Here is a 72089-nt window from a genome sequence, read left to right as displayed (position 1 = left end):
TCATACTGACACCTAATATTTTTATGTTCGACTGCTCCTACTACTTCCAGGTGCAGGAAGTATCAATGGGGACGATTTTTGCCCTGTTCTATACCAACCTGTACCTGCGGGGTAAGAGTGGTTAATGAGTTGTCCATATACCTCTGCCACATCAATTTTTGGTGGAGGAAGTCACATGGATCGTGACGAAAACGCGTCGGTACGCACTGTCATCACTTCCGGTGGCACGGTGACGTCACTTCCCGTGTCGGCGCCATTTCTGGAGGGATTGTGGAGCAAGTGGAGCTGTATGTATTTTTAGCATCAGAACCATGGATACATACCCATGATATGGGAAAAAGGCTGGTATTTGGTATTTTACATGTGAGTGGGCATTTTGTTTTTATATTTATCTAATTATTAAAACTGGATTACACTGTGAAGGATCTTTTTTTTTTGTTTTGTTATGTTATCCTATAAATGGCCCTGTGGAATCGAGTACCTAGGAGATAGGAGAAGATTTTGGAGTGATCTATCCAAGCGTTCCATCCCTTGATGATACCTTATTTGGTGTATAAGGTCACCTATATATGTAAAGTGCTGTGTAAAATTGACAGCGCTATATAAGTACCTGAAATAAATAAATAAATATGGTGCTCAGATTTAGGGTGGACTAGGGCTCTGGACGGTGACGTCATGGTGCTTAGCACCTTTTTCTGAAATGCAAGCCTGAATACAAGAAGGGGAGCAGGATCACCGCCCCAAGACTTGGAATTGGAAGTGGAGGGTGGTAGTGGGGGGCAGGTCAACTTTTGCATCAGGGGCCACAAGCTTCAAGCTACGCCTCTGAGTTCACCCTTAATTGGGACAGCGAGTCCTTGCTCTCTTTGGATCTTATAATCAATGCTGATGGAATAATTTTCATGGATCTCTTTAGAAAACCTACAGCCAGCAATGCATTATTACATGTAATTAGAGGCATACCTGTTGGGCAATATCTGCGTATTTGCAGAAATTGCTCAAATGACTGAGCCATTGTACTTTTGCAAATATTTGTGTCAAACAGTTCTAAAACATTAGGATTAGTTAGGTCTACACCAAAGCACTTCATGAATTGCAAAACCACAAGCATTGTCTATTTACTTACCTGTGACTGTGATCCTTTCTATGTGGACAAGATACGGAGGATGTTCTGGCAGAACGTGATGGATTATGTGGCTGATGTTAAGGGAAGTAATTTAGAGAATCCCAATGGGAGGCATTTTGCAGAAAACATGCATATAAGTTGGAATCATCACAGTTCCTTGTGCTTGCCAGAATACACCCTCAAGTACATGGAGGTGATTTTTATTGACAGTTGAGGGGAAGATGGATTTTTATGCTACATGCTACATATCCACAACTTTAACAATGCTATCAGTTATGCCCCCTTTTTGATGGAAATATATCTAATGACAAACAGTATTCTTTTCTCATGTGATGTGATAATATTACGCGTCATAAAGAAGGTTTAGATTGTATGCCAAAATGGAGAGGAGGTTAATCAAGTGGGAAATACTCCCCCCCATCTTTTTTTTTTGGTTTGGTTTTTGTTTTATGTCTTTTTGTTTCTACTTCTGTTTCATTTTGTGGTTTTTGTTTTGTTTGTGAGTTTGTTTTCATTTTATTACATCATGTTGTTCTGGTCTGGTGTTCATATTGGCATTTACTTGCATCGGCCTGAGCTGTGTCCCTGTTGATGCTTTCTTTCATTTTGTTTTTTCTCCCAGGTTTCTGGCTTGGCTCCTCTTTGCTTGTGTCCTGGTGGGGACTGCATACTGGACCAAGATGTTGTACCTCATGCCATTTCTGGTGCAGCCACCATCTTGTTTCCAGGATGGCCAGTGCTGGATACAGTGGGTGGAGTGGTGTCTGTGGCTCTGCATCCCTTCTGGTTCTCCGGAAGGGGATGGTGCGCCTTATATTTGCATGATTTGATTCCATCCCTAGCGTCTTTAATATATGGGAAATGCCAAGCGTGCTATTCTTTTTCCTGGGTAGTCTCGGTTGGTCATTATCAATGGAGAGAGGACCTCCCTGACCCCCAGGCACCTCGTTATTTGCTTATTGGAGTTGATATCATAGGGGGGTAGTATGGGAGAGTGTCCTCGGGAGGCCCAGGGACTATATGATGTGGATTGATATGGCATCATTGGGAGATAAATTAACATTAGTAATTGGCTGTGCTTGCAAACATTCTACAAAGCCAAAAGGGGATGGTGCACCTTCTGATCACGTGATTTGATTCCATCCCTAGTTTCTTCCATTTTTAAGAAACGCCAAGCATGCTATTCTTTTCCCTGGGCAGTCTTGATCAGTCATCAATTTTTATGGCGTTATTGGTAGATGAATTTACATCATTAGTTGGCTGCGCTTGCAAACACTGGTATGTTAATTTACAGATTGTTTGTATATATATATATATATATATTTTCTCTTGTGGGATTGCTCTGATACAAACATGGGCTGATTTCCTTTTATTGTATATTCTTTTTGGTTTTTCTTTTGTAGAATTGGTAAGCTGAGATTTGGTGGTGTTTTTTGGTTTAAAGTGATACAAAAGGCATTTTTTTAAAAATAACAAACATGCCAAACTTACCTGCTCTGTGCAATGGTTTTGCATGGAGCAGCCGTGATCCTCCTCTTCTCTCTTGTCAGGTGCCAGCTTGCTATGGGGGCACCCGAGCAAACAAACTCCCGTTCCCTGCTACATGTGTCCATTCACACATGGAGCCACGGTGTCAGGGATCTCGGCCGCTCGTGGGTGCACGCATGTGCAGATCGCCGACACGCACTAGCCGGCGAGCACTGGGACTTAGGTGATCGCGGACGCGCCTGTCACCAATAAGAGCACAGGACGCCCTATTTAAACCAGCCCTGTGCATCTCCAAATTGACTTATGGTCTTGTTCCTGTGTTCCTAATTGCCCTGTACTTCTGACTGCCTTGTTGCCGACCCAGCCTGATCCTGATACTGTTGTCCTCTCCTGCTCCGACCCTTGGCTTGTCCTGACCATTCTCTGTCTGATCCTATTGCCTGACCTCCTGTTGCTGAACCCGGCCTGTGACCTGATTATTCTTTGCCTGCCGCTCTGTACTGTCTGCTCCGCTGTTACCAACCCAGCCTGTCTGACCACGTTATACCTCTTCACATCTGGCTCTTACCTGCTTTACGCCACTGGCGGCTGCCTTTACCACAGCTGGAGTTACTCAGGGGTCGCGACCTGGTCTCAGGCTGCTTCAAGTCCATCCCCACCATCAGGGGCTCTGGTGAACCAGCAGACTGAGGCTTAGACTCCGCGCCCTGAGGGACTCCGGCCTGTGGGTTGCTAGAGGCTACCGTCAGTCGGCTCGTGACACACGTCTTGGCCCCCTCTCTCTTCTCATTGGTTCACTGGCTGTGATTTATGGCAGCAGGAGGCAATGGTTCCAGCTGCTGTCTCAGCCAATGAGGAGAGGGAGTCCCCAGTGCACACCTCTGTATCAAGAGGGGGCTTGGGTGAGTATTGGGGGGGACTGGGGGGGACTCTGAACAGAGAAGGTTTTTTTACCTTCATGCATAAAATCCATGAAGGTAAAAAACCTTCAGTCTTCACAACCACTTTAAATATAGAGAAGTTCTTCATTCTTTATTGTTCTGGATTCCCCCACCTGGTGGTGTTCAAAAAAAGGACAGTGTAGTTCTTTTTATCCTCATTGGGACTTTTGGGATTTTCAGATGGTGTGGTGGGGAAGCAATATCCTAAAAGCAAATCTGTTGTCCATTTTTTGCGGTGCTCAGCCATTTTGGGGTGTTATCCATCTCTTATAAGAATAAGTAGTACACTATCATATGTCTTAGTATGGATATGGTTACTATGTGCCTTGTGTTTTTGATGGTATGCTTCTTTGCTATAATTTGTCTACTACTGTGGGGTACTCCAGTTTGAATCCAGTTTTGCTCTTTGGTCTCCCCATCAGATGTTCCTTATTTACCTCCCCACACCATGGGAAGATGTAACTATTTCTCCCTCTGAGTGTACTGTTTTTGTACGTATGTTTTCCCCCTCTTTTCTCCCTTTGTTTCTCCTTCCCCTTTTCTGGATATGTGTTTTGTTATATTATTGGATGTAAGATGCTGATAATATTGTACCTATATTTTAATAATATTGTCATACTGTTTATGTACCTATGTAATGTTTTGATATGATCTTATTGTCCAGTGCCTGTGGTAGTGACCCCTTGTAGATCGCCAACTCGGGGTTCCCCAGGAAGCCTAAGTCCCAGCCTGCTTCTTCACCAGAGCCCCTGATGGTGGGGATGGGCTTGCAGCAAGCTAGAAACAGGTCGCGACCCCCAGGTACACCCAGCTGAGGATGCGGAGATGGCTCGTGTGAGCAGAGTACAATGGAAGGAGACAACAGGAAATCCAATAGACAAGCCGAGTTGAGGACGGGCAGAAATCAAGCACAGTCGGTGAACAAAGCCGGGGTCGGTACACAGGTAATCAGATACAGGATATAGAAGTAGAAACAAACAGGAGCTCGGAGAACTAAGAAGTTGCTCAGGCAAAGTGGGCTAGACTGACTATGTCTTATATAGACAAGCAAACTAGGAGATGAGCCAGGAAGTGATGGAAGAGAAGAAAATAAAACCCAGAGAATAGAAGGTGACACCCATAGGTGAGCACAGACAAACCACACATGTGAAAGGAATCAGGAAAAGCACTGCAGCAAGGAGGTAAGAATACACAAACAAGTAACTGCAGACTAACTTGTGACACTTATTTTATGTTTTATAGATTAAAGATTTATGTGTAAAGCATCTGTCATATTTGAAATTAAGTGCTGAAAAAATACCACTGTGAAACACGTGGATTTAAATAGAGCATATCCTATATGCATTTTTAATACTTATGGTATTTTTGCAGTCAATATTTGTGATATATGTTTTAATACATTGTTACCATAAAACAAAAAGTTTTTTTAATATAGTCTCTTTGTATGGATAAATGCCTGCTGGTCATCCTTGAACACCCCACTTTTTGCTCTTTTCTTCTTGTTCATTTTTGCCATTGGGGTGACCCTCTGGTATATTGACTTTTTTGCAATAACATATGCCTTTCTCCATGAAAATTAATGGTTCCTAATAGTCAGTGATCATGTCTCCTCTTACGTGCCTCTCCACGGCTCACCATACACCTTACAATCAATGGCGACTGTAAAGGCAATAACTTGATTAATCATAGGTCCAGGAAGATGAAGACACTGGACAGACACCCTCTGCACCCCTCCTCCAGCAGCGCCTTGTGGACCGGATTGACGTGGGACACGGAGTCGTGGACACAGGTAAGACATAGCAGCCCTAATAGTCAGTGATCATGTCTCCTCTTACGTGCCTCTCCATGGCTCACCATACTCCTTACAATCAATGGTGACTGTAAAGGCAATAACTTGATTAATCATAGGTCCCTGACATGGATGTGTGGGAATAATTTAGATAGGTTAGAGGAAAGGGGATTTAATTTTAAATTGTGGACTTCCTTCTGGTGGTATCAGCTGGAAGTATTGACAAACTCAAACATTTTTTAGATGTCTTCCTCAATCAACACAATATACACAAATGTGTATATACAGGACTGAAAACCTAAATGGACAGACACACACATACATAGATTGAACTGGATGGAGCTGTGTCTGTTTCCAACCTTGCCTAATATGTAATTATGACTTTGATACTGTTCTACTGTACAGCTTGGAACATATTCCTGCATCGCCTAAATTTGACAGTAAACCTGTGAGTAAAGCCAAAAATCTACTTCATGCTTGGACACAATATGAAATGTTACTTATCTCATTCCCTTTTATGCAAATTATTGCTATTACTAGTCCAGTTTTCAGTACTTGCAAACAAATGGACTAGATATTTTACAGGCATGGTGAATGGCGGAAATTGCCATACACCAAATAACAATGATCAGGAAAACATTTTCAAACTAATCATTTGTTAGAAATCATTTGTTACAAAGGCTTGCAGTACTCTTCTGCAGCATGCTGTGACTGAAAATCATTTACGTCAGAAAAGGCTTTCCAAAAATAAAAAATGCCTGTAGAATTGTCACAGGATGAACCCATTTCTAACCCCCTCGAATGTTTTAAGTTTCAGGTTTTCTGTATAGTCATTGATCACTGATCTGTTATATGTCCTATTTAGACCCCGAACGATTTAGTGCGATCAAAGAAAGTGACAAACTTTGCAAAGCTTTGCAAACTGTAGCATAGTTGGCTGAAGTTCATATTGTTTAGTTTAAGTTAGGGTTGAACTTCTTACTTTCAAAGAAAATAATGCAGCTCCTAAAGAATCCATGACCTCCTCAAAATCTCATTGTTGATGTTGCTGAAAATGAAGAACTCACTGATAAGAATTGTATAGCATGTGAGAACTGTCATACTTATTGCTATATAATTTGTAAGACCACAACATGATATATATATATATATATATATATATATATATATATATATATATATATATATATATATATATTGTGGGAACTCGCTTCAAGTGGTAGAGCTCTTCTTCAACACACAGCAACTCGCATCTGTTTAAGGGCCTTTTTGCCCAATTTTATTTACAAGAAAGTTCAAATAAACAAGAATTCTTCCCACGCAGGGGTATCCATCATCAAGCAAATTAATAGTATTCAGCCTCCTGGCTTGCAAGCAGTTTTAAGTCTGCCTCCTGCAGACTCTTCTCAAAAGGTTCTTTTGGCACCCAGCGAACCTTTAGCACACAGCTATTCTGTAGCAGCCCCTTGTTGCTTTTGGCTTCCACCTCTCCTAGGTGTAGCCCACCTGACTCCACGGCAGAGACCTCCTGTCTGCCGGGGTGGAGCCCGCCTGACTCCTAACTGCTGGGGTGGAGCCCAGAACTATGGTTAGGCCTCTACAAAAAGGTCTGCACACACCTGTGCAATCAGTGTGCTGGGGGTTCTCAAAACATGGACCCCGGATTGGAGATTTCATCCCTCCCAGATCTCTTCGAAATCTCCAGGCTCCAGATCCCAAAACAAACTTACTGAATAAATGAGGAAACCGAAAAGTCAGTTTCCTCTGCAATACATTAACTCTCTGGAGCCCCTCAACCTGCCTGGTTGAGAATCCAGGGTTTTCGACTTGAGTTTGACCGTGGCAGGACACCGCACTGCCACAATATATATATACAGTGGGGATCGAAAGTTTGGGCACCCCAGCTAAAAATTTGTATTAATGTGCATAAAGAAGCCAAGGAAAGATGGAAAAATCTCCAAAAGGCATCAAATTACAGATTAGACATTCTTATAATATGTCAACAAAAGTTAGATTTTATTTCCATCATTTACACTTTCAAAATAACAGAAAACAAAACAATTGCGTCTGCAAAAGTTTGGGCACCCTGCAGAGTTAATATCTTGTACTGCCCCCTTTGGCAAGTATCACAGCTTGTAAACGCTTTTTGTAGCCAGCCAAGAGTCTTTCAATTCTTGTTTGAGGTATCTTTGTCCATTCTTCCTTACAAAAGTCTTCCAGTTCTTTGAGATTTCTGGGCTGTCTGTCACGCACTGCTCTTTTAAGGTCTATCCATAGATTTTCAATTATGTTGAGGTCAGGAGATTGTGAAGGCCATGGCAAAACCTTCAGTTTACGCCTCTTGATGTAATCCCCCATGGATTTCGAGGTGTGTTTAGGATCATTATCCATTTGTAGAAGCCATCCTCTCTTTACCTTCAGCTTTTTCACAGATGGCATCAAGTTACCGTCCAAAATTTGCTGAAATTTTATTGAATCCATTTTTCCTTCTACTCGTGAGATGTTCCCTGTGCCACTGGCTGCAACACAACCCCAAAGCATGATTGATCCAACCCCATGCTTAACAGCTGGACAGAGGTTCTTTTCATTAAATTCTGTGCCCCTTCTTCTCCAAACGTACCTTTGCTCATTCCGGCCAAAAAGTTAAATTTTAACCTCATCGGTCCACAGAACTTGTTTCCAAAATGCATCAGGCTTGTCTATATATTCATTTGCAAAGTTCAAACGATGATTTTTGTGGTGAGGACGTAGAAGAGGTTTTCTTCTGATGACTCTTCCATGAAGACCATATTTGTACAAGTATCTCTTTATAGTGGAATAGTGTACCACAACTCCAGTGTCTGCCAGATCTTTCTGGAAGGATCGTGCAGTCAAACGTGGGTTTTGAATTGTTTTTCTCACAATCCTGCGAGCTGTTCTGTCTGATATTTTTCTTGGTCTTCCAGATCTTGCTTTAACTTCCACTGTTCCTGATGACTGCCATTTCTTAATTACATTCCGAACAGAGGATATTGACATCTGAAAATGCTTTGCTATCTTCTTATAGCCTTCTCCAGCTTTGTGAGCGTCAACTATTTTCAGTTTCAGTTTTCTAGACAACTGCTTAGAAGAACCCATGGTGCTGATTGTTGGGGCAAGGTCAGATGAGTCTGGGCATTTAAAACCTTTGAGATTGACATCATCTGGTCTTCCCAGATGATGATTGAGAACAATCCATGACACTGGCAGGTCTCAGCTTGGCAAAGGGGGCAGTGCATGCTATAAATTCTGCAGGGTGCCCAAACTTTTGCAGACGCCATTTTTTTGTTTTCGGTTATTTTGAAAGTGTAAATGATGGAAATAAAATCTAACTTTTGTTGACATATTATAAGAATGTCTAATCTGTAATTTGATGCCTTTTGGAGATTTTTTCATCTTTCCTTGGCTTCTTTATGCACATTAATACAAATTTTTAGCTGGGGTGCCCAAACTTTCGATCCCCACTGTATATACAGTATCTCACAGAAGTGAGTACACCCCTCACATTTTTGTAAATATTTTATCATATCTTTTCATGTGACAACACTGAAGAAATGACACTTTGCTACAATGTAAAGTAGTGAGTGTACAGTTTGTATAACAGTGTAAATTTGCTGTCCCCTCAAAATAACACACAGCCATTAATGTCTAAACCGCTGGCAACAAAAGTGAGTACACCCCTAAGTGAAAATGTTCAAATTGGGCCCAAAAGGTCAATCTTTTGTGTGGCCACCAATATTTTCCAGCACTGCCTTAACCCTCTTGGGCATGGAGTTCGCCAGAGCTTCACAGGTTGCCACTGGAGTCCTCTTCCACTCCTCCATGACGGCATTATGGAGGTGGTGGATTTTAGAGACCTTGCGCTCCTCTCACCTTTGAGGATGCCCCACAGATGCTCAATAGGGTTTAGGTCTGGAGACATGCTTGGCCAATCCATCATCTTTACCCTTAGCTTCTTTAGCAAGCCAGTGGTTATCATGGAGGTGTGTTTGGGGTCATTATCATGTTGCAATACTGCCCTGCGGCCCAGTCTCCAGAGGGAGGGGATCATACTCTGCTTCAGTATGTCACAGTACATGTTGGCATTCATGGCTCAATGAACTGTAGCTCCCCAGTTCCAGCAGCACTCATGCTGCCCCAAACCATGACACTAACACCACCATGCTTGACTGTAGGCAAGACACAGTTGTCTTTGTACTCCTCACCTGGTTGCCGCCACACACGTTTGACAGCATCTGAACCAAATCAGTTGATCTTAGTGTCATCAGACCACAGGGCATGGTTCCAGTAATCCATGTCCTTAGTCTGCGTGTCTTTAGCAAACTGTTTGCGGGCTTTCTTGTGCATCATCTTTAGAAGATGCTTCCTTCTGGGATGACAGCCATGCAGACCAATTTGATGCAGTGTGCGGCGTATGGTCTGAGCACTGACAGGCTGACCCCCCACCCCTTCAACCTCTGCAGCAATGCTGGCAGCACTCATACGTCTATTTCCCAAAGACAACCTCTGGATATGACGCTAAGCACGTGCACTCAACCTCTTTTGATCTTTTGAATGAAAAAAAAAAACTAAATGCAAAATCTGTATGCACCTAAAGCACTTCACAATTTATCATTCACATTCACTGCACCCCTTATACCCTAAAATCACATTAAAGGTAAGCAGGCACCAGTTAGGCCTGTTATATCTAATTGCAACAGCCCTGATGCTGCCAATCTTACACTGCTGTATCCAGTGGTGTATTCTGGTTTTGTGCTGCCCTAGGCAAGACTAAAATCGGGCACCCCCCCCATCTAAATTTGTCCCACCCTTTCATCTGCAAACCCCACCCCTTCCTCTTTAGGCTCCACCTCTTCTTATTAGAGCTCCACCTACTGACAATGATGGGGCGCTATTCCTCCCACTGACACCAATGATGGGGCACTATTCCTCCCACTGACACTAATGATGGGGCATTATTCCTCCCACTGACACCAATGATGGTGCCCCATCATTAGTGTCAGTGTGTGAGGAATAGTACTCCATCATTAGTCTCAGTGTGAGGAATCGTGCCCCATCATTGGTGTCAGTGTGAGGAATCGTGCCCCATCATTGGTGTCAGAGTGAGGAATCGTTCCCCATCATTGGTATCAGTGGGGGAAGAGCGCCCCATCATTGGTGTCAGTGGGAGGAATAGTGCCCCATCATTGGTGTCAGTGGGAGGAATAGTGCCCCATCATTAGTGTCAGTGGGAAGAATCATGCTCCATCATTGGTGTCAGTGGGAGGAACAGTGTCCCATCATTGGTGTCAGTGGGAGGAATAGTGCCCCATCATTGGTGTCAGTGGGAGGAAAAGTGCCCCCTCATTGGTGTCAGTGGGAGGAATAGTGTCCCATCATTGGTGTCAGTGGGAGAAATAGTGCCCCATCATTGGTGTCAGTGGGAGGAATAGTGCCCCATCATTGGTGTCAGTGGGAGGAATAGTGCCCCATCATTAGTGTCAGTAGGAGGAATAGTGCCCCATCATTGGTGTCAGTGGGAGGAATAGTGTCCCATCATTGGTGTCAGTGGCAGGAAAAGTGCCCCCTCGTTGATGTCAGGGACACCAATGAGGGGGCACTATTCCTCCCACACTGACACTAATGATGGGGCCCTATTACTCCCACTGACACCAATTATAATTACATCACTATGCTGACCCCTGCTTCAGCCCGGGCTCCCTCCTTCAGGCGCAGACACTTACCCATCAGCTGTCTTCCTTCTCCAGCCTCTCCTCCTCTTCACCGGCTCCAGCTTCTCCCTCACTCGATCTTCAATCTTCACGCTGCCGCTCAGATCCTCCTCTCCAAGCTCCGCCTCCTCGCCTGTGATTGGCTGCCTGTGTGCCTTTTCTGAGCAACAGATCTGGTGGCCTATCACTGGCGAGGAGGCGGAGCTTGCAGTGGGAGGGATAGGCTGCCCAGTGATCCCAGGGGTGTGGCCAGATTTGAGGGGCGGCTTGTCATTCCGCCAACACCACGATCAAGATCCAGGAAGATGAAGACACCAGACAGACACCTTCTGCACCCCCCCCTCCAGCAGCGCCTTGTGGACCACATCGACGTGGGGCACCAAGTCGCGGACACAGGTAAGACATAGCAGCCCCTGTCCCTTTCCCACAGAAGTGTCCCTTCTGTGGGAAAGGGGGGGGGGCGGCGCTGCCGCTGTGCCGCACCCCTGAAAAGTGCTGCCCTAGGCAAATGCCTTGTTTGCCTCGCGGCAAATATGTCCCTGGCTGTATCATCCATGATCTCTTAATTCTTGTAGTAAAACACCTGCCTGTATTCTGTGTTTCAATACATTTCAGCAAATTCTACTTCATTAAAAATGTCCCTTTACAAGCCAATTTTACACTACTAAATCACCTGCTTTCTCTTAAGTCTTAATGACAGTTTGGTGAAAAAGAATGTGTTGCTGCTAAAATTACCTTAAAAAAAACTTTTTTTTTAATGCTGAAATGAATCTAAATGGGATACTGCTGTTATATGTAAGCCAGGCTAATTGAAAAAAAAAAGCAATTCCACAGCAAATTTAATGCTCTAATGTGTATGTTGTCACTAAGACTGTCCATGTCAAGCATGGGCAGCACAGTGGATAAATGGTTAGAACTTCCACCTGGCAATACTAGGTTCAAATCCCAACCACGGCACCACCTGCCTGGAGTTTTCATGTTCTCCCTGTGCCTGCGTGGGTTTCCACACTCTAAAGACATGCTGGTAGGTTAATTGACTCCTGTCTAAATTGGCTCTAGTATGTGTATGTAGGAATGTGAGTTAGGGACCTTAGATTTAGGGTTAGGGACTGATGTGAATGTACTATATATATGTAAAAGCACTATGTAAATTGACAGTGCTATATAAGTACCTGAAATAAATAAATGTCCACATTAAGGCACCCACCATGCATTTTATTTAAAACATGTGTTGCCCTTGAAGCTGCATGAAAGGTCCATTTTCCCACTGTATGGGATTTAATTTTTTTTGGGAGGGGGAAGGGGTGTATGTCCCCCACATAGCAGTACTCCACTTTTCATGCCTTTCTTTTGACAGTATTTTGCCCATTAACCCTAACAATGGGCAGAATTTTCATAAAGGATTGCCCTCCCCCATAGACTTCTATTGTATTCAGCAACCTTTGATGAATCAAACTTGTGCTAGTTCACCCATCAGCAATGGTGAGGTCTGCTTTAATATAGTATTCATCAGCAAAATACTTCTTTTTATATTTTGCTTATCATGTTTATTGTTGTGATCAGGACCCACGAGAGTATTTTCTGCTAGGTTTTATGGCCAGGTAACTAGGGTTGCCACCTCATCCCATTAAAACCGAACATATATTAATTACACAGGTTCTGTGGCTAATTAATGTGGTAATTAAACTCACTTAGTGCCTTATCTGCAATAAATTAGCCTCAGAACCTGTGTAATTAATATGTGTTCGGTTATAAAGGGATGAGGTGGCAACCCTAAGGGTGCTTAAAGAGCTTAAAAAATATATTTCTGTTGCAGTTATTTATACTTTTACTTAATTTACCATTATGGATGCTTGTTTGTTAGTTGTATTTCTATTGTGTATTTAGGTAATCAATATAGAAAAATATGTATTTGCTTCTCTATTCGTGTTTTCAGCCCATGTGCTGAGTTTGTTTGTCTCTAAAATATTACAGTTATATTTTTGCTTCATTCTGGCCTTTTACGATTGTCAGTGTCACAGATTGACTGTAATAGGTTTACAGTGTTTATAATCAATAGTGTACTTTACTCTGCTAGTTTCAGGACTTATGTGTTATTATGAATAGTTTTTTTAAAGCAAATTAAACTTTAATTGCCAAATCTAAAAGTTACTTTTGATTTCCCAAATGTTTCCTTTAATTTAGAAGTATTTCTCTCTATGCCATCACTGGTGTTCTGATGTTTAAAGGATTATAATGAAACATCCCTATAAATCTTAACTTACAAAATTATACAAGTGCACATAGGTTTTTACTGAGCGCATTTTATTGCATATAAAAGCACAGCTCATTTCAATAGATCTTTTGCGTAGTATTAAGAAGAGCTAAAATTCTTTTTCAGTTGTTCTGCTGTAATCCTGTACTGTCTGCAAAAATGATATTATAAAAACATGTTTACTTGCATTGCTTTGTGTAGCGAGACAGCTTCTATGCACTGTAGTTCTCTTTTGGTCTTTGTTGCTTTGCATTGGAAACTATGTACTGTCTAATGCACAGTTCCCTTTGGTCTCCATCACTTGGAAGCATAAAGAATGGCTCATTACTGTGGACAGAAGCTGGTTTATTTTATGGCCTTGTGGTTTAGACAGTGGAATATGGAGGTGGCAAATCTTTTGATGTTGTTTTAACAGCCTCCTCATAGGATGGTAGTGCTACCTGTAACACAAAGAAATGACATTTGTAAAAAATAAAGAAATCAGTATATTGATAGCTTTCTAAGTGAAATATTTTGATAAAAAAAGTTGTAACTAAAGCATTTTTTGAATGAGCAGCTCTGAACACCTAAGGAGCTGCTGGATATTTTTGGGTTCTGCTTTTTCCAGTGGCCACCCACCCTGAACTGGACCCAACAGTCATCGATACACAAACAATTATGCAAAGGGTTTTATTAGGGCCAAAACAAGCCCTGCAAGAGAGACTAGGCAATGACAGGATTAACCAGGTATTAATGCTGAAACAATTTATAAGTACAACCAAATACATGTTATTCATTCCCCCTAGCTGCTTGTAAAGGGGTCTGGCCAGAATGCTCTAGGTGGGTGTAAGAGAACAATGTTAACAAAGCAATATCAGCACTAAAAGAAATAAATACTCTGACAATGTAAGGTAATGAAGGTTACAGTGCTAATAATAATATCAACAGCAGTGCAGCCTAACTACTGTGTAAAAGGCCCCATCTAACCCATGGTGTATTCATTGAAATGCTCATCCTCAAACAAGGTTATTTGTAATCCAAAGGTAATGTAAGAGCGATGTAACCAGCCTTAGGCAGAACTTCAGTGAAAGCAAACCTTTTAAACACACAGAAGTGGCCGTTAGAACTCCCACCACAATGATGGAGTATAGATGTTCTCCTGCTAACAGTCTATCACTTGATGACCACATTTGCAGACTGGGTGTAGGCAGATGGTCATAGGCCACACTCTTTCTTGTAGTCTTGGCACTGCTGGTACATGTTTGGGGGTTCAGGCAAGACTGTAAAGCTTTTCTTCTAAAGCCTGTTCATTTCCTCTTCTCTAGCTGCTCTGGTGGCCCACGTGGATCCTTTTTATTTAAGAAGGTTTTTTGTGTACTGTTCTTGGCCACTATTTTTTTCCTATCATCAGTAGCATCAAAGAAGTAATCTAATATAAAACACACACACACATATATATATATAATGTCTTTCATTATTATAAACTGGGAAGGAACCTGTAAAACAAGCTCTCTGTAAAAGAGTTATTGAAGCTGAAGGGCTGAGATCTGGTTTGTGTGTATCTATAGGTTCCAGTAATAAAAATATGGCCTCGATACCACCAAAAAAAATAAAATTTTCCAGAAAATTTGTTTTTGTGAACAGGTCTGCTCTGCATGTTTACAAGTTTAGTTTTTGAATGACTGTAATGAAATAGTGTCACAAATGTGATATAGCCGCTTCTATTTATATAAGAAATTTTTGGGGGTACGGAGGGTGTCTATAGAGGTACATATACTGTGTGTATATATATATATATATATATATATATACTGCAAAACTGGATAGTGCGGTAGCCAATCAGCTTCTAGGTTCAGCTTGTTCAATTACACTTTGACAAAAAACCTGCAAGTTGATTGGTTTCTAGGCAGAGCTGCACCAGATTTTATACTCTCCTGTTTTAGTAAGTCAACCCAGTGATGCCTTTTTATATTCAAGCCAAAGAAAATTATTTCAGCACAATTTTCTTTTGTTGGTTCTTACCCGCTGAAAACAAATATGCTATGGGTAATAATCCTTATGAAAGCTTCTGATTAAAATATAAATTTTCATTCATATTCATAATACTGCTCAGAAAATGAGAAATGCTCCTCTTTACTTTGCCTACGAATGTGGTGACTTCCCTGCATATCATTTGCACAGAAGTCTTCTCTTGAGTAAACTTCCGAGCTCTCTGCAAACAATCAATGATGATGTCATATCTGCTAAGGTAATTAGTAGATGAAATGTATCTCACAGTTACAATCTCTCTGTATTTATATTAATGTGATGCAAATGGTAGACAGGTAAGCTTGCCATCTTACTTTTGTGAAATCTTGTTGTTGAGGCACATCTTTCTTCTTTGGCGGAGGATTCAGAGACTTGAAGACTTTCCAGACACAGGAGATCATAAGTGCCTGTAGACATTGGGTAGGACCGTTAAACTGTCACTCTACATGCCATAAAAAGGATGCGTGTTTTAGACAAATTTAGACTATGACTTCCTTTTACCTACTGCCAACTGGACCATGGCAAAGACAGTGCAAGACTTGCTGCAGACTGGCACATTGACACAAACAAAGACTTGTGTTATTTTACCCATAAACAACTTTCCCATCCAACAAAATGCAGGTAGTTGGTGTAACTAAATAAATAATTTTCTGTCCGGAACAGAATCTTCTTTTTGACTGAGCCATTTTGTTGCTTTTAAGAAGATATTTTGCCGTAGCCTTTGTCAGTCAATTTTTTTTTTTAGCAAAACTGCATTCAAAACAGAGTAAATAAAAAATGATTTCTTTACTTTGTAAGCATTTTCACAAGGCTTGTATTTATCCAAAGATTTGTGACAGGTTTGCAGTTGGCGATTTGCTCTCAGAGGAAATAAATTTATGGGTTTACTACATGTAGCGTTCAAAACCTTGTAGTGATCATTACACAAATTGCTAATTTTTATTTTCTTTACCAATGTGCAGATTTAAAAGAATTATATGTTACTTGCAAAGAAACTGGTTGCTCAGCTTGAAGTCTTATGTCTCTTTATTGCACATTTACTTAGTAGTTGTTTATTTGTCATTTTAGTTTTTCAGAGTTATATTGCATTCAAAATGAACATTAATAGCGTTTGTGTATATAAGACATAAAAGCTTATGCAAATGATTAGAAAGTTTCATGTTCCTCTTTGCACACATTACTGTATAAAAAATGAAACATAAAATGTAATGAACAGTAATGGCTATGGATTTGAGTTTTACTCATTAGTACCCGTTTCTTAATTGTTCACATGGGTCAAAATACTGATCAATTGCTATTATCCACTATTCCTTTATTCTATTTAGCTAGGGCACTGGCATGTCACACAGAGTATATGTAGCCTGTTCATTCTATGTTCATCTCTCATTCAGAGCACCTAAGCAAAGTGTTGTATAATGGTGGTATAAAATCTAGGATGAAAACAGAATTATAAAATGAAACAGAAATTCAGTGTCAGTCATTATCACTCCATGTGGTCCTACAAACTACTAAGGTACACTTGAGGGTCTATTTATAATAATTGGTTGAACGAATATCACTGCTGAGTTTCTATGATTTCATATGCTGAGTTTGATATCATATCCTATGATTGTTAGCTCCATCGAGTGGGCATTTTATGTTTTCCCTGAAATACTTCAATCAGGAAAACACCACATTATGGCCAATAGATGGCATTGACAATCATAGGAAATTAACATATTAACTATTTGACTACTGTGACACAGCCCCCCTGGACCATGTATCTGTCTGTCAGCGGGGCTCTTCCAGGTTTGTTGGAGTGCATACTGCTGACCGCACTGTAGTTGGTTTGTCAGCAGGTCCAGGCCAATGATTCATGGCTGAGACCCGCTGATCGGCTATGTCCAATCACAGCTCAGAGCACTTAGTTTACAAACACACAGGACTCTGTACGCTGATCAGTGATCTGGATGTTTCTTTTTCCTGCAAAGCAGGGAGAAAAAACATTCAGATGGAAAAGTAAAAGCAGCATACATTACACATTGTTAGGCACATATTTAATCCCTTGAGTACAGTATCAATGCACAGTATTATCACTGCTAAATGTGTCACTAGCAATGGCAGTGTCTGTTAGCGACACTCCCAGATAGTGTGTGTTAGCGGCAGATTGCCCGCCACCCTATCACAGTCACACTATAAATTGATGATCACCACCATTATCAGTATAGCGTCATAGCTGCTTAAATTCCAGTAGACACTATACCTTTCGCACAAATTAATATACACTTATTGCTATTTTCTATTAACAAAGACATGTAGCAGAATACATTTTGGTCTAAATTTATGAAGACGTTTTATTATTTGTATATTTTTATTGGATATGTATTGTTACAGAACGTAGAAAATACTGGGGGTTTTTTCTTAAAAATTTTTGGTCTTTTTTGTTTCTATTGCAAAAAATAAAAAACCTTGTGGTGATAAAATACCACCAAAAGAAAGCTCTGTTTGTGTGAAAAAAATTATATAAATTTCAGTGTTGCTTGACCGCACAATTGCCAATTAAAGTTGCACAGTGCTGAATATTAAAAGTAGAACTTCACTCTCTCAGTCAACGTTGGCTATTTTGAATCCTTATGCTGCTAGCATTAGTAAATAGATAGGAAGGTGTATTGTATTTACCTGTTTTAAACTATTTTTTAAATTTCTTCAGTTAGTTTCTGGTTTTCATTACTCGGCAATTTATGTCATACATCCCAGGAGTCTTCAGGAGGGGAGGAGGAGCTTTCTCAGCTATGCACACCCTCCTGCCTGCATGCCTGAACTAAGGGCAATTGGATTCCAGGAAGTAATTGCTACATGAGTCATCTGCCCTTATTCAAGATGGCTGTAGCCAGAAATTCTAGGGGGTGTTTTTCTAAATGATTTCTCATGGATACATAGATCGATGGGCGAGTTTGCTTTGAATATGCGTGGGTTTCCTCTGGGTACTCCAGTTTCCTCCTACACTCTAAAGATATGCTGGTAGGTTTATTGGATCCTGTCTAAATTGGCCCTAGTATGTGTATGTATGAATGTAAGTTAGGGACCTTAGAATGTACACCCCTTGAGGGTTAGGGACTGATGTGAATGTATAATATATATGTAAAGCACTGCGTAAATTGACAGCGCTATATAAGTACCTGAAATAAATAAATAAGAAATAAATATTAAAAATAAACTAAAAAGTGCTTTCAGTTTGTGGTACTCAGAAACAGTGTAGTTCCCTTTTAAGTTAAAATAGTTAGAATTTGAGGTGTATGGGCAATGTTTGACATTCTTCCAAACTAATTTTGATACAGAGTCACCGCTGAACCGCTTGACCCGATGGGATTAAAAAAAAAGTACACAGATACAGGATATGCAGGATATAGCTAATGTTAGCCCTTTCTTCCACTTTAATATTTCAGCAATAAAGCATTGTGTTCAAATTGCATAAGCAATAATAAGAATTGCTTGCCAGAATTGCTCTACTGGCCAGTCATATTGTTGTGGTCCCATATATACAGTTGTGTAATTTCATGACTGTGCGTGTTTTATCTGCTGTGCTGTAGCTCATCATAGAGGCTTCTCCAATCACCATTGGGGCCGCTCTGATGAAGTTGCCAGGACAGTTTTGATTTTCAGCATTTATGAAACCTAATTAACTTTAGGTTTTAAGTACATAACCTTATTTTGTTCAGTAATCTTCATCTTCTGATGACCTTTTAATAGTATAATGCTAGACAATGCCGTGTTTATTCCAGTGAGTCCTGGAACTCTTCTTGTGCTAAGCAGCAGAGTTTATGGAGCAAGCATGGTATATATTCATCTTACTAATTACATTGCACTGAACTGCTGAATCGTCTTTTTTTTTCTGCTCACTCGGTTTGATTAAAAAGCTTTCTATAAAGTTTAGACATGTGTACTCAAACAGAGAAATGTTACCTTGTACAAAATCACAGCAGTGTGGAGCAAAGTGAAGAGGATCAGTCTGGCGGTATATTTCTGAAAGGGGACGTTGTTCACCAAAAAATAATTCTGAGGAGATAAAGAAAAGCGTTCATTACTGTTTTGTACCTTGAACCTAAGTGCTAATGGTTGCCATAAATATAAACACAGAGCATAATTTAGCTATACTAGTGCAAGGCAGCTGGTGTAATCTATAACAGTTTATTCAAGATCATGGCCTATTCTGTATTTCCGTCTTAATAAAAGCCCAATTATTAAAGATAATTAGTCCAACCCTATACTATATAATGTTTGTCTGTGATACAACTTCTCCAAGATTGGTGGCAGCTGGCAGGGAGCATTAACAAATAAGCAATAAACAGTGACCCAATTTGATCTTCCATTAGGTCTTCACTGCTGTCTGGGAACACAGTGGTGAACTTTCCCTGCAATCCCAGCACAAGGAAATGAAGGGCTAAAAGCTTATGCTTTCAGCATTACTAATTGTCACCAGCTTTCAAATTCTTCATCTCTTCCTAAGGAAATTCAAAAAATGGAGCATGATTTTCTGTACTCTGCATCCTTTACGAACAATTCATTTCTGAAAGCAATAATAGTAGGTCTACTGAAAAGCCATTGAAATATGTACATCATACAGCTGCTAGTATACAAGCAGGACAAAGTGGCCAGGAACTGTTATAAAGCAGCAATTTACATGGCATTTTTTGTTTTTTAAATGTCACTTTAGCTGTAGTACATCGTACAGGTGCACCATTTCAAAGGCAGGTTTAGGGCATCCGCCAAACATTTTTGCTGTAAAGGAATTGTGCATTTTTAATGTTGCCCTTTAATCTTTTTTTTAAAAGTGCTGCTCACCTCTGAACAGTATGTTTTTGCTATTTTTGCATTGGTACATATTCCATCTGGCAGTACCCAGTTCTCCTTTCCGTGTGTTTGACAATCCTGTGTCTATTAACCTTAAAATGTGAAAAATCTGTCTGCAGGATTTGTTCCCGATAGACTTTAAAGGAGTTCAGAAAGCGTTTGCAATTTCCAAACTTTTTTTTAACAGTTTGACGAACATCCCATGAACCAAACCCAGGCACTATTCGTTAACGGGAGATTATTTTCAAGAGTAGGACATATAGTACATCTTTGAGATGAACAGTTCAGGGGACTGTTTGGAATAGAGGGCCATGTAGATAACTTTCTCCTATTCCTCTGGTAATTCTTTTGTTTTGCTTTGAGTGAAGAAATGTTTAGTATTGGTCAGAAGACTTTTTGCTCCAGAATTAATGCATCAGATGGAAAATCATGACGTGCTTTCACTGGAATGGAAGACACGCTTAGCATCCTCTATTTCTTCTCTACTCTGCTCCTCCAAACTGGTACACCAGGCTGGTGAGAGGGCAGATACAGCTACTTATGGTTCTTAGTCATGTCCTAAAAGCTGCAACAAGCTTTGAATAAGGCAGCCTGGTGGATCCCAACATTATTATTGGGATCCTTCCCATATTTGGCCGGGTTTTGTCCCATCAGATGACAGTGGCAATAGCCTGTTGTCGCCTGACTCTGGATCACAGGAAAACAAAAGTAAATATACTCCTGTGAGTCAAAAGAAAATATAGCCAAAAAACTTTTTGCTTTTAAGTGACCTGCACACAACACATCAAAGCCTCGACAAGATATTTCTGGTGGTAGTTTCCTTTAGAACTACCTGTGTCTAATTCAGGCAAGCATTTTTTTAAGTTTATTGACAAGGGCACCAAATTAAAGTGGTTGTAAAGGCTCCATGTCATTTACTTTCATGCATTCTATGCATGAAGGTAAAAAACCTTCTGTATGCAGCTGCTACCCCCTCCCCCCAGCCCTCCTAATACTTACCTGGGGCCCATCATGATCCAGCAATGTGCATGAGAGTTTCAGATCTCCAGAGGCTCTCCCTCCTCCTCCATTGGCTCCCACTGTGAAATGAAAGGTGGCGGGGCCGAGCCACAGCTCTGTGTGTGAATGGACATGAAGAGCAGCCGCTCATGCCCCCATAGCATGTTGCTAAGTAGGAGGGAGGGGCCAAGGGCGCTAGCGGGGAACCCGAGAAGAGGAGGATTGAGGCTGCTCTCTGCAAGACCACTGCATAAAGTAGGTAAGTTTCATATGTTTTAATTTTTTATTGCTTTTAATATAACTTTAAGGTAGTTCTTACTACTGTCGATTTAAAAACCAGAGCAGATTTATAAAGACTTGCCACCAGTTCACAGATGAGGAAACTAGGAGTAACTAAGACCAGCTGTGAGTTGGTGTATGGAGATATACCAATGCTCAGAGTGGGGCATGTCTGTGCTGTGAAGCTATCATATACTGGATCTGACAAATTTCTACACAAAACTATATCCCCAGATCCATTCAACTATTGGCAGGGAGATTATCCAGCCGAAAGCTAAATGTAAACAAAGGGGCCAGAAGTACTAGCAGTGCTGCTATAGGAAAGTCTTTTATTTCTTCTTCTATAGTTTGCAGGCATTCTACCATTTCTAGAGTATATTTTATATAGTCTTACATGTGTTGGATTTCATTAGCTTAGCCTGGTATAGCTTTCTAATTAATTAAAGTTTATAATTTGCTCTTAAGTGCACTTTTTTTAGGCCCTCTCACATTTGTTTCATTGCACATGTGCACAATTTGACCACCATCTATACTCAGGGTTATAGTACTTTGAGCTTTTTTAACTTTCCCTGTGGAGGAGGGGGGCTGGTCTGGGCTCTTGCATATACTTTCCAGGACTATAAAAAAAATCTAGTCCTGGGAAGAATATTTAAGTATTCGAAATTCTGGTTTGTCAGATTAACAATTGAAAATATTGATGAAGCACTGTTAGTAGCTATCACGTATGCTTTCTGACCTTTTTCTGTTTTGCTATATCTGTATCTTTATCTACAGTGGTAAGTAATGCTGAATCTGTTGGAAAGCTGCTTTTGATGTGATTCTTACTAGTCAGAGGGTGCTGGACACATGGCTGAGCCCTTCTTGTTTTTTTGGGCGCAGAGAAAGAAAATTACATCCTAATCAAGTGATTCCACTGGGAGGAACATTTCAGTAAACACACATAAACATAATACTACCATAACACTGCCACCAAGAAAAACAACTGTAGGAGTACCCATTTTACTCACCATGCTCAAATGCATGTGAAAGCCTCTATATCTCCATTACTCACAACACTGTGGTTTTGTGGACATGTCCAGGAAATATAAATTCCTCAAATTCCCTCCCTCAGCAGCTCAGATCACGCTCAATGAGGCAGAAGAAGTACGGCAAGTGTTCAGCAGCCAAGTGAGATACCCTCCACTGTCAAAACCAGCGTGCAGACAGCCAGGCTGGAGCCCAATAGAATGCAGCTTCCCCATACCCTGACTCAGCTACTGTGGGAATCTCCTCCCCAGTTGCTACCAGAAAACTCCAGTTCCACTGTGGTGGCTCTTGTTCTTGGATTCCTCTAGCTATTCACTTGTATTATCAGAGCTACCCTAGACTTTGTTGTGAGGGATGCTTTTTTTGAGGAAAATGGCAAATACAGTTGCAAGAAAAAGTATGTGAACCCCTTGGGATTACGTGGAGTTTTGCATGAATTGGGCATAAAATGTGCTCTGAACGTCATCTAAGTCACAACAATAGAAGAACACAGTCTGCTGAACATAATACTACACAAACATTAGATGTTGCCATGGTTTAATTGCACATAACATGTAAACATTCACAGTGCAGGGAGGAAAAAGTATGTGAGGCCCTAGCTTAATGACTTCTCCCAGAGCTAATTGGAGCCAGGAGTGAGCCAACCTTGACTCCAATCAGTGTGATGATATTGGATGTGTTGCTGAAAGCTGTCCTGCCCTTAAAAAACACACACCTGTTTTGGGTTTACTGGTTTCAAGAAGCACTGTCTGATGTGAACCATGCCTCGCAGAAAAGAGCTCTCAGAAGACCTACAATCAATAAATGTTGACTTGCATGAAGCTGGAAAGGGTTACAAAAATATCTCCAAAAGCCTTGATGTTCATGTGTCCATGGTGTCTACAAATGGAGAAAGTTTAGCACTGTTGCTACTCTCCCTAGGCGTGGTCGTCCTGTAAAAATGACTGCAAGAGCACAGCGCAGAATGCTGCATGAGGTAAAGAAGAATCCCAGAGTGTCAGCTAAAGACCTACAGAAATCTCTGGCACATGCTAACATTTTTGTTGACACATCTACAATAAGGAAAACATTAAACAAGAATGGAGTACATGGGAGGACACCATGGAGGAAGCCATTGCTGTCCAAAAAGAATATTGCAGCACGTTTGAAGTTTGCAAAAGAGCACCTGGATGTTCCACAGCACTACTGGCAAAATATACGGTGGACAGATGAAACCAAGATTGAGTTGTTTGGGAAGAACACACAACACTATGTGTGGAGAAAAAAAGGCACAGCACACCAACATCAAAACCTCATCCCCACTGTGAAACATGGCGGAGGGAGCATCATGGTTTGGGGCTGCTTTGCTGCCTCAGGGCCTGGACGGATTGTTGTCATTGATGGGAAAATGAATTCCAAAGTTTATCAAGACGTTTTGCAGGAAAACGTACGACCATCTGTCCGCCAACTGAAGCTCCGCAGAGGATGGGTGATGCAACAGGACAATGACCCAAAGCATACAAGTAATTCAACAAAACAATGGCTGCAACAGCACAGAATACGCCTTCTGGAGTGGCCCAGTCAGAGTCCTGACCTCAACCCCATTGAAATGCTGTGGCATGACCTTAAGAGAGCGATTCACACCAGACATCCCAAGAATATTGCTACACTGAAACAGTTTTGTGAAGAGGAGTGGTCCAAAATGACTCCAGATCGTTGTGCAGGTCTGATCTGCAACTACAGGAAACGTTTGGTTGAGGTTATTGCTGCCAAAGGAGGGTCAACCAGTTATTAAGTCCAAAGGTTCACATACTTTTTCCTCCCTGCACTGTGAATGTTTACATGTTATGTGCAATTAAACCATGGCAACATCTAATGTTTGTGTAGTATTATGTTCAGCAGACTGTGTTCTTCTATTGTTGTGACTTAGATGACGTTCAGAGCACATTTTATGCCCAATTCATGCAAAACTCCACGTAATCCCAAGGGGTTCACATACTTTTTCTTGCAACTGTAGCTGTGTTCTGAGTTGTTTTAATGAAGTACTGATTCTCAATTTGAATCTCTGTTCTTATAGAGTCTTTTAGACCATGCCATGCAGCCATATGTCACCCTGATTGAGTCACCTTTATGCATGGTCTTTGTTGTCCAGAATCTATTTTTTTATATTTTGCAATGTATGTATGTTTTTTACCATACTGAAGCTATTGTTTATTATTGTTTCTAACTTTACTTACAATTAGGAAATTGCAATATACAATTAATCCATCTCTGATGGTTTGGTTGATTACTTATTCTGTTAAAGCTTTGGAAAGCTTTTTATATGCTGTCCTCAATATACTTAATTCCATTGAAACAGGCTTTTCACATTTTGACAAGGAATGTCATGGGAATGAACACGCCTATTAAAAGCTCTAACTGTTCAGTTAAATAACTTATCTGAACATTAAAATAATCATTCCTCCAAGTTTTATATGCAGTAGCTGTATGTGGCCATTTGAGAAGCCATAGCAAAAAACCCAATCGTGGTGGTAAAGCTTGTCATGGTAGGCATGGTAGAGAATAGCTACACATTCATTCTGCCTTGTTGGAGCCACTAAATATACATTAAACTATATAGAAATTGTAACTTGTAGTTTGCTAAAGCACCGTGTATTACAATGGCCATTTTTTTAAACAAAATACTTAATTTTACCTTTTGTTTATCCTTTGTTTTATTTCAGTGCTGCTGATCTCCTGCTGCATTTACATGCATGTTTCTCCTAAAGAATGTTACACCAACATGACATCCTTCATGCTGGTTATTTGGTGATAACAACAGTAGACCATAACTGTGTAACATGTTGAAATGGCCACTTGTAGTCTCAGAAACCTGTTTAACTGAGCGAGAATGCAGGGGCCCAAGGAGACTGGGACAAAATGTTGTTACCCTATAACAAAAATGGCCTGAACATAGACCTTAGTGACAGGATCATCAGACATTATTATAATTATAACCACAGATTTCAAAATAATGAATGCTACTTTTGAAATAACATCAGCTTGTTAAATGAGAATTTGATGACTGGATTTACATCTGCTTCAATGTATTAAAGCATGCTGATGCATTGCCATGTGTTCTCTTTTATGTGGCACTGGAGAAGGTTTTTCGAAAGCTAAGAACACAAACAACAGGACACGTCTTTATTATTATTATACAGGATTTGGGGCTGAAAGGACAGATGGGAGTCTAGGATAACACTTAGCACCCTGGCATGAGGGGAGGAACTGATGGTTGTGTTATTGATCTTGATAGAGAAGTCAGGGGAGGGGACACGGGCTGGAGGGAATAGTATGAGCTCAGTTTTGGAAAGATTGAGTTTGAGGAAGTGGAGTGACATCCATGCCGATATGTCGCTTAGTAGGTTAGTAATGCGAGAGGAGACTGAAGGGGTGAGGTGAGGAGCAGAAAGATAGATTTGTGTGTCATCAGCATAGAGATGGTACTTAAAGCCATGGGAGTTTATCAAGTGACCAAGGGAGGAGGTGTAGATGGAGAAGAGTAGGGGTCCAAGGACAGAACCTTGAGGGACCCCTATAGAAAGAGGGAGAGAAGAGGAGGAGCCAGAGTTATAGGTTACACTGAAGGAGCACTGCGATAGGTAGGAGGAGAACCAGGAGAGAGCAGAGTCTCGGAGGCCAAGAGAGTGGAGTTTTTTGAGGAGGAAGGGATGGTCAACCGTATCAAAAGCTGCAGAGAGGTCAAGTAGTAAGAGTATGGAGTAGTGGCCATTGGTTTTAGCAGTTAGTAGATAATTTGTGAGTTTTAGTAGGGCAGTTTCAGTGGAGTGTAGTGAGCGAAAGACAGACTGTAAAGGGTCAAGAAGGTTCTTGTCAGTGAGGTAGGAGCTCAGGCGATTGTAGACTAAGCGGTCTAAGAGTTTAGAGGTAAATGGGAGCAGAGAGATGGGTCTTAAGTTGTTCATGTTGGTGGGATCCAGGGAGGGCTTTTTAAGTATGGGAGTGATGTGTGCATGCTTTAGAGGGGAGGGGAAGGCACCGTTAGAGAGGGAGAGATTGAAGATGTGAGTGAGGGAGCATAGGATGGAAGAAGAGGGCGACTGTAGTTGTTGTGAGGGGACAGGATCCAGGGGGCAGGTAGTGAGACAGGCTTCTGAGAAAACCTTATTGACCTCTTCAGTAGTAGCAAGGTCAAAAGAAGAAAGTGTTGAGGGAGGTTTAGTATAAGGTATGCCAAGTGGGATGGATGTCTGTGCAGTGGCGATGCCCCTACGAATTGTATCATTCTTGTTTTTGAAATGATTTGCAATCTCCTGAGCAGTGAGTGAGGTACTGGGTGGAGGTGGAGAAAGTAGAGAGTTAAAAGTAGAGAAGAGACGACGAGGACTGGATGACAAGCTATTGATGAGAGTGACAAAGTAGGCTTGTTTGGCAGCATGGAGGGAGGAATTATATGTTAAAAAAGCAGATTTATATAGGGTGAATGCTTGGTGAGATTTGGTTTTACGCCACAATTGCTCCAGCGCACGACTATGTCGTTTAAGGTTTCTGGTGTCATCAGTGTTGTTAGAGGAGCAAGTGAGTCTAGTGTGGATGAAAGCAAACTGTTGTAGACAGCAGTGGCCAGGTCAGGGCAGGACAGGGGAGAGATTCTGTCATAGAGGCGGTCAGTTGCAGAGTGGAAAGGAGCAGGGTTAAAGTTGTGAAGGTTTCTGCGGGTAATTGTTTGCTTCTTGGAGGGATACGTGTTTGAAGATGAGGACAATGTGAAGGTGATGAGATTGTGATCAGAGAGAGGAAAGGGGGTGTTTGTGATGTTGTAGGGAGTGCAAAGATGGGAGAAAACAAGGTCTAACGTATTCCCATCAGAGTGGAGGACTGTGTCCATTGTGTTAAGGCAAAAGATGAGGTTAGGTTAACCTCCTTGACGGTATTCCCGAGTGTAGCTCGGGGTAACATTTCAGTACCAAAAGCGGTAACCCCGAGCTACACTCGGGCTTACCCTGCGGCACTGCTCCGGCATGTTGTCTTCACTTACCTTACCCTGCGCTCCCACGATGTGTCCCCTGCAGCGTCCCCGGCCATCTCCTCCGGCCGATGCCGGCATCCGGCTTCTGTGTCCTGTCCCTGTGACGTCGGGACGTACGGGCGCCGCCGCCGCCGCCGGCGGCGGGAAATTTAAAAATTTTAAAAAATGTCATTTTTTTTTTTTTACATTTTTCATAGTAAAACATTGCTGTTTCAACCAATTTCACATACATATTGTCCCTAGTGCTTTGTCCTGTGCCCTGCCTGCATTTTGTCTGTTCTTTCTGCCTGGAAACTGAGAAATGTCCATGGCGTCCAAAAAGTGTCCCTTTAGGTCAAAAGCGGTTTAGATCAGCTAGAGAACAGCGATAGTAAATCAGAACCACTTGCAGAATTGAGTGATAATGATTCGTGGGGGAAATTCGTCATCAGACACTGAAAACGATTTTGCAACTTTGCTCAGAGATGTGCGAACTTGGCGCTATATTTCACATTTCAGTGTTTTTGGTTTGATTATATTATTGAATTAAATTTTTTATTATTTTTATATTATTTTTATGATTATTTATTAAATTATAATTTATGATTTTGTGTTTCAAATTTTATCATACCCGGGATGTTTAATAGACTCTTGTTCGGACAGATTTCAGTGAGTTATTCCTAAAAATTACAGCCTACAATAAAAAAAATACATATTTCCATGCAAAAAAATGGTACCGCTTTCAGCACCAAAAATCTGAAATAATCATACCGCCAGGGAGGTTAAAGAGTTGGGATGTAGCCGAGTTGTTGACATTAATGAGGATGTTAAAATCTCCAAGAATGATAGTGGGTAGTTCAGAGGAGAGAAAGTAGGGTAGCCAGGCGGAGAAATCATCAAGAAAGCGGGACACCGGTCCAGGAGGTCGATAGATCACGCAATCATCAGAGAAATGGGAGGAAACAGCCAAATGCAGTGAGTCTCGAAAGAAGAGAAGCATAGAGAGGGAGGGTTAGGGAGGACTTGAAAGATGCTCAGTGGGGATAGAAGCAAACCAACCCCACCTCTTTTCCGACCACTGGGTCATATTTTAGTGTACTCTGGTGAAACAGACACTGTTGCAAGATATGGAAATACCCAAATCCAAGCTCCAAGGCACTAGAACATGCATGATTTCTTTCTTCTTTCGTAGAATGGGATTGTATGGTTAATCAGGGGAAAACCTAGTACGTGGCTTATACTAGTAATGGAAAGTGATAAATTGATGGAAAATAGACATAATACAGGAGATGACCAGAGACTGCAGACATAGTACAGGAGATGACCAGAGACTGTGAACATAGTACAAGAGATGACCAGAGACTGCGGATATAGTACAGGAGATGACCAGAGACTGCGGACATAGTACAGGAGATGACCAGAGACTGCGGACATAGTACAGGAGATGACCAGAGACTGTGGACATAGTACAGGAGATGACCAGAGACTTTGGACATAGTACAGGAGATGACCAGAGACTGAGGACATAGTACAGGAGATGACCAGAGACTGCAGACATAGTACAGGAGATGACCAGAGACTGCGGACATAGTACAGGAGATGACCAGAGACTTCGAACATAGTACAGGAGATGACCAGAGACTGCGGACATAGCACAGGAGATTACCAGAGACTGTGGACATAGTACAGGAGTTGACCAGAGACTGTGGACATAGTAAAGGAGATGACCAGAGACTGCGGACCTTTGGGGAGGGGGGGCTGGTATTCTAACATGGCGGCGGCGGGAGTACCGAGCCAGCCGATCCATATTCGCACCATAAGACGCACAGACATTTTCCCCCATTTTTTGGGGGGGAAAAGTGCGTCTTATGGTGCGAAAAATACGGTAAATATTTCTCTTAAATGTTTAAAGGTACAATCAGAGCGTTGTATTAGTGACGGAGCTGAAGCTGTTGGCAGCAGATCCTCATGCGCAAATTAATTGAGATGCAAACTTTTGAGAAAAGACAACCAAAGTCCAGCTATAAAAAAACTCTTATGAGGTTAACTGTCATGTATAAAACTGAATATTTAAACTGGTTACAAGAATATAAGGAAAGGCTGAATGTATTTGGTAGGACGGTGCTCAGGGGAATATAGGGAGGTGTATTTGAAAATGTAATGTGGCAATCAAGAAATAGAAACCTTTATAAAAAATATAATGATTTTATTTTATCAGACATTATATGCATTGCTCTTATAAGTCTTTTAAAATACTGTGGTCATATTAAAGAGGTGGTTGAAGATTGTAGACCAAAATTGATTTGGGGAGCAAGATTGGATGGAAGGAGATATACTGGCTGACGTAGAACAAGATGGCGGATGAAGTAAATCAAAATGCAAGATTGGAAGCAGGGGATGGTGGCCTATGACCAAGGACAGAAAATAATGGAGGAAGCTACTGAAGGAAACCATGACTCTTAATCAGTTTTTGCATGATGATGATAATGATTATGAACAGAAACAGTAATCATTATAATATGAATATTTCCTATTCATTAAACATAATAAAATTGAACACTGGGTAATTAGCATCTTTGCAACAGTATTGTGATATGGTGCACAACTGATGGTTCATGTCATGGTACTTATGTACCAAAGAGGTAGTTTTCACCTCCATCACCTTTGCTTGTGCTTTCTTGTAAAACCAAGTGAAGTAAAGGGTCATTTTAAACCTAAGAAATGTCTTCTATATTAGATTGCGAATTCGGAGTGAACCCAAACTAGGGTGTAGATTACAACCCCCCTCTCCATCCTCCCCCGGCTTATTAATAAAGTAAGCTTTTGGTTGTTACTTACCATGTAGCTTATTGGCTTGAGATCAAGGTAGGTTGGCACTTCCACAAAACAACTACAAAATGTCATCAGTCTTAGACACATTTCACAGACCTTCTGCACTCCAAATGGAGTGTCAGGATCAGAAATTACCTGAAAATAATGGAAGAATAAAGGAGTTATATGTTGTAAAGACATAATAAGTGACTACTAATAACAGTACTGGAGGACATCACGCACCATCTTGTCATCAGTGATAGATGTTTGGTTGGAAGGCATATCGCTGTAAAAACTACAGAACATCAGAAAACTTAGGAACAAATCCATTGTCTGCAAAGCCAAAAATGGAATAACCAAATATCTTCGATTCTAAAACACAGGAAAAAGAAAGAATGGATAAATACAGTTATGTGTTCATACTAAAGAGACTCTCACCATATATAATATAATTTTAGGATTTCACACTGTCCCAAGGTGGTCCCGCTGTGGCTCAGGCACAGCTCAGCAAAACCTGCAATTTTCATACAGGTTAGCTGCGCTTCCCCATTGACTGCTTAGGTGTCCTGCGGTTTTGCTGCAGTTTCAGAAAGTGCACCAAAGATGCAGCTTGCAGGAGTTTTGGTGGGCTTTCTGAAACTGCACCAAAACTGAAGGACCTCATAGAAGTCTATGGGGAAAACGTAGCTAACCCACAGAAACTGGGGGTTAGCTTGTTCTTTAGCGACAGCACAGCAGGGCAGTGTGAGTCTGCCCTGTGTTTGCTGCCCCATAAAAGTATTCTCTAACATTCTGAAACAAAAGAGCTCCATTTTCTGTTTTTATACAAAGAACATAATATGATGCTGAGATTTAATTTACTGTATAAAGATGTTCCGACTGGCAAATCCCAAGATCATGTTGCCAATTTTAATGATTGCAGAACCAGAGCTAATTAGGCACCTAGACACTAACAGATGTGTTCAGACACATATACATCGAGATCTGAGACTTGTAATAAACCCTCTTTAACTCAATTCAATGTATTTTTGAATAAAATTTACATTTTAGTTAGGTGACTCCTGAAATGAACTATGTAGTAGAAGAGATTTTCCAAACATTTAAAATGTAGGTTCATTTACAAGGGGAAAGTCTTGCAAAGTACATCACAACAGAGCTTACCTTAAAGCGACACTAAACTCTGGTTTAAAAAAAAAATCAATAGGTATGCAATCTTAACTCAGGATAGTACTTAATTGCTTTCAGCCTCTTCTAAATTGCTAAAAAAATTAATTTTTTTTGCTGTTGTGATCTGACTTTCTGTTAGAGGGTGGCTATGTTCGCTCTATGGTCTCATTGCATGTAGGAACATAACCACCCTCTCTTGCTTGCTTTGGGGATGGACTATAGACTATGGACTATAGGATGTATAGTGTGCATACAGCAGTGTACATGACTGCAACTAACATGCACTGCTTGTAAGCTAAAGTGAAACTACAGCTCAGAAAAAATAGTCGTCCCCTGCCAGCCAGGACTGTACTATGAGGCAGAACTGTGTAAATCTCGGGTCCAGATGGACAGGAATACAATTCCTTTTAGATGGTAAAACTGCTCCCATATGATGTATGTATTTCATCTGAATTTAGCTGTAATACTAGATTTTGTTCATTTTGGAAGGAGTGGGAAATGGTTAAAACCCACGTCAGATTTTTTTTGTGTCCCGTTCAAGAAGTTTCCTTTTATTGTCTGTCTTGCATACACAACAGAAAGTGTGAGGAAATTTCTTCAAAGTAAAGAAAATCCTCTCTTAGAAAGTTGTCATCAGAATGCATATCCCTATTGGAAGATTTCCCTTCTTTTACAGTTCTGGTGACAGCTAACATTTTGGATCTTTGCTCACTTTTAATTCCAGTGACAGCAGTCACCAGTAGAAATAAAGAATGTAAATCTCTCTTGTGGGGACACAAACAGTAGTAAACACTTCAGAAAGGTTCTAATTGTTCCACAAGATATTTACACTAAAATAAAGTGCCTTTAGATACACTTTTAAATTAGAGATAAGGTTTGGTCTGAACTTTGCATGTTTGATGTTTGTAGACCAGTTGCAGCATTTGACCAGTTCACCGGCCCAAAGATCCTTCTGCTTCAGGGTCAGTAAGATATTAATTTAATCTCTGATTACAACCTTCTGAATATAATGATGAGAACGCCCCACACAGGTCCTATTTTCTACAAATTTTTCTATATTTGCTGCTTATAAACATATACACTGTATTGCCAAAAGTATTGGGACACCCCTCCAAATCATTGGATTCAGGTGTTCCAATCACCTCCATGGCCACAGGTGTATAAAATGGGTTTCCATGGCCGAGCAGCTGCATCCAAGCCTTACATCAACAAGTGCAATGCAAAGCTTCAGATACAGTGGCGTAAAGCATGCTGCCATTGGACTCTAGAGCAGTGGAGACGTGTTCTCTGCAGTGACGAATAATGCTTCTCTGTCTGGCAATCCGATGGACATGTCTGGGTTTGCCAGGAGAATGGTACTTGTCTACCTGCATTGTGCCAACTGTAAAGTTTGGTAGGAGGGAGGATTAGGGTGTGGGGTTGTTTTTCAGGGGTTGGGCTTGGCCCTTTAGTTCCAGTGAAGGAAACTCTTAAGGAGTCAGCATACAAAGACATTTTGGACAATTTCATGCTCCCAACTTTGAAGGAAAGTTTGGGGATGGCCCCTTCCTTTTCCAAAATGACCTGTTTCCAGTGCACAAAGCAAGGTCCATAAAGACATGGATGAGCAAATTAGGGGTGGAGGAACTTGACTGGGCTGCATCTGAACTCGATTGGGATTTTGGGATAAATTAGAGCGCAGACAGTGAGCCAGGCCTTCTCGTCCAACATCAGTGTCTGACCTCACAAATACGCTTCTAGAGGAATGGTCAAACATTCCCATAGACACACTCCTAAACCTTATGGACAGCTTGCCCAGAAGAGTTGAAGCTGTTATAGCTGCAAAGGGTGGGCCAACTCAATATTGAGGTATTGTGATAGTGTGAGGCTCTGTCACTGTGGAAATGGGTTTGAAAAGGACACAGGGCTCTCAAACAGTTAGTTTAAGAGGTTCCAGCAAATGTTTTGCAAGCAGAGAAAGCTATGTTTTAAGCTTTCCCTGGACTTGGTAAGTCTGGATTGGGGCTGTAAGCCTGAAGGATCCAAAGCGGATTGGGTGGGACGGAGTCTTCAGTCTTGTGTCCATGTTTTTCTGCAGGGTGTGTGTGTGTGTCCAGGTGCACACACTCATTATAAGGCAGATCTGAGCATAGCTCAAAAGTGGTGGAGGTGGAATAGCAGTTACTATTGCTGCAGTCTGAAGACAGAGTCCTGTCAGAGAGAGCTGAAAGCTCCTGGTGGAGACTAAAACCTATGTAAGGGGGATTCTGGGCCCAAGGACTGGGAAAGTCTGGCTAACTATGAGAGTCTGGGAGACCAAGAGAGGGTCTGAGAGGCTAAGGAAGCTGTGGAGGCCAGGAGGCCAGTCTAGGAGGCTGGAGGGATTCCATGAGTCTCTGGAGAAACCTCCCAGGAGCCCGTGATGATGGAGAGGAGGGTTTCTCAGGTTAGCTGTGGAGTTGGCAAAGTTGGCAAGAATGTCCCTTTAAAGAGAGAGGGTGCTGTGAGGAGCAGCTCACAGGCTCTGGTGGGAAAAGGGACAGCAAGGAGCTGTCACCTAGGCTGAGAGAGCCTGAATAGCCAGTGGTCTGGGAGACCAAACTGAGCAGAGGCACTGCTAGCCACAGAGACAGATGGCTCAGTATTTCACTGTATGATTTTGAGTGAAGTTGAAACCTCCCTGCATGGGAAACCTTGTGTTGAAAGGACTTTTCAGTTACTGTTTAATACAAAGGGCTAAAAGGCCCTTAAATGTGTCCCTGTCTGGCATGAACTCACTTAAATACGCATCTACCACTGAACTAAGCATCCCCTATATCACTATATATATATATATATATATATATATATATATATATATATATATATATATATAAAATCTCTCATAGAGGTTTAGGAAGCATAAGACAAGTGTTTTTGTTTTCTTTGACGGTTGTTTTATGGATTGAGGTCAACTTATTTACCAACGTTTATTAGTAGAGCTTTTTTTTTAACATAAGGTGTCAATTTAAAGCATAAAAACATGACTTACTTACCACAATAACACCATATAAAAAGGTGATGCTGATCAGAAGTAAGACCACAAGCAGGAGATAACTTGAGATTATATCTAATGGAAAAAGAGATAGTAGAAAAGACAAAGGCATGTTCCAGTTTATGATATTTAAACAACTATTGTTTTAAACCTGAAACCTCAAATACTTATTTGTATGTATATATATACATTCAGTTGTGTGCAACTCTCTGTGAGATCTCATTCACACTTGTGCAACTTGTCATGCGACTTTGGACATCAAGTGCAGCAGTAGTTCATGCACTACTTTGGTCTGACTTTCATGCAACTTGTGGGCCATAGACTTCACTGGTAACCCTTAACCACTTCCCGACCGGCCGTTGCATATAAACGGCGGGACGGTGGCACTGCAGGGTCGGGTGGCCGTTTATAAACGGCCTCCCCGCACCCTGCTTGTGCGCGCTCCCTGGGAGCGCGCAGCACCGCGATCCGGTGCCCGCTGTGTCCTCCGAACACAGTGAAACACCGATCGTCGGACGGGACCTCTGTGCGAGGTCCCGATCATGTGATCACTGATTGGCCAATCAGCGATCATATGCAAAGTAGTAAGCAAGATGTCACTTGTGACATCATTGCTTACTACGTGTGAAATCTGTGAATGATCACAGAGGCCACATGGTACAAGGCTATTCACAACAGCCTTGTACCATGTGACAAGCTGTGACCAATCACAGCTCACTCAGTATTTCTCAATGAATGCAAGAATGCACACAGAGAGAAAGAGAAATGATTGCTTTTACATCCAATATGGGTGTAAAAGCAATCAGTGTAAAAAAAAAAAAATCTTCATCACCCCCCACAAGTAGTACAGTGTCACCATGGTGATACTGTACTGCTAGGGTGACAGTATGTAAAAAAATAAAATAAAAATAAAAAATAATAATATAAAAAAATAAAATAAAAATGTAAAAGAAAATGTTTAAAAATTATAATTTTTGGTTATAAACTAATTTGGATTTTTTTTTTTACTAAAAAGATAACGGAATAAATTTTGGCAAAGATTTATGATGAAATATTATTTATTTGCAAAATTTAAAAAAAAAAAACACTTTTTTTTCAAAATTTTTTGACATTTTCATTTACATAAATACCACCAAAATAAAGCTTTATCTGTCTCAAAAAAATGGTAAAAAATTCAATTGGGTACAGTGTTGCATGACTGCGCAATTGTCATTCAAAGTATGATAGTGCTGAAAGCTGAAAACTGCCCTGGTCAGGAAGGGGGTAAAAGTGTCCGGTCTGGAAGTGGTTAAAAGTTGCATGAAAGTCGTAGCTGCATGTTTTACATGAAACAATGGTGCAACAGCGGGTCCAAATTTGCCGAAGGACAAGTCCCACCTAAGTCGTACCTAAGGCAGATTTAGACAGGAGCCAATTAACCCACCACATGTCTTTGCAATGTGAGGGAAAACCTGAGAACCCAAAGGAAACCCAAAAGAACACAGGCAAAACATGCAAAAAGGTGCACTTTTTAACAGAATTATTATTCACTGCCAACTAAGGTACATTACTTCAGACAACTACTACTTTGACACAAAAACTTCAATAGGTATTAAATTTGAATATCACCATACTGTATATTAAAATCAGAATTTTAAATAAATCATATCTCTGAGCCCAGAGATACCACTTCTTCACATATATCCTGCCCAATAAGTAATGTGTCTTCTTCCAAAGAATACTAGACACAGGTTAGTAGACTCAACAAAAGCCATTTTTATATATGTGTGTTTTATATCAGTGGACCATAGCATTCATACATATTATTAGCAGATGGCCCAGTCTTCTACATACTATCTTCCATCAACCATCATATCAGTCAGCACCATTCATCAGTCACATTATGTGCATTGTAAACAATACTGTGCCCACACAAAATGCAGCTTGCAGAGCTGCAGATGTGTGAACCTAGCCTAACATTTTGTAGCTAAATGTCCATGACACATATTATGGCCAGACAGTGTGTTTCGACTTATACATCCAGCAAAGAAATATAGACTTGTTAGAAGGTAGAAAGTTTTGTATTCACCTAATGTCAGTTTGAATACCGGGTATGAAAGCAATACTGCACAAATATAATCTCCAAGAGTTCAGCTTACAAAGAACATCAAAGAAAGTAGAAACATCTACTCAAAATAAATTCTGTTACAAGCTGTAGACACCATTTCAATATATACACTGCTCAAAAAAATTAAAGGAAGACTTTGAAAACACATCAGATCTCAATGGGGGAAAATATCATGCTGGCTATCTATACTGCTATGGACTGGGTAATATATTAGGAACGTAAGGATGCTACATTGTTTGATGGAAATGAAAATTATCAACCTACAGAGGACTGAATTCCAAAACACCCCGAAAATCAAAGTGAAAAACTGATGCAGCAGGCTAGTCCATTTTACTGGAATTTTCATTGAAGCATCTCAAAACAGTACTGAGTAGTTTGTATGGCCCTCACATGCTTGTATGCATGCCTGACAATGTCAGGGCATGCTCCTAATGAGATGGATGGTGTCCTGGGGTATTTCCTCCCAGATCTGGACCAGAACATCACTGAGCTCTTGGACAGTCTAGATAGGTGAAACCTGGCAGCATCAGATGGACTGAAACATGATATCTCAGAGGTGTTCTATTGGATTTAGGTAATGGTATTAATTCCTTCATCCTCCAGGAACTGCTTGCATACTACTGACACATGAGGCCGGGCATTGTTGTGAACAAGGAGGAACCCAGGACCCACTGCACCAGTGTAGGGTCTGACAATGGGTCCAAGGGTTTCATCCCGATACCTAATGGCATTCAGACTGCCATTGTCTAGCCTGTAGAGCTCTGTGCATCCCTCCATGGACCATCACTGACCCACCATCAAAACAGTCATGCTGAACGATGTTACAGGCAGCATAATATTTTCCACTGCTTCTCTAGACCCTTTCACATCTGTTACACGTGCTCAGGGTGAACCTGCTCTCATCTGTGAAAAGCACAGGGCACCAGTGGCGGCCCTGTCAATTTTGGTGTTCAATGGCAAAATGCCAATCAAGCTCTATGGTGCCGGGCAGTGAGCACAGTGCCCACTAGAGGATGTCAGGCCCTCAGGCCACCCTCATGAAGTCTGTTTCTGATTGTCTGGTCAGAGACATTCACACCAGTTGCATTCTGGAGGTCATTTTGTAGGGCTCTGGCAGTGCTCATCCCGTTCCTCCTTGCACAAAGGAGCAGATACCAGTCCTGCTGATGAATTAAGGACCTTCTACAGCCCTGTCCAGCTCTCCTAGAGTAACTGCATGTCTCCTGGAATTTCCTCCATGCTCCTGAGACTGTGCTGGGAGACACAGGAAACTTTCTGGCAATGGCACTTATTGATGTGCCATCCTGGAGGAGTTGGGCTGCCTGTGCAGTGGGGTCCAGGTATCGCCTCATGCTACCAGTAGTGACACTGACCCTAGCTAAATGCAAAACTAGTGAAAAACAGTTAGAAAAGATGAGTAGGGAAATAAATGCCAGTGCCCTCCACCTGTAAAACCATTCCTGTTTTGGGGGTCGTCTCATTTTTGCCCATCTAGTGCACTTTTTGTTAATTTCATTAACACCAAAGCAGCTGAGACTGATTAACAACCCCCTCTGCTACTGAACTGACCAGATCAATATCCCAGGAGTTTAATTGACCTGATGCTATACTCTGATTAAAAAGTGTTCCTTTAATTTTTTGAGCAGTTTATTACTCCTCTATGGTAATGGACATTTTTTACATCCAAAATGACCAAATTATATTAAATTTTTTCAGAAAGCCTCTGGACAAATGTAATTTTATATAAAGGCAAAGCCATATTTATAAGATCTATCCAGAATTGGATGGTAGGGGGATTTCCATTTTAAAGAAAGAGAGATTTTTTTTAGCATAAAAGAATAGGAAACAGTGTAATGCGTGTGAACCATGCAGCTCCTCTTCAGAGAAATATCCTAGAAGACAAGAAATAGGGGTGCAAATATCTGGAAAAGACAGCTTCTCCTCAGTAAATCTAGTAATATCTGACCAGAACTTTCTCACTTGAGGGCACATGTCCTTGGGTATTACCAGGTATATTTTAAACTGTCCACAGAAATTAGAGCATTAGTTTCCTTTCTCGTCATGCTCATCCTCATCACTTCATGCACATTCTTCTCCCTTCTGTGATCACTGTCACCATGGGGCCCCATACAGTCAATCTTACAACTCCCCCTCCCCCCAAAAAAACCCTACAGTTTACTATGCTTCAGTTATGAATGAACACAGTGAGTAATTGGTACTGATCCCTCATTGTTTTCATATAGGAAATGAAGGGGCTGGTAAATGTGACATATTTACTGGACCCTTCCCCCACTTTCTGTCCTGAAGGATCCTATCGTGTGCTTACAGTTGCTTTTGAGAAGGAGACAATGAAGCTGGCAGAGCTGTGGGGGTGGGGTGCACACAAGGGGGTCTATGCAGCAAAAGGAAATGTATGATGCACAGGGAGGGTGATGGGTGCAGCCGGGGGGCAATTACTGGAACTGATCCCCTGTATGGCTCTCTCTGCAGCAGATGAAAACCAGTGGGAGGAAAAGGAGAGGAAGTCAGCTTTCAGCTGCTGCAGAGAGCGCTATAAAGGGGATCATTTCCAGTAATTGCCCCTCTGCCATGCCGATCACCCTCCCTACTCACATCTGATTCACCCAACTTCCTGGGCCCCCTGCTGGCCTGGGCCCTGTACAGAACTGGTGGTACTCCCTTGTCCATAGCCCTGTCCATGTCTATCTTTGCTTACTTGATTCACCTCTCTAATCATTATCCATTAACTGGCTGGGAAGGTCCATGACCAAGCTGTATTGCTTTAACTTAAGAAGAGAAAAGTGAGGTCAGATCTTTGCTGTGGTATCTGGCAGGACTGTGTATATTACAAGACTGAAAGACCAGCACTAGACCTGAGTCGACAGGCTTTGAGCTTGTCAATGGCATCAATTTGACATCAGTTTGAGAATCTGCGGGGATCATTCAGAATTTATTGACAGATGCTTTTGACTTGCAGTTAACCATTTTCCAACCTGTATATGGCATGCTTCAAGCAGGTTTTGCATTTCCATGGACTTGTTGAGAATGCAAATCCTGTCAGATGTGAGCAAAAGGCCATCATCACAGACCCTTACACATTTTTGACAGGTAAGGCAGCTCACAATTATTTTGTAACTGAGAATGTAGCTCTTTGCTTACATGTCCACTTCAAGTGTTATAGTTTTCCCCTGAGATTCATACCCATAGAGGTAGTAGGAAAATTTTGCGGGTGATGTCTGTCTGCCATTATATTTTGGGCAATTCATTTTTAATGTCATGTTCCTCAGTGATGAATTACTGCTAATCTACTCATCACATACAACATCTCTATCACAACATACTATATTTTTGGTATATTTTAAACTGAAAAACAGCTACTGATAACTTAGCTAGAACCGCAGCATCTAACAAGCACAGTAGATGATTAACATTAATTTCCGGTTTGCCACTTTAAGAAAAAGCAGAAGTCCAGGAAACCACAACCGCATATAAGAAATATTAATAGTCTGCAAAACAAGCCTTAGCTTCAGGTAATGACTGTGTGCTTACCAAGGCGGATATAATTGCTGATCTCAAGGCAGCAGCTCTTTCTTCTGGCCAGTTCAACAGAATATTCGATTAAAAGAATAATGCTTAGTATCTGTAAAAATTAAAATTAGAATATGTGTAAGGTGCTGCACAATATATTGAACAGGATGCACTATTTTATGCACAGCATCATAGAATATTTATGGTCAATAAATACCTAGTGATTCCTCTAGTGGGCCCTTTATTTTACTTATTAATGCGTGTGTCTAATGATAAGACTATGTCTATGCCAACCATGTAAAAAAATAAGTGTAGGTTTGAAACTCTTCAATGGTTTTAAAATATCCAGGTTGTCTCATCTTCATTTTTATTTATGTTTGCTATCCTTCTAGTTTGTTCAGTTCTTCATATTAAATGATACCTTGCAAAGCATGTTGGCAGACTTTGGTTCTATTTTTCCTCTCTTTTATTTGAGAGTGTCAGCAAGCATTTGATGCTGCAGTATATGTAAACTCTAAGATCAAAATTTCTCTTATTTTCTCCCATTTGGACTGTTACATATACCATTGATAGCATTTTATTACAAATGATAGCATTCTACAAATACAAAAAAAAACTGTTCAGCCATAAATCTTGTGAGTTGATAAGTTCCTGTGCTTTTATCAGTAAGCAGTGTTCTCTGCGTGGACTACAAGACACTCCCCCTTGCTATGGAGAACAGAGGGAAGTGTTATGTAACTCTAACTTACCTCTTATCCATGGGGTCCCCAGGCAATAGGGGATCATGGGGCCCCTGTGTCCTTGCCCAAACTCAAAAAATCCTATGAAAAAGGTACCGGGGGCATCTCATGGAGCCCCCTACTGACCCTGGGCCCTTGGGCAGTGCCCGAGTTTCCAAATGGTCAGTCCATCCCTGCTCTTGTCCTAGGATGACAATGCTGCTTAGTACAATTGTCACCCAAAAACAGAAAAGAAGTTAATGTCAGGATTGCTGGGTTGAAATAAAGGGGCAAAAAGTGTGCAAAAAATGAATGTAACCATTACATCTAAAGACAAGTAAGCTGCAATACTACCATTTTTTGGTCTTGGGATTGGACACATTTTTAACTCTAAGTTTAATATTTCTATTTGCCTACATGGAACAATCTGTGTGGAATTACTGCAATGCAAAGTGTAGGGATTATCTCTGGACTTCACAAGCAGGATGTATGTCGCATGACTTATATGTGTTTATATTGCATGTACAGTGTGTGAGTACTTGATGTGTAGGACCACACAATCCCTGAGTTAGGAAGACATCCCCATGTTCTGAATGTTTTCCTAAGTGAGCTATCCTGCATTCTGAAGAAGCAAAAACATGAGCATTCACCGTCTTAGAATAAACCTTTTGCTGAATAATAGATATGAGACATTACTATACTTTCTTAATAGGATAGTAGATGTGAAGGGTTCATATGGAACTCTACAAATTCCTTGAAGTCAAATGACATTTGGGAGGGGGAGGTTACAAAAAATGAGGCAGGTGAGTGGCACTTTCTCCATGTTTACCTCGTTGTTGGGCTCCAAGTGTGGGTAACATAAGAAGCCTACTGAGGGGTGAGTTCTTCTGAGCTACCCTAAGATCCTGTAACAGAGTCACTCTACTTTACATACGGGTGTACCTTTACTCTATGCTGTTTTCATCAATGCCCTGGGACAAAGCTAAGGGTGCCATGGAGGAATGCTCAATCTTAAGGGAGGCCTGCACTCTTAGAAATGAACGTACACCATGTACACTTGCACACTAACTGTCCTCTAGTTAACTCCCAGGTCCCTGTGACAATGTACACTTTCACTGATGACTTGCATTTAGGTAGGACATGCTTAGCCCTGTCCACATCCACTGTCCAGCTTTTGCTGCTACTTCTCCTGATAGAAGAATGGGAACCTCTGTGCCTCCAATCCAATCCCATTGCTATTGCTGGCGTATGGAGTGCTGACAACATCTTCACTGCTGCTGGAGGCCTCCCCACCTGAAACAGGTACACGCTAACGACAGGCTGCTAGACTGACTGTGGCTTCCCTTACCCTTGATAATCACTTGGCTGACTTCACACCAGGATGACTCTTAGCACTGTCTCTTCATACCCCAATGTGTCTAGTTACCCAGGCTGTAGACTACGTGTGAAATGTGTCAGTTACTTGCAAAGCACTCATGTTTCAGCATTTTACTTAGAAAAGTGCAAAACAGTCCACATGCACAAGAACAGTTCTTCCCTACATCCCTAAACCCTAACTGAGGCTTGTGTGCTGCCCCAGCATACCTGCAAAGGTGGAGACCATTAACCACTTCATTTCTGGACAGTTTCACCCCCTTCTAGTCCAGATCAATTTTTAGCTTTCAGCACTTTGAATAACAATTGTGTGGTCATGTAACACTGTACCCAAATTAAATTTTTTGCATTTTTTCATACAAAAAGAGCTTTCTTTTGGTGGCATTTGATCACCCATGGGTTTTTTTTATTTTTTGCACTATAAAAATTTTGAAAACAAAACTTTTTGCAAATAAATAAATTATCTTTCTTCATAAATTTAGCACAAAATGTATTCTGCTAACTTTTTGGGGCAAAAATAACCCAAAACAGTGTATATTATTTAGTCTGTGTGAAAGTCAGCTGAGACCCTAAAATGCCAGACACTGGTCATTTGGCAGTGATCAGGACATTGGTATGAGGCATGGTGGTGATCAGGACATTGGCATGAGCAATGGTGGTGGTGGTCAAGACGCTGGTATGACAGTGATCAGGATGCTGGTATAGGGTATAGTATTAATCAGGAAATTGGTATAATGGTGATCAGGACGTTGGTACGGTGTATGGTGGTGGTCCAGACTCTGATATGGCATATGAGGATTATCAGGATGTTGGTATGGGGTATGGCGGTGATGAGGATGCTGGTATGGGGTATGATGGTGATCATGGTGCTGGTATGGGGTATGGCTGAGATCAACACCCCCCCCCCATCTCTAAGCAACAGCTTTCAGCTTCTGTCAGGGACACATATGCTGCTGATCGTTGTTTCCATAATACAGCGCTGCTTTCAGCTGACACTTTATTGCAATACAGGGAGTACTATGATACACATGTGAAAGTTCTCCAGTTTCTGTCACAATTTGTCACATGCCTGTTTGAAGGGGTCCTACGAGACTCCAAAACCTTGCCTTGCAGTAACTATGTGATTGTTCATTAAAACGTTTGGACCCATATTGGTGATCCTCGGTGTGCTGGTGACATTCTCCCTTGCTGATTCTGTTAGGTTCCAGCCGCCGGTTGCTGCAGCACCCACTTATACTCACAGCCATTTTTAATGCAGGAACGTGTGCATTTAGATTGTACACTTGTATGGCGGTGATTAAGATGCTAGTATGGCAGTGGTCAAGACATTGGTATGGTTTATGGTACTGTTTTTGTGAGAACTGGGACAGGTAACAGGGGCTAGCTGCATGATTTATTATGATTACACTGGGCCAGTGATCAGGGACACTAGGGCTGGCTGGCACTGCAGTCTGTGAGTGTACAAAGCAGACTGACAGGCAGCTGTACACTCACAGGCTGCAGCATTGCTTCTCTCTGCTCTCACAGTGAGAGCAGAGAGAACTGATCTTTACTTTCACTTGGTATTATTTACTATGTGATTGCTGTGATTGGACACAGCAATCATATGGTAAAATACCATGTGACCACCCAGGCACAACAGTAATCTTATCCACTGTGTCTGGGTGACACATGGATCGCCGGGCTCCTGGGTGTGCACTCTATGAGCCTCACAGGAGCCTCTAATGTGGGCTGATGTACAGGTACGTTAGCCCGTATCAGCACTGCTTCCCATCCAGCATCCATAGGCAATCAGCGAACGGGAATTATTATTATACAGGATTTATATAGCGCCAACAGTTTGCTCAGCGCTTTACAATATAACGGGAGACAATACAGCAACAATACAGTTCAATACAAGAGGGTTAGGAGGGCCCTGCTCCTTGGAGCTTACAATCTAAGATTTGAACATTTGTTCCAAAGGAGCAAGTAGTGGATTCCAATCTACCACATTACCACCAGAATGGGTTTTCCATTACTTGCTCATCTAAAAATAATAAAACTCTGGCGAGGGATACAATTATGTAATACTAGCCATTATCTTACAATAATAATTAGGATATTATTGGATTATGGCGAAGAAAAACAGGAGGACTGGAGCCTGAGTAAGAATATCAAAACTCCAAAATAGGCAGAAATAGAGCCAGAAGTTAGGACACGTTGATTCCACCACTGGAGTTCCAAGTGTCTGTGTTCTCTTTATAAACAGGAATTTATTTCAGAAACTCTTCCAAATTTATATCAATTGTCACACTGTGCTTCTAAAAAAAAATCCTTAGCTCATGTTAAACATTAGAATACATGGGTTTATACAAAAGTTAATTTATTTAGAGTAGAACAGTTATATAACTCTATCTCTATTTGCAGAGTCAGAACAACCTTATAACTCAAAATACAACTTACAGTTTCAGGTTTACAGTTAAAATTCTTATCACAACACATGTGACAGGCAGATTCTCTTTGTTCTAGTTTGACAAGTCTTTTAGAGATACTGTTTAGTATTCTCAGTTTTGCAGACCCACTCCATTCCTGGAAATTAGACTGTATTGCTGTATTTCCCCTATGTACTCAGCAGGTGTCCCACTGACAACCTGAATCTAAACAAAACATGCCAGCAATTACAATTGATGAAAAAAACAGTGTGGGACACCTCCACCCACCCCCCCCCCCATTCATACCAGGCCCTTTGGTTCTGGTATAGATTTTAAGGAAAAATGCATACCAAAATAAAAAAAAAAAACAGCCCTTGGGTCTGGTATGGATTTTGGGGGAACCCCACACCAAAATGAGTAAAATTATTATTATTATTATTATTACTACGAGTTTATATAGCGCCAAAGGGTTTGCTCAGCGCTGTACAATAGGGGGGACAATACATGGCACAGTACAACAACAACAAACAATGTACGAGGGGTAAGAGGGCCCTACTCTTACGAGCTTACAATCTAGGAGGGAGGGGGTATAAAAAGGTGTGCGGGTCCCCTCGTAATCTTAAGGGATTTTGGGTATGGTATGGATCTGGGAGGGATCCCATGCTGTTCTTAAATTTTTGGCATGGGGTTCCCCTTAATATTTATACCAGAGCCTTAGGGGTTGGGTGGGGACCCCCTCGCTTCATCTGAAAAAATGTGATACCGCCAGCAGAACCCTGGTGATAAATATTGCTTCTTTTTTTACTTCTTGTCTTCAGGTGTCTAACACAAAGGCAGATGCGTCATCTTCATCAGGAGTCTCTGCAATTGGACATTGCTGCAACATTCATCTGAAGGTATCTCTGTTAATAACTATTAATAACTACACTCACAGGCCACTTTATTATGTACACCTGTTCAATTGCAAACACAAATTGCTAATTAACCAATCACATGGCCGCAACTCAATGCATTTAGGCATGCAGACGTGGTGAAGACAAATTGCTGAAGTTCAAACCAAGCATCAGAATGGGGAAGAAAGAGGATTTAGGTGACTTTGAACGTGGCATGGTTGTTGGTGCCAGACGGGCTGGTCTGAGTATTTCAAAACCTGCTGATCTACTGGGATTTTCATGGACAACCATCTCTAGGGTTTACTGACAATGGTTTGAAAAAGAGAAAATATCCAGTGAGTGGCAGTTGTGTGAATGAAAATGCCTTGTTGATGTCAGAGGTCAGACTGGTTCGAGATGATAGAAAGGGAACAGTAACTCATGTCAATATGGACCAAAATCTCTGAAGAATGTTTCCAACACCTTGTTGAATCTATGCCATGAAGAATTAAGGCAGTTCTGAAGGCAAAAGGGGGTCCAACCTCATACTAGCACGGTGTACCTAATAAAGTGGCCAGTGAGTGTATATTGTATATACCGAGTATATAATTCCACCTGAACTCCTATTGGGCCCTTTGCTGATAATACCTGTTTGTACATTGGATGTATGTACTATTATTAATCTTTTCTTATAGATTTCTTGTATTATTTCCATACTGGTGTGCATTTTTATACTGATGGTTAATGTTATATACTGAATGCATTAGTTCTTCTGCTCCTATTTACATTGTTTAGATTACTAATTAATTTCCCAGGGAGGGAATCCCCTGTTCACAGAGGCCATGGCCTGGGTGGAGGCACTGACAACTTTATTACCAAACCCACTCTTCCACTTGGTGAAGGTTCTGGTTCTCTTACTTACAGGTTTAGCACAATATTCTGTTTGAGTTGGACCAATTCTCATAACCCCCCAAAAGAGGGCTACATGTGCTAGGTGCTTCATTTATTTGTGGGTCACTGAGGAAATGAGACTTGAGCAGGGAGTTATAGGGAGAGTTTAGCATTTTACTGAATCCCCAAGAGTTACATACATCTGCCACCATTTGTCTCCTGCTCAGCGTACCAGTCAAAAGAAATAACCATGCTTACCACCTTCTAGGTGGGAACTCTGAGATGCTTCTAGATGTTCCCATTAATTTAGCTCTAGCCTTAAAGTGTTACTAAACCCAGAACACTGCATTCACTATATCTGGTTTCCCACAGTACACACAACATGGAAATGCAGTTATTTTAGTAAATATAAACTGCTAAATACCTTTTCTCATCAGAAGTTAGAGCAGTCTTGTGACTTCAGCAGAGCACTGGTTAAAGCTTGTAGGAGGGATTTTCTTTCTGCTCTAGGAGGATTTGAACCCCTTGACCCTCTGTCTGGAGAGTCCTGATTGGCCCTTATCACATGCTCTCTCTCAAGAACAAAAACAAAACTCTAGCAATACACACCAAACTGAGCATGTGCATGTGACTAGGGATTCAGTCTGTATCAGGCTGTCATTTCAACAAGAGGAGGGGCAGAGAAGAAAGGATCAAACAGCCTTTTTACACAATGCAGTGGATTAACCCCTTAGGTTCCATAGTGAGTATAACAAGCATGCTTTACTGCATATACAGACTGCTTTTACTGTTGTGGGTTTAGTAACACTTTAATGTTTAATCTGGAACATGTAAATGCTGTATGTACTGTACAACTGTACTTTTTTTGCACAGTTTTAAAAGGCAATGAGCCCTTCACATGAATTTAATGATTTGAAAGATATTGGTTCCAAATCACTGTTTTTCACACAATCGTATTTTTGTACTTGACCTAAATTTTGCACCATTTATTTGTTGACTTTGCTATTAGTGCAAACTATCCAAAATAAAAAATCTTTTTGCATTTTGCTGAAGTCTTGTACTCCGAAAAGGAACTGTGTTGGAAATGTCTTGCAAAGAGACAACAAAAATAAATATATATCATAGCTGTCATATAATCAATGTTTGAGACTAGTTAGTTAGCTGCTATTAACACCATTAGAGTGTAAGGCTATCCAAAGCAATTATTGCTTGTAATGAAACCATATGTAGTTCCAGCTGTAAGCACATGAAGTGCTAATTGTGTGCAGCCATGGAATATGCTGCACAAATATTTCCATGAAGTCACAGAATGTTTAAATTTCATTGTAATCATTGTAATACAGCACTAATTTATTCCAAGAACAGTTTTGTAGTTGACTGTAGAGCAACTTCAGTAAAAGTTGAAACTGAACAAATATGAAACTTTCAGAAAAGGCAACACCAGTGTCATCCAACTTTCACCAGGTGTATGACTGTAACACAATTCTGCATTGATAATCAACAGCTGTTTGAAAATTGGAAAAACAATAGGTATTCATAGTGTTAGGAAATGCAATAGTGTAAATATCCAAAAAACTAAGTGTAGCGTCACCCCCGAAGGAGCCGCTTGGTCATTTTAGGTCCTCAGTTCTGCGCATCGAATCCAAGAACAATCTCAGCCCTTCTGATACACATGGATGTAGTTATATCCAGAAATAAACACACACCTGTTTAGTGATAATCAAGTTGGAAAAATATTGCAAGAAGTCAAGATAGGTGACTTTAAAACACCCTTGAACATTAATGAAGGATATCAATGCAATAGAAATAACAACTATTAATATTCAGCAACTGTAAATGTAAGAATAGACTGTAAACTATATATCTCTATTCAGTGGCGTCCCTAGGGTTGGTGTCACCCGGAGCAGTGACACCCCCTCTCTCTCTCTCCTCCCTCTTTCTCCTCCCCTCTTTCTCTCTCCCCCCTATCTACTACATGAAGCTGCAGTGCTGTCACAAGGGTCCGGGGATTACACACTGACCTGCTGCATACTCTGCCCACCCCTCCAGCTCTCTGACTTCAGCACCCGTGGCAGGGGTGTAGACCCACCCCTCTGCTGAAAATCCAAGGAGGAGAGCTGTCCAAAGTGCCTGCCTCACTGTCCGTCCCCTCAATGCTTGCTTATTTCAGCAGCAGCACATACAGGGATGGACTGAGCCTCTCATGGGGCCCTGTCTGTAGTGACCCTGGGTCAGTCCGCCCCTGGTGGAGTGGGTCCGGTGTCACCCCTGTGCAAAAGGTGTCACCCAGTATAGAGCGCACACCCCCTGCACCTGCCTAGGGACGTCCCTGTCTCTATTTATGATTATCAATAGCACAGGTGCTGAGAGGGAGAGAAGAAAATTTGTTGATTCTTCAACTCTCTCTGGACCAAAAGACACTACTAGAGATAAACAAATTGAATTACGCAGATACAGTAATTCCACTTTTGTAAAGGGTGTAGATAGATTTTGATAGCAAGATATTCTACCAGACTCTACCGGTAGTGAAAGAAAGGGGTCCCTTTAAATGCAATAGGATAGCAGATATGTTTCTGAGGTGTAAAGTTATAATGTCTTTTGCTAGCAATTGGTGGGGCCCTTGTTTTGAATGTGGGTTTGAACAGGCTTGATGAAATAGCAATCACCTGGTAGGATCCAATATATTGTATCCTGTAAAGGGCAGTGATAACTTCAAACAGGTATCCTCTGATATACAAGCAGGATGTCTGCATGCAGTGTATATACTGTGTTAAGGAGAATGTTGGGCTCCTAACAGAGTAGAGTGGCATTGGATCACCTCCTGACAGCTGATGAGGACAGCGGGTAGCAATACTAGCTGGGTGACTAGCAGCGGTTGACCCGATTCCTGGATGATACTGCTGTCCCTGGAACATTGAAGGTCTCCCCATGGTGCTGGGTGATGCTGGGCTGCCGAGCAAGATCACTGTGCTGAACAATCCAGCTCCAAATACCTGTGTGAGAAGCCCCCGCTCAGCTGCTGCAGGGAAATATATCTGCTGCCCCAGAATGCCCTTCGCTTTCTTTCTTTCCGGTAAGTGTAGTCCAGAAAATGCTGAAGAATACAATGTAAAAAGACTGTGGAACTACAAATCCCAGGATCCTCTGCTTGGCAGATACAGTTCCCACTCTGCTAACAGGAAATTATGTGATTACTTTGAGCTGAACATTAAAAGGGAAGAAAGAGGATCTCAGTCTAGGTTGCATGTGCCCCTGGATTGCAGAATAACACAGCCTGGACTTGGCTATATCAGTGTTGCTGCAAAAAAACAAATATATAACGCCTTCTTCCTCATTAGGATGAACAGGGCTGGCCACTGACAAAGATGGTCTCTTAATTGCTTTGTCTGGCCATAGACATAGACCGTAGAGGAGCCATGTGATTAAGCAGTTTGTGCCACCTTTTAACACTCCTAGTTCTTTCATATGATGTCACAAAATTCCTGACTCCATTCACAACTCCACAGGCTCATACAGCACGTTGTGTCCACCTAGATGCAGTTCCCTTCCATATTAAAAAAATGTACTGCTGCCCTGAACAGTATTAACAGTATAAATGGCATTAAATTGTCTGACTAGCTATACTTGTGCAAATTAAAACGTAGTTCGACCCAAAAGGGCAAGTTCCATTTTAAGGACTGGTCCCATTAAGGATTGGCTAAGTGAGTCCCCAAAATTGACAGATACCTACTGCCACTTCCGCTCCCCAAAGGTGCCAATCCTTAATGGGGATCGGGGGAACAGTCCTTAAAACGGATAGCCTAGGGAATCGGAAGAGGAAGTTGTCCTCCCCACTCCCTCCCCGTAGTCTTCTGGGACACTTGACAGGTCCCAGGAGACTACCGTACCAGACCGATCACAAAGCACAGCTCTGCTGGCGCATTGAGCCACAAGCTGTCACAGCTGGGTGCCCAAACTGAAGATGCCGGTGCTGGGAACATAGAGCGGCTGGTGAAATGGGCTGCAGGCATGACACCGTAGGATCAAAAGACAGGTAAGTGTCCCTTTTTTTAAAAGTCAGCAGCTACAGTTTTTGTAGCTGCTGACTTACTTGGTAATGTTTTTATTTTCACTGGAACTCCACTTTTAAGTTTTGTGATGGGAGTCCTCTCATTCTACAGAGGGGCCTAATGTCAGAATTATGTGCAGAGGTCCACATTGGCCCAAGCTCCATGTTGTCTACATAAACTGGGACTCCCTAGAAGATTGGTGGTTATTTAATAACATAGCCAAAAGCTAAGATGCGCAAACATTCAAGAAACAGCATTTTAAAGTTTTACTACAGTAGGCTGATACAAATAAATTCTTTCCTTTTTTTTTCTTTTTTTTTAATGGTTACACTGTTTACTTGCACATTACAATGTGTCATTAAATAATCCCTGAAATCTTCATCTCATAACTAATACCTAGAGAAGAGTGAAACCGTTTTTCCAAAGTGGAATAAGGTGCACATGCTGGCACCATGCTTATTTTGTACCTACAGTATGTGCTCCTGCTTCACTACTGATTGGAAACCTTTTCATCTTCCGATTCAGTGGTAACTCTAAAGTTTCCATTTTCATTTAGCAATAGGTTCCCTTGAGATATAACGATGTCATCCTACAGACAAGATGAACATTTGTTTGCTGGCACCTGCTATCTTTAGTGTAACCACAGACACCAGCTGCCGCAGCAAAGCTGAGTATTTCTCTCTGTATTATATTGGCAGGTATAGATGCCTAGATTTAAATAAAGTCAGCAATAGCAGTCATACTGCATTCACACCTACTATTCTGTTTCAGTAAATAGTGATTTCCAGACTGTTCAAAGTTAGTAATGAAATAGCAATAACTTAAAAATTGGCAGAATCTGCAGATAAATGACTCAATAGAAGACAATGCTAAGTAGCTGCTGGAAACTCCATGTGGGCATCCAGGAAAAAGTAATATGTGACAGTGAGTGGCCATCTTCTTCAGCAAGTGAACAAAGAAAACACTAAACTAAGCTGAATACATGGCTGAAAAAAGGAAAATGAAAAAAAAAAATTATCCTGCTGGGCACAGTGAGCGTCGATTGGACTGGCAAAGTTATTCAAAGGTATTTGGTTGAGTGGCCATCTTGTTTAGCAAGTGAACAAGAAAAGCCTAAACTAATATGAATAACTGACTGACTAAAAATTAAAACACTCTATCCTGGGGCACAATAAAAATGAAAAAATGTGTTTTGGTACCCAGGTGGTCAGTTACTCACCCCTGGATTGCTCATGCTGAAATATGGGCAATGGGCGGCCATCATCTTTAGCAAGTGAACCAAAAAAGCCTAAAGTAATTTCACTTGACTAACAATTGGAAATTTATATTCTGGGGACAGTAAAAATGCTATTACTTTTTTTTTTTTTTGTGATGGGGGGCGAGCGCATCATTCACTAAATTCTGCATTGGCCATTTACTAGGAAAGTCCTTAGCCCAGCTTTTTCTGAAGGCAGTAGCATTCTGGCAACAGTCTTGGATCATCTCCTGCAGCCCCAATCCTTCCACCAGGCCCATACACACACACACCAGGGTTCACACACTCTGCAGCCACATTAGAGCCCTGTACATACACACGCACTGTCCAGCGCCCCCCCATTATATATTTATTTGTTTTATCTCATGTGTAGTATGTCAGCTATATGTACGTACAATAGTATAATAGTATGTACTGACCATGTGGAATTTGATAGACATTTCAACATCATCACTTACCATTGATCTGCATGTGTACATGTATGTGTTGTGACAGTGCAAAGATCAGTCATGATGTAAAAAGGATATTATGTTACTCAGGATTTTCAACTAAGGGGCTCCAGGGTGCTTGCTTAATTTGGACGAAACAGTGTTTTCAGTTTCCTCGGTGGTTGGTAAAACTCATTTTGGGAGCTGGAGCCCGGAGATTTGGTAGTGATCTGAGTGGGAGGAAATCTCCTGGGACCAGATTTTAGGAATAGCCAGCACACTGATTATGCAGGTGTGTGTGGAACTTTTTGTAGAGTCAGGACCAGGGTTCTGGGCTGCACCCTTCTAAGGAGTCCATTTGGGTGTAAGGGAGCAGCCACAAGTGTATGCATGTCTGCATGGTGCAGTCTGTGATGGAACAGGCAGAGGGCCGGAGTAGCAGGGAAGCTGTGAGGAAAAGAGCTGACAGAGGTACAGTATTCATACAGGAACACAGGGACGCTGTGTTACAAGGCCAGGAGGCTGAATCTGGCTGATATTATTTTGTGTTGTTGTTGGAAACCCCTGCGTGGGCAACGGTTTGTGTTACTGGACATTTTTCTTATAAAAGTGGGCCAGCAAGCCCTTAAATGACAATTTCTGGTGTGAACTCTACTCACTGGTAAGCGCTATTTTGAACAAAACAACCCCCAAACATTACAGTGTATACTGTATGTGTGTATTTATGTATGCATATGTAGTGCACCACCCATTAAGCTGCTAGTTTAAGGGGTCCTCTGATACTAGTCTAGACTGTGTTGATACCTCCACCACCCTGGCACACCAAGTTAAATTCACACAATTCCAGGGTTGGCACTAATCCTGTCTCAAGAAAATGGGCACAACACAGTTGAAATGTGAAAATATATATTTTAAGCCTGGACACTTGTAGACCTTGACCATATAATAGGCAACAAAACTGATAGAATATAAAACTGGTCAGAAAGTAGAACAGATTAGAACACTGTAAACAATTAAGGGTAGGTTTATACAAAATCTCATATGTGCAAAAACTGGAGATGGTACTTGGGCCTACTTCTTCACTATCTACCCAAATCAGCTTAAACAGTAACAGGGTCACCGAAGATGCAGCAAGGGGCAGCTTAAACAGTGGACGAGTCTAAACCCTTGGAGTTACACTTCCCACTAGTGCACTGGGGAGACCATGCTAGTTCCAAGTTTGCCTGAAGGATTTCTTTAGGCTTAAAATCCCGAAATAGGTCATAGCATGGTAACATTTAGGCACATTGAGGAAGATAGAAGGGACAGTCTCTGAATGGTTTCTTCTGCCATCTATAATTGGAGCCCTTTGATAGTGGTGCAATAGCAGTGATGATTACAGGCCACAACCTGCTTTCAGTTCCAAGTAAAACTAGGTGCAGGAGTGCCTTGTAGCGGTTCATTGAAGAAGAGGGTAAAGAGTCAGTTCAAAAATAAGAGTATGCTAGGTTGTCAGTCTATGATAGGTTACATGTGGTGGACATTAACCCAAGGAATGCCAGAGTATGGTTATAAAAGGCGGTTAAGAAGCTCAGCTCCTGTCATACAGTGTATGTAATGAGTTAGGAATCCTCTCACCAGTCCTGCACTTCAGCTTTGGATGCCACTGGTCCTCCAGAGCTTAAATCATCCCCATGGATCGATGATTTAAGCTCTGAAGGACCAGCAAAAGGAATGCCGGCAATGCTGATAATGACCAGTGAACCTGTTAGCTTCCTCTGGAGTATGCTGGAATAGATGGGTGGCAGATGCAGCAATAGTCTCTCACTTCTGGCAGTACTGCTGCACAGGCTGCTCTTCTAGCAGAGACCCCAGTTGGCTGGACACACTATCCCGTATGTACTCTTCCCTGTTCTGGCGCCAACTGCCCTAAACCTTCTCGGCCAGCCCACTATGAATCTCTTTTTTCCAGCATTAAAGCAATACCACCACCATACAGCAGAACTACTTCTCTCACAATCCTCTTCATCAGCATCTCCTCCTCCATAGCCAGAGGCTGCCCAATCAATGTTGGGTGTACTATACCCATAAAAAGTAACAATCAGACATATCAAGACCTGTTGTTGTACATTGGTAGCTTTAGAATTTCTCTTTGTCTTAAAAGTGCCAATTGTCAGCATCTGGCTACACATGTATAAGTAGACATATATATGCATGTTATCTATGATTTTCTATAATTGAACAGACTTATGATTTTATCAGCCACATTTACATTTGCATTATTTTGTGTTTTGTTGTAGCCCTGATGAAGAGGGAGTTTTTCTGACCCACAAAATGTGTTTACTGGTTTTTTTAGTACAAATAAATTTAGACTCGACTCTTTTATTCTTTGGTCTGACACTCCTTCCATTTATATTATTTTATGGTAACCTGCTGGGGTACCCACCAGAGGGTAGCCTTGTCTGTTGTAAGCAGCCCAACCTGAGCCAGTGAGCTCTTCGAATATTTTAGTCCTCTTACTACTTTGTATGAACTCACTTCAAAGTCCCAGTGCCTCTTGGATGGTTTTTTACTCTTCTTTGGTTTACTTGGGATCATGTCCATGAAATGCTCTCCAGTCTAAAGAAAAACAGTGAGCCTAGATGGTGGAGCAACCTAGAGCACTTTACAGCTTGGATCACATTGCTGAATTCCATAGATTTGACAGTAAAGCTGTGAATCAGGCCAAAATCTGCTTCATGATTGCACACAATCTGAAACCTTGCTTATCTCATTCCTCTTTATGCAAATATTAGATATTGCTATTCCATTTTCAGAGTACCAGAGGCATGCCTTATGGCATGGCTTATGGTGCAATTGCCAAACATCAGATTACAATGGTCAGGAATATATTTTCAAAATTAGCTACAATGGTGGAATTGTTTGTCACAAATGCTAGTAGCACCCTTCTGGAGCATTCTGTTAATGTTGAATTTGAAAACCATTTATGTCAGGAAAGGCTCACAAGTAAAACAAAGGAATGCCTGGAGAATTGTCCCTTTATGAATCCATTCTAAACACTTGAATAGTTTCAGTATCAGGTGTTCTATGAACACAACGATCAGGCAATAGCCAACCTGGAAGAACATTTTCAAAAAATGAAACTTTGTTCCATAATATCTACTATTTAGACTCCAAACTGTTTAATCATAGATGATATGCCAGCAGAAGCTTTTCAAACTGTATAGCACAGTTGACTGAAGTTGATATTGTTCAACTTTAGAGTTGAACTTTTTCATCTCAAAGAAAATGATGCAGTTCTTAAGAAACCATGACCTACTCCAATCCTATTGATGAGTTTTGAGTTTTGAGTACTTGATGAGTTTTTAAAGTGCTTCTTACTGTTGCATTTACTGAAGCATCTTGTGTTTTTAAAGGAAAAAATTGCAAGAAAACAGCTAAAGGTCTGCAATTGTGCTAGATATTCTGTAGTGATGAACCCAAACCTTATCCCTATTAAAGAGCACTTTGAATAGAGGAGGCGACTAAGGACCCTGGATGCTCTGGTTCCACTTCACGTTTCTGTGGAAACCTAAGCTTAAAGCAGTAGTAAATCACAGGAAAAAAAGGTCCCCTGCAAGGTAATGTCATAATGTGCTAGTATGAATCGACCACTAGCACATTATGTAAAACTTACCTTAAAATGAAGACCACCAGTGGCACGCTGTCACTGCTGCAGAGGCTTCGATCTTCACCCGGTCTTCCTTCCAGGTTCTCAAGCTCCAACCATCTGACAGGCCGGGCAGCGCTGACGTCACTTCTGCACATGCGCGAGAGTCCCAAGCCTCTGTACAGTACTCTGAAGGAATGGCATGGGTATCCCGTTCATTCAGAGTGCATGCATCGGCTCTAAGAAAGAGCTAAAATATCCTAAACGGTACAAGTTTAGGAGATATTCATTTTACCTAAAGGTAAGTTTTATTATAAGCTTACCTTTAGGTACAGTAAAAGTAAAGAAAAATTAGTTTACTATCACTTTAAAGGAGAAGTACAGCCAAAGATCTTTTGGCTGTACTTCTGTGGATCACAGGAGTGCAGTTCGTTTTGCACTCCTTTGACCTGTTTTCAGCTGACAGCGGGCTGACGTCACTCAGCCGGTCCAGGCTGGGGAAAGATCCGTACTTTAAAGTCGGGGTCTGGAGTCTGGAGCGGCACCTGGCTCAGCTCTTCAGCAATCTTCTGTACTAGCAGTCACTTTTTAAAAACAGACAGAACACGTGGCTGCGACATTCATTCATAGTGTTCTGTAAATGAATGAACTACAAGTCCCGACAGCCTTAATGGCTGTCGGCTTGTAGTTCTTAATGGACAACCATGCGCTGTGGAGTGCTGTGGTAGTTCAGTGATTCTTGCTGTTGGTATATCTGCTTGCCTGTAAGCAGATATACTGACAGGTCTGCAGGAGACCTGCATGGCACCACCAATCTGCTGATCACTGGTGCAAGGCTCTACAGGCTCCTGCAAAAATAATAAATGAACATTTTTTTACCTGCAAAAAGATATGCATTTATTATAATTTCTCAAAACGTGAACTTATCCTTTAAGAACAGTTTAAAAAACTATACTTAAAGAAATCAGCTCACTGCCACTGGCATTCAGAAAATGCTAGTTTGCATGACTGTTTAAAGCCACAACACTTTTAAACTACTGAATTGAAGTAAACATGCAGCAAATGAAGTCTAGAGTCTTGATGTACAAACATGTTCCTCATCAGTAATATAGAAAGTACAATACTGACCAGCAAGTAGAGTTATGAAAGGGAGATGAGCGATGGAAGTGTAGGTTTCCTCCAAGGCTTCCTATTCAATGCAAAGTTTCATTTCACACATACACTATAAGCAATATGAATCTCATATGAAATTTTTAATAACAGTTTTTAACATTGTTTTAACACTACTAACATGGATGCTTAGTTAGTATTTTCTATCCTGATGTGCAGAGAAAAGGAAATGTGCCACACTTTGCCCTTAACATCAGATTTGACCATTTATATGATTTTAGCAATCATAATGAAAGGTACTTGCTAATTGGTTGTCATGGGTTTCAGTTTTATGCACACTGTTCTTTGCCTTTTTAAAAAAAAGGCAAAGATTTTGGTTTAAGTATTCATTCAGTACAAATAGCAGTGATGATGCATGATGCATGAAGAAGATAATGAAAGAACTTCAGTTCTTCATGCATCAGTCTACCCCACTCCCTTTTGTCATTAATCTGGTGATATGGGATCAACTATTTCCCAGGAGAGTAATATATGAGTGTATTACCCAAACAATCCCATGAACTGCTCTTTTCTGTAAACATAACATTAACATTTACAACGACTAGCTGAAGTGAGACTAAGGTAAAGCTGGGTTTTCACCTATACTGATTTCTCAAAGCTAAACTCAAGGCAGATATGAAAGGCACAAATGAATGCAGTTTTATAATGATTAATAAGCAGTTCTACTTTTGTGAAAAAAAAAAAAAAAAAAAAAAATATATATATATATATATATATATAATACACTGCTCAAAAAATTAAAAGAACACTTTGAAAACATCAGATCTCAAGAGGGAAAAATCTCATGCTGGATATCTATACTGATATGGACTGGGTAATGTGTTAGAAACGTAAGGATGCCCCATCGTTTGATGGAAATGAAAATGATCAACCTACAGAGGACTGAATTCAAAGACACCCTGAAAATGAAAGTGAAAAAAATATGCAGCAGGCTAGTCCATCTTGCTGAAATTTCATTGCAGCAACTCAAAATGGTACTTAGTAGTTTGTATGGCCCCCACGTGCTTGTATGCATGCCTGACAACATCGGGGCATGCTTCTAATGAGACGACAGATGGTGTCCTGGGGTGTTTCCTCCCAAATCTGGACCATGGCATCACTGAACTCCTGGACAATCTGATGGACCAAAACATCATATCCCAGATGTGTTCGATTGGATTTAGGTCAGACGAACATGGAGGCCATTCAATGGTATCAATTCCTTCATCCTCCAGGAACTGCATGCATGCTCTCGCCACATGAGGCCAGGCATTGTCGTGCACCAGGAGGAGCCCAAGACCCACTGCACTAGTGTAGGGTCTGACAATGGGTCCAAGGATTTCATCCCAACACCTAATGGCAGTCAGAGTGCCAATGTCTCATTGTCTTCCCTGTTGAGGTCTGTGGTCCCTCCATGGATAAGCCTCCCTAGACCAACACTGACCCACTACCAAAACGGTCATGCTGATCGATGTTACAGGCAGCATAACATTCTCCATGGCTTCTCCAAAGCCTTTCACATCTGTCATGTGCTCAAGGTGAACCTGCTCTCATCTGTGAAAAGCACGGGGCACCAGTTGTGGACCAGCCAATTCTGGTGTTTAATGGCAAATGCCAATCAAGCTCTATGGTGCCAGGCAGTGAACACAGGGCCCACTATAGGACGTTGGGCCCTCAGGCCACCCTCGTGAAGTCTGTTTCTGATTGTTTGGTCAGAGACATTCACACAAGTGGCCTGCTGGAGGTAATTTTGTAGGGCTCTAGCAGAGCTCATTCTGTTCCTCCTTGCACAAAGTTGCAGATATTGGTCCTGCTGATGGATTAAGGACCTTCCAGCTGTCCAGCTCTCCTAGAGTAACTGCCTCTCTCCTGGAATCTAATCCATGCTCTTGAGACTGTATTGGGAGACACAGCAAACCTTCTGGCAATGGCATATATTGATGTGCTATCCTGAAGAAGTTGGACTGCCTGTGCAGAAAAGATGAGTAGGGAAAAAAATGTCAGTGGCCTCCACCTGTAAAACCATTCCTGTTTTGGGGGGTCGTCTCATTGTTGCCCATCTAGTGCAACTTTTGTTAATTTCATTAACACCGAAGCAGCTGAAACTAATTAACAACCCCCTCTGCTACTTAACTGACCAGAACAATATCCCAGGAGTTTAATTGACTTGATGTTATACTCCGATTGAAAAGTGTTCCTTTAATTTTGTTGAACAGTATATATATATATTACAGCCTGGAGGCTTTCCATAGAATAAACAGCTTTAGACTGAAACAGGCAGCAATCTGCAACATAATTTGTTAAAATCCTTGCAATGTGCATTGATCACCCAAAAGGAGAATGTTTTTTTTAATTAACAAAAGTGGAGTTACCATTTAATACATAACTAATTAGCAGTTAAGTGCCTGAATTTGGTCTGGTATCAGCCTCTTGCAATCGTTGTATAACAAAGCTTGAGCATGCTAAGAAGAAGTATTAAAAGGAACTAATCAGATTATGAGCTGACAAAAATAATGCTGATTGGAGGAGAAATCAGAGTGACCGAGGATGAGCTCATGACTGTGTTGCTTCTCCTTTCACTATCCATTAACAAGCTGGAGTGGGTTGAAGGATGACTGGGGACATCTAACATATAAAGGTGCAGTAAAAATCTCGGTATTAAAGAGCAATATCATAGAAAAGGCTGGTTTTGTTATTTTATCTTTTATTGAGCTGTTTATTATCTTATTTTTCAATGGAGTTCTGCTTTAAAGGTTTCTATATTTATGTATGGCTTTTTCCCTACCGGTAGCTTACGCATCTTTTTTATCTGTGTACTGCTATTACCCGTAAAGGGAGGAGCACTACTACTAAAACACTAAAAGAAGAAATAGGGCCAAACATTTGGCAGTTTTTGACAGTTCTATAAAATTACTTCTGGTTCATGTTAAATGGAAAGATCATTTTTAGTAACTTTTAATTACAAAGTGGCTTGTATAGTACTTTTATATGCAAAATTATTTTATAACAACAGTGAAAATCCCCTTTAACCACTACCAAGGCAATTGTTTATTGTTCTCACACATGTTAAAATCTGCTTTTTTTTCTGGACGTTGCCTTGAACCCCCAAACAAGTATATATTATCTGAAAGCAGGGGCCTTTTAGAATAAAATGGTGGCAGTTGCAATTTTTTATATCATGCAATATTTGTTAATCAAAGGCATATTTTCAGGGAAAACACAAAAATTTGTTTTAACGCAAGCAAACACAGCATAATACCCTTTTTTTTTTTTTCGTAAAAAAATAAAATAAGGTATTGTGTTTAGTAAATAGATACCAAAAATGTCAAGCCTTTACATTGTTTGCGCCTGTGAAATACAAAAAACTATGGTACAAAATATTCTTCATAGGCAACATTTTTAAAACCTTTAGTTTACAGGTTATTAGTTTAGAGTTAACTGTAAAATAAGGCCCTAGAAATATTATTCTTACTCTGGTCTTCCCAGTGATATGTCACAATTTTATTTTCACATACACATCATGGGTGCTGGGATGGGCTTTGTTTCCCCCCAAATTTCAGTTTTGCCCCCCCAGGTTGGCCCCCCATCATGAACATTGTACCCACTGAACTTCTCCTCCAATCCCCCCACTCAGGGCAAGAACAAAGGGCAGGAGACAGGAAAAAAGTGGCAGAGAGAAGAGCAGGGGAGGAGGTGTGGGTTCTCTGTGCTCTCCCCCCTCCTGTCAGTAAAGCACTCCTCCATGCAGCAGATTACACAGGATTGCTCTTCGCTCGAATGGTACACGGCTTAAATACCCACCCCTACCCACATTTCTGGAAATAAGCAGTCATTGGATGAGCTAGGGGGTGGGTAATCTAGCCACGTACCATCCAAGAGTGACCCTGTGTAATCCGCAGCATGGAGGAGTGCTTCACTGACAGGAGGGGTGAGAGCACAGAGAGCCTGTACCTCCTCACTACCCCTGTAGTTCCCATCTGTAAGACTGGAAGAGGGGTGCTTGTGGTGGAGGGGTGATGGGGGGGTTGTTTGTGCAGGGAAGGAAAGGGTAATGGAAGGGGATTTATGCTAGAAGGAGGAATGGGGGGGGGCAGGTATGTGTTAGGAGGCAGAAGTAGGGGGGAATTGGGGGTCAGAGGGGGGATTTTTGCTGGGAAGGGTAATTTGAAGGGGGTTGTGCTAAGAGGAGAGACTTGGGGGGATTTGTATTAGGAGGGGGATATGGGGGGGACTTGTACTAGGAGGGGCGATTTGAGGAAAGAATTTACGCTAGGAGTGGGGATTTGGCAGGAGGATTTACGCTAGGATGGGGAAATGGGGGAAAGGATTTGTGCTGGGAAGGGATAGTTGTGGGAGAGGATTTGTACTAAGATGGGGGATTTGGGGTGAGGATTTGTGCTAGGAGGGAGGATTTGGGGGAGAGTATTTGTACTAGGAATGGTGATTTGGGGGGAGGATTTGTACTAGGATGAGGGATTTGGGGGGAGGATATGTAGTAGGAGAGGGGATTTAGGGGGATAATCTATGTTGGAAGGGGGAATTGGAAGGAATGAGGATGTGTGCTAGCAGGGGTGATTTTTTTTTTTGGACGGGGGAGATTTATGTGGAATTGGAGGGGATTTAAGCTGGAAGGTGGGATTGGGGGGCAAAGATATGAGTTTGTCACCTTCACCTTGGGCACTAGATGGCCTTGGCCTGGCACTGCCCACAAGACACAACAGATCTCCTCCTCCCCACATTACACATAGCTGACATCAGATTCCCCTACAGACACAGCTTTAATCTACACAATGCATAGCTGGCTGCTAATTTGAAGTTCCAACCTGTGAAATTCCCTGATTGGATTGGCAGCTGCAGTAGCCAGTTGCACACTGTCTGGAGGAATACCAATCTCAGCTATGTGCAGTGTGGGGAGGAGATATCTTGAGTGCCCTGCCAGCAGTGACCCTATCCTCAACTCTGCTGACACTGTCTTCTGCTGACCCCTGAAGTCTGCCCTACTGACCCTTATCCTCTGCCATGCTAACCCCTGTACACTACCTTGATAACCCACTATACACGGCCCTACAAACTATTGGCCTTTTTACACTACTCTAAAAACTGCCACCCCTATCCTCTGACCTGCTAACCCCCTGTACACTGTACTACTGACTCTTATATACTGCCCTGCCGACCTTACATCCTCTGCTCCTCTGACATTTTTTATTGCGCCCCCAAATCAGACAGGCTAGATTCAGCCCTGATACTCATGTGCGCCCTATGATGTGTTTTTCATTGGAGTGTGTACGGGAGTGACAGGGTGCTTTTAATTTTTTTTCTATTATTTTTGTTTGTTTTATTACAATTTATTTTTGTTAAACCTTTTCATTTAATTTTTTCATCTAATTCTATTGCTATCACAAGGAGGCTAAAAACCCCATCATGTGATAGCATGGCCAGGTAACAGGTCCATCTCCCCTGCCCTCCACTGCAGTTAATTAGGTACTTCAACTTTAACCCTTTGCTGACAAGAACATCTGGAACTGGTACATACTTTTTCACTATTGCAGTTTTGTGTGGTCTGAATTCTTTTGTTCAATACTTTACCATCAATGATTTCACAAATATCTTGCTCATTTTCCACACCCAAAAAATTGTATTGTAGTTTACAGAGTATTTAATTATATAAGCTAAACGCCTCTGGAAGAAAGTTTCTATCCTAGGCCATAAGGTTGTCATAGAACCTACCATTCCAATGTTTCCAGTATGTCCTAATTATGTATATACATTGTGTATTTAATGAAAGAGGTAAAAATAAGGGTAGCTCATTGCTATTGTTAATACTGTCATTGTTAATACTGTCTAGAGAAACAATTTTATTGAGTTGATAGCAATCTCTGTAAAAATGAGTCAGGGTAAGAGTAATGACTGCAGTTTTGAAAATATATCTGTAAATAATTTATAGATCTGTGTTTATATATTTATAATGATAACTATACTAAAAGTTTATTGTAGGAATATTATTTCTTACTTTCGCTAACTACATAAACCATGGATTTGTAACATTTTAGCCCCTATGCATTGATTTTCATTATACATGGACCCAGGAAAAGTGATGGCCAAAAATACATGCAATTAATATATTATGAGATGGTGTTCATACACTATATCCAGTCAACTGACTTCATCAAAGTTACATTCATGGACCCCATTTGGAGTGTCAACTAGCAACAGCTCTTCTAATCTAAACGCACATTTCCATCAGAGCAGCTTAGGTGACTTCTGTTTTCTGGCAGTTGTGTAAAAATCAGATTGACAGTTCCTATCATTTGGCTAAATTATCTGTGCCTCCACTTATCCGGTATCTACTTTTCATTAACTGCAACAAACTTGTCAATGTGTTTTCAGAGTGAGCACATTCTACTTTTTTTATTCGTTTCTTCTACAGCAGGAGCCTTGTCAAATGTAATTAACTGGTGTTAGATGTATTTTTTAACATCAGTTATGGAACTGAGAACAGGTTACTATAATTATAAAATATTGAGGAAACTGAAAGCATACTACTCTTGCTATATAGAAATGGAGGGCATTAATACCTTGCTTGATTTTGGATAATGGTATTTTTATTTGTTTGCTATTTGTAGTCTGTTACCGTATTACTTACTCAAATCATTAAATTGGATGAGTTATCATTTTTCTCTGTTCTTTGTTTATTTTATCTATTTAAAATGTTTGATTCACAAATATAAATGCCGAGTATGGGTGGAACCTTTACATTTTGTATGAAATGAAAGTTTAACTAACGAAAGCTTTTTTGTGATTCATTATTTTATCTCACAAAGCTTTATTCTATCACAACTTCAAATAACTGTTTTATGTTCTCCTCAATAGATACCCCACTGAAGATCACAGTAATGGCTGACCTGAAACTATTTTAAGGAGGGGTAGTCCGCACACCAACCTTTGTGATTTTACTTTTACAGTCAAAAGACGTCAAAAACTGATACAGAAACACATGTACAGTCACATATGTACATATGTGAATTCAGTTGATCTGGGCAACAGTGTTTTTTATGACTTGAAAAATTAATTTTTAATCTTAAAATAACCCAAAGGTGTGACAAAGAAAATACCGAATTTATTACATTTTAAGAATTGGGCTCATTCAAAAGTTCCAGATTTTGATAATTAATTGTGACCAGGGTACATTAAAGCTTTGTTGGTTTTAAATGTTTCTCATTAAGTATATTTATTAAAAAGCCTTCAAAAATCAATAATCGTATTTATTTAGTAAGCATGCAAAGTATCTACATTGTTGTATCTGCGTGATGCACCAACCAGTTTTTGTCAGTGTGGGAAAATTGATGCAGCTAGGTAAGATAGATAAATACTTTATTGTCGTTGCAACACAAATTACAATGAAATTCAATTAAAAAAACTCCACACATGTGAAACATATAACAACCTCAACATACACACATACAAACATTACGCCCCCCCAATTAAAATCTAAAAGGAACCTCTGCCACAACAACAAGCCAAGTGACTTGGAGCTAGATAATTTTATTCAAGATGACCATTTAGGGCCCTGATAGCTCTTGGAAAGAAAGTTTCCATGAATCAGTTTGTCCTCACCTTTATGTTTCTGAACATCCTACCAGATTGCAGTAGTTCAAAAAGATAGTTTCCAGGGTAGGACGGATCACCTACTATTTTGCCTGCTCTGCCGACACAACGGGACTTGTAAATTTAATTTAAAGAAACTAACCTACAGCCCACAACCTTATGCGCAGCTTTTATTATTTTCTGAAGAGCAGCCTTCTCCTCCAGTGTGCAGTTGGAATACCATGCTATATTACAGTATATAGTACAGTACAGGGACTCTAAAATGTTTTTCCCTAGGCCAAGTTTTGTGAGAAGTCTCAGGAAATATATACATTGCTGACACTTCTTGGCAACAGCTGTCACATTCAATGACCAGGATACATTTTCTGAAATAGTAATACCTAGAAACTTAAAAGAAGATACCCGCTCTATAAATTCACCTCTGATGTAGAGTGGAACCAGGTCAGTCTTGCTCTTCCTAAATCAATTATTAAATTCCTTGGTCTTCCCAGTGTTTGAGAACAAATTGTTTACCTCACACCACTCTACTACTCTACCTCTTCCCTGTAATGCTTCTTATCACCTCTTGTGATGCAACCTACTATGGTGGTATCATCTGCGAATTTGATGATACTATTTGTAGAAAGGCAGAGAATACAATCACAAATTTATAGAGAGTAACGAAGGGGGCACAATACACAACCTTGTGGTAGGCCTATGCTGACCACATGCTGGGATGAAACATGCTTACCCAGTTTAACAACCTGTGGGCGATCTATACCAGGAAATCCTTTATCCAAGAGCAAAGGGAAGGGGGCATATTCAGCTTCAGCATCTTCTCCACCAATAGATCTGGGGCAATGAACTATAGTCAATGAACAACATTCTTATGTCATTGCCAGAGTGTTCCAGATGACCTAAAGTCACAAGTAATACAAGAGCTATAGCATCCTCAGTGCTTCTATTGGCTCTGTACGCAAATTGGTAAGGGTCAAAACTAACTGGCAAAGCTGTTTTAATACCTTTTAACACCAATCCCTCAAAGCACTTCATTATTCCTGGGTAAGCGCAATCAGCCTATAGTCCTTCAAGCTATCTATGGTTGCTTTTTTGTTATGGGAGTAATCATAGTAAATTTTAGGCAGGTTGGAACCACAGCCAATGATAATGATTGGTTAAATATATTAGTAAAGACCTCTGCAAGTTGGTGGGCACAGGTCTTAACAACCCTCCCTGGGATCCCATCTGGAATCGCCAATTTACTGATGTTGACGGACTTGATGCCTGGCGCACAGGTGCGGCATCACCCATGGGCAAACTTAAAAAGTGTGTGTGCCAGGGTACTGGCAAAGTGTGAGAAAAAGCTGTTTAATTCCAGTTGGATATTAAAATTTGCACCCTGGTGAGTGTTCTCTCTGTGGATTAGGAAATACTCTATCTCTTTCCAACCTTCCCATGCATCATAACCTCTGAAGTATTCTTAAATTTTATTTTTATAAACTAATTTGGCCTCTTTTACAGTATGCCCCTCTTTAGATTCACTCTAGCAACACTATACTTAACCTTATCCCCATTCCTAAAGGCACGATCCCATTCTCTCAAAAGACAACGTACTCTCTTGGTCATCCAGGGCTTCTGATTAGGAAAAACCTTGATACGCTTGCTAACTGTAACAATATCTGCATAGAAACCAACCAGCTTCCAGGTTTATTGTCAAAGCTTAATTTAACAAGCTGAAGTTAGAAGCTGATTGACTACCATGCACAGCTGCACCAGATTCTGTGTGCTCCAATTTTCGTATTCCCCCCCCTTGGTATTGGTACCACAATCTAGACATGCACTTTTAGACAATTGTGCATTCATACCCAATAATCTTTCAGAACTTGTGTCATAACCGGTCATCCTTTTTCAAAGGTGACTGTCTTAGATGATAATGATGTGACCATCAAGCTGAGGATACTAGGTGACCTTCCACCAAAAGACTTTTATTTTAGTTTTTTGAATTTCACTGCAGTAAAAATATCAGTCCTTCTTTCCGATTGACTGCCAATTACACACACAACCTCATTGGTCCCAGGTTCTCATAACATAAGCTTTCCCTCATTTTTGGATTTTTATTTTTTAAGATTAAGGTTCACGTATGTCTTACACAAAAAATGCTTAATTAATTGCTTACCAAACATAATGGATTATTTCAAGAAGTGCTCAGATCTTGACTAGATACACCAATAGAAAAAGTCTGCTCATGGTCATCTATAGATGTGCTTACTATAATAAATAAATTATTCATTGCAGTTATCAATGGGAATATCTAAAAAAGTGTATCTGCTGCTTAGTTGCATAGTAGTAACTGTTTTAAGCGGACAAGTAAATTCTGTGCTGTAACGTAAAGGGCTGCTATTGCGTTAATCATTTCAGTCCGATAAATAGTAATGATCTGGTATATTCTTTTTTTTATTTACATGCCTTTAATTGCACATTCTAATGCAAACCAAGATATGTAGCAAAAGTGACATTGACAGGTTTTTCAGATAATCTATCACACTGCAAGGGGAGCTTCTAAAGGTCACTTTTTCACATAGTTTAAGGCTTCTTAAAAAAAAAAAAATGTTGCCAAACATTTCAGGTACTCCTGCAGTGTCTCAATACCTTTGGCCGGACAGCTTGGTCTGCATCTAACTGTTAAGACATTTATAATTAAAAATATGAGAAATAAATAATAATTCATATACTGAATTTTATCACAAGATATTGAGCCCAAAACTTTGTAAAATTATCAGAATACAATATTTGTCATGATAGTTGCTCTTTGCTATTAGTTATCACCTCTTTCTGACTTGACATTGTAGATAGCAGCAAACCATGGACAAGGTTTAATACACGTGGGCTTATTAAAAAACTCCTATTGATGCTGGATCTTTCTGTCAGGAGCTGATAGAAAAATCCAGCATAAAAAGTGCTAATTTGGGCATGTAATTATTGGCATTTATGCGCATTTATAGGTGTATAGCGTACATTGTGTAGAGACATATGCATGTATTCTTATTCCATTGGGTAGAATATTCAATTATTCTGGCCAATGGAAATAACTTACATGCATACATGTGCAATTATGAGCATATGTGCATAAATTATGCCAATCAGCTCCTTCGAGAATGCAGTTTTGGGCTATTCTTTTTTACGCCTCTGAATGTTGCTCTAAAATAGGAAACTAAATGCCACAATGTACATGGGCACATTGACTGAAACAGAGCTGCAATCAAAGGCATAAAAAAATGAAAAATGGCTTTTTTTCTGCCTCTGTGCACGATGCCTAAAGCAAAATACTTCATAAATAATTCAGAACTTTCTTTTTTATACAAGTCAGTTACTGAAATGGTGTTTAGGCACAAGTTTGGTTTTTAGAGTAAATGATGCATCCGTCTGTGTAGACAACATATCAAATACCCTTTTACATAACTATGTAGTGAAAGCACACCTACTGCCTAATTATTGTTGCTTGAAAAAAACCAACAAAAATACAAGTCTTCCAGGTACAAACTTGAGAGGATGCTCCACGTCCAAATGTCTTCTGAAGAATGAAGATTTGCAACTTCTACTACTTCTATCATTCTTCCATGGAGTTTTCTAGCCTCCTGACTGTAAAATATTCTTACTTGGTGCATCTTTGTATTGTTTGCACATATGACTGTTGAGAAGTCTGTTTCCTAAGACTTAAAGCTTAAGACAATTACAGTTTGTGACTCACCAAATGGTATGTGGCCAAAACATGTGCCACCGCTCGGATCTTAGAGCTGCTGGACTTGTTAGATGCCTCATCTTGTTTAGCTGCCATGTCTGTGCTGGATTTTGTCTTTGTGTTAAGTCACTGTTACTAAGAAAGAAACTTGCTTGATGTACAAACTCTAGCTGTTTCCTTCCTGTTTTCATTCTCTTACATAGATCAACAGCTCAAAACCGATAAGATTATATCTACGTGTGACAAATATAGAAGCAGTAAGGGGGATGCAAGGCACTAAACCTCATCCCTGTTCAGACCCGATATACTTGTGTTTTCTCCAGGCTGGCTGCACTCTGAACCATCGGCTTCTTTTTCTTTCTTTCGACTCCATGCACACTGGACGTTTTAATAACGCTGGTAACGTTAGCTGTGTAAATATATAGTCCAAGTCTTTTAGCGTCTAAATGTACAAATGTCCTAGAAACCGTGGATAGGATCATTTTCTTCTTTAATATTCTTCCTCCAAAGTGTAAGAATTCTTCTTATTCAAATAAACCAGACGGTAAGAATCAACCAGCATTGAATAGATATACGTTCTTCTCATTTCAGAATATATATGATCTCCAATGGCATCATAATATATCAGAACAAAGTAGTATAGTGTAGTAGGCAATAGTAGAAATTCGACCATTTATTTAGCTAAAATTGTGCTTACAAACAAAATTCTTGTATCTCAGTATGTATTCATTTATAAAAGAAAGCATGGTGTGTAAAACCTTCTCCAAATGGTCCACTCTGCAACTTCCGGTTTATGTCCGACATTATGTTCTGAAGTGTTTCGTCACTTCTGACTTCATCAAAGCTGTGTAAAGTCATGTTAAAAACATGAGTTTTTCAGCATTTTGTAGCACTTTTGATATTAGCATTTAGTGGCATTTTTTCACGTTTGCGTTTTTTAGAGTTTTTTTTAGTCCAATTTACTGCGTTTTTCAGCATTAGAGCGTTTTTATAGCTAAAAAACTCCTCTAGAAACTCACCAGTCCTGGGGTTTTTTTCCAGCCAAAAAACGTTGATTACAGTCTATGTGTGCATGAACACATAGGAGAGCATGCTGAGGAGTTTACTGGCTGTAGAAAAAAATGTCAAAAGCCAAAAAAAGCAGCTGTAAAAATGTCCAGTGTGCAAATTATATAGTTTAGCTGTATATAAAAGCTACTTTAGTTTATATTTTTCTACATGAGCATAATAGCTATTAATTATTTAAAGCTGGATTCCAGGTATGGCAAGTTTTACAAGCTTGGACCAAAGTAAGTATTTATGCACCATACCTGTGTAAGCTGTGTACCGGATTCGGCTCCTCAGGATACAGTGAAGTCACGAACGAGGAAAGCAACCCCAACACCAGCTTTTGCCACAACAGAATTTTACTTAGATGTGGCAAATAAGCACAACCACAAATGCTGGAAACATACAATACATTTACATACACCCAGCCCAAAGGCTGAGACTCTTGTGCTGCACAGCACGGCGCCTTCTGATGGCTGAAGGTAGAAAGTGAAGTAATTTACCTACTGGCGGGCACAACTAAGCTGCCACACCTTACCTGTTATTACCCTAAAAGAGCAGGAATCAGTGTATGGGCTAGCCTGCGGTGCAGCACAATAGCTTACAATCTTACACAAATCTACAGTATTCCCCCTCCCATAACTGGTCCTGTAGCACGTGCCTGAGTATTCCTTCTGAGCTAAACGCCAGTCTGGCTTGAGTATGTAGGATTTTATCAGCTCTCCAATGTGAAATGTCACTTTAAGTTGTGGAGTCCTTCCAATAATCAGTAACAACACTTGTGGCCTGACACAAACAGAGACCCTAACTAACTAACTATAGGCCTGGACCCAGTCTCAAGGCACCAACACTGAAATGAGGTGCGTGCACGATCTTACCGACCCGGGTCTGATTTTCATCCGCTGGTGACTCTGAACAGAACAAATGTCTCTCCAGCAAGCATGTGGTCTTGTCGTATATGTTGCTTAGTTCCTCTGCTCTCATCAGCTTTCCTAGCAGCAATCTCATCAGCATTCCTGGCAGCAATCTCTGGTTACTGAGGGACGCTTTCACACCTGGATGTCATCAGATTCTCAGCTCACATGGCCCCTTATTCACCATGCTCCAAAACATGGCTTCTCTCTCTCCTTCCTGTTCTCTCCAACTCTGTGTGCAAAACCCCACCTCTTCATGAATATACAAATATCTATGCAGTCTGAGGCTGTGTTAGAAAAACAGTGACAACTTGTGGCTAAACCGCAAAATGTCAGTCAAAACATTAATTTACTTCCACACAAACAGTGTTCAAACAATGAGAGCTGTTTCCCCATCTCACACCTGTAGGATCTGACTTGAAGCTGGAAATCACTATAGTAAGCATCACTACTACAGTGATTGCTGCTAGCTTCTGGGTTCCTGTGCTGGGCAGATGCACTATTGCTTACTGAACATAGGATGTCATTCGCTCAGCACAGACACCATTTAGATAACGTTTCCATTTTTGTTAATGAATGCAAAGTGTTCTTTGATTGGATGAAGTGTGATCATGATGTCACTGCCTCACCTCCCCACTTTCCACCACCACTCTGTTCAATCAGAGAACCCTTTTGTATTCATTCAGGAAAGTGCAAACTGTTCCCTTTCCTAAATGGTGCCCATACAGAATGGGCAACCTCCTGTGTTCACAATGCAGAAGGGCAGCCATTCAGATCAAAACTAAGATGTATATACCTATATTAAGCCAGATCCAGTTCGGCATGTGATCCTCTGTGCCAGCCAGTGATAGCTGCAGGGGAGAGGAAGGAATGCTCAACAATGTCTGGCATGGAAAGAAACAAACCTGATGGGACGTTACTGGTACATAAAGCGGACAACCTCATGTTATACATAAAACATGTTTATTGAAATACATCTTCCAAACATATTGTACAAAAACAGTACTTGGCTAGTGAGCCCAAAAGGATCACAGTATATTGTTCTGTGGCATCAATATCCTCCAGAGGTCGACACATTACACTTAGTAGCTTCTTCAGGATAAATCAGATGCCCTAACTGGAAGATGTGTATACATATAGATCATTAATCAAATAAGTACAGTGTTACATAACATAATACACCTAGTATTCTCCGCAAACTCACATGTCATCATGAATGGTGATGCTGGGCAACAGTACCCACACAAAGGTCAGAATAAGGTCTTGGGTGAGCGTCCACTTCCAAAGCCCCTCTCCTCGTCCCAAACAAGGGTAATCCTGAAGCAAAAACAACAAACCTGGTTCCAAATGGCTGGCACTGCTTGGAGCAGTAACGATAGCCATAGGTTGCTATTGCCCATACATTGCCAGTGCTCCCTCCTCTCTCCTGTAGTCCCCCCACTGACTGACACAGGGGAGCAGTAGCTTGTGACTGGACCAGAGTGGGCTGAAAATGGGTAAGTATATACATCTTTCTTGCACAGGTTAGTTATCACAGGTGTTGGGGAGGTGCAAGACTTTTTAAGACTAGTTAGGTTTAGCCTGGAATTCTACATATAGCCTGGGTTCACATTGATGTGGTGCGGAATTTGCAGCATTTTCTATGCCAATTCCGCACCGCATCAGAATCGTACTCCGTTCATGCAAACCGCTGCGAGTGTGTATGTTAACAACACCTCGAAATCGGTCCACAAAACGCGGTGTGATGTGCAGAATCACATCACATGGATGTGAATACCCATGCGATCTGATTCTAGTGTGGACCAAAAAAAGGGTCCTGCACCTTTTTGGTGCAGATGCAGTGTGATTTGAACCATACAAATGTATGGCTCCAATTGTACCGCACACAAATCGCATATAATTTGCACAGGAATACAGTGCGGTTCCTGTACAAAGCACATGCAAAATA

The 72089-nt window shown here is 40.9% G+C and overlaps 1 protein-coding gene across 1 annotated transcript; it reads right to left on the bottom strand.

The window, feature by feature from the left end:
* Nucleotides 1-13356: 13356 nt before the first annotated feature.
* On the bottom strand, nt 13357-68332 carry LAPTM5 (lysosomal protein transmembrane 5). Its single transcript, XM_089671936.1, has 8 exons — nt 68190-68332; nt 40103-40193; nt 34448-34521; nt 30510-30638; nt 30294-30422; nt 19277-19369; nt 15649-15741; nt 13357-13767 (listed from the first exon to the last, which is right to left on the bottom strand). Exons 1-8 carry the CDS (start codon nt 68274-68276, stop codon nt 13693-13695), a joined length of 771 nt encoding a protein of 256 aa, XP_089528062.1. The 5' UTR covers nt 68277-68332; the 3' UTR covers nt 13357-13692.
* Between the last annotated feature and the right edge of the window lie 3757 nt (nt 68333-72089).

Source organism: Staurois parvus, unplaced genomic scaffold, assembly GCF_062004578.1.
Source record: "Staurois parvus isolate SC_StPar_1 unplaced genomic scaffold, SC_StPar_1.0 ptg000115l, whole genome shotgun sequence".
Taxonomy (NCBI): Eukaryota; Metazoa; Chordata; class Amphibia; order Anura; family Ranidae; genus Staurois; species Staurois parvus.
The sequence above is the reverse complement of the archived record's forward strand: the minus strand, read 5'-3'. Positions and strand labels throughout refer to the sequence as shown.

Bases quoted from the DNA above. Each gene is read 5' to 3' on its own strand.
- LAPTM5 (XM_089671936.1), bottom strand. From the start codon at position 68,276: ATGGCAGCTAAACAAGATGAGGCATCTAACAAGTCCAGCAGCTCTAAG. The intron at 30,639-34,447 runs GTAAGTAAGTCA...CCTGTGTTTTAG, and splicing joins TTTTATATGGTGTTATTGTG to AATCGAAGATATTTGGTTAT. The intron at 13,768-15,648 runs GTAAGATGGCAA...TTTGTGTTACAG, and splicing joins AACAACAAGATTTCACAAAA to GTAGCACTACCATCCTATGA.